At 46.2% G+C, this 71,420-nt stretch overlaps 1 protein-coding gene across 16 annotated transcripts; it reads left to right on the top strand.

Annotated features, from left to right (window-relative positions):
- Nucleotides 1-28,905: 28,905 nt before the first annotated feature.
- TPM1 (tropomyosin 1) lies at nucleotides 28,906-56,770 on the top strand. 16 transcript variants are annotated; one of them, XM_047735313.1, is made up of 10 exons: nucleotides 28,923-29,156; nucleotides 29,907-30,032; nucleotides 30,237-30,362; nucleotides 42,391-42,524; nucleotides 44,813-44,930; nucleotides 46,268-46,338; nucleotides 47,095-47,170; nucleotides 47,636-47,698; nucleotides 47,986-48,055; nucleotides 55,889-56,770. In XM_047735313.1, exons 1-10 carry the CDS (start codon nucleotides 29,043-29,045, stop codon nucleotides 55,969-55,971), a joined length of 981 nt encoding a protein of 326 aa, XP_047591269.1. In that variant the 5' UTR covers nucleotides 28,923-29,042; the 3' UTR covers nucleotides 55,972-56,770. The 16 variants fall into 16 exon arrangements, with proteins under 16 accessions (XP_047591267.1, XP_047591259.1, XP_047591258.1 ...); XM_047735305.1 differs by lacking the exons at nucleotides 29,907-30,032; nucleotides 55,889-56,770 and adding exons at nucleotides 49,479-49,557; nucleotides 50,900-51,095 and having other exon boundaries at nucleotides 28,935-29,156; XM_047735311.1 differs by lacking the exons at nucleotides 30,237-30,362; nucleotides 47,095-47,170 and adding an exon at nucleotides 46,590-46,665 and having other exon boundaries at nucleotides 28,906-29,156.
- Nucleotides 56,771-71,420: the final 14,650 nt, after the last annotated feature.

Below are 71,420 nucleotides of genomic sequence, written 5' to 3' on the forward strand. Positions count from 1 at the left end.
AAGGACCATGGAATTTAGGGCAGAGAGAAAGGGAAATGAGGCCAGGAGGACCCCGATGGGTAGTGAGAAAGAACTGGGCCCGGTAGGTCTGGGTTCATGATGAGGACAAAGGGTTGTTGTAGGAAAGCTTGAGGAGGCTGGAAGGACAGGAAATGATGGCCAGAGAGTGAGAAGCTGGGTTTGGGATCTGGGAGGTTATGCCCTTTCGGTGTTGGGAAGGGGGTGAGCAGCTGAGCTATGAAAGTATTCTTGGCAACGAGGTCCAGATTGGGATCCTAGCAAAATCATCCTCAGGGATGATGAAGGCCCAGGAATGATGAGGGAGTTGGGGTGGGAAGGGCATCTAGGAACCCAGGAGCCAAGGTGGTTGGTGATTGGGTGGGTTGACCAGGAGACCTGGAGAACATCAGGGGAGGAGAAGGAGCTGAATTATGTGCGTCTAAAGGAGCAGGGGCATTCACAAGATGAAGGGGAGTATAGGAGTGGCTTGGGGAGCCACGAAGATTTCAGACTGAACCTCCTCCCCGACTCTGAGGGAGATATAGGGTAATAGCAGCCCCCACCTAAGAGGACAGTCTGAAAAAAGAGAATTTTCCAGGAAAAGCGAAGGGTACAGAGAATTTGCTGTCATGGAACAGTGAGAAGATGAAGGGAAATAAGACAGGGTCCCAAGCCAGTGAGAAGATGAATGGATTAATATGGGGATGGAGTCTGGGAACCAGTGGGTACAGGAAGACCCCTGGGCTCCTGGCTGAGGCTAAAGAGAATGGGGTTGGATAAGATGGATGTCATCCCCATGGTCACAGTGCAGTGAGGACTTGAAGCTGAGGGCATCCCACAGTGGCTTGGCCATGGCATGGGTCTAGGCAGACCAGTCTTGAGCTAGTGGTTATCCAAAGGGCCGCTTCCCCAGACTTTGCATGCTGGGTGGTAGCTCTTCAGACAATGGCTCCAGCAGGGCTCATGAAAAGGGACAACGGCCCTACAGGCTGGAGGGGTGGCCCGACCGGGGACTAGATGAGTTCAGAGGTGCAGCCTGCCTCTGCCACTCTGTGACTCATGCTTCACAGTTGTCCCAGGGAGAGGCCCCAACTCTGAACTTGAAGCTGTTGTCGTTGCTCAGTTTCCAATTTCAGCTAGGTATAACAGGCATGCAAGTGCCTTGACCACAAAATGCTGAGAGAGGAAATGGGTATCCCCGGCCTTCCCCAGAGGTCTGAGCACAGCTGCCCGAAGCCCACCCCAGAGGGAATCAGGAGGGGTCTGGACTGATAGAGAGAAGGGAATATACAGAAGCCCCAGGTTCTACTCACAGCAGACTGTGGAATAAGAGATTTTTTTTTTAAGATTTTATTTTTTTATTTGACAGACAGAGATCACAAGCAGGCAGAGAGGCAGACAGAGAGAGAGGAGGAAGCAGGCTTCCTGCTGAGCGGAAAGCCTGATATGGGGCTCGATCCCAAGACCCTGGGATCATGACCTGAGCCAAAGGCAGAGGATTTAACCCACTGAGCCACCCAGGCGCCCCTGGAATCAGAGATCTTAAAGCTAGAGGCGATACTGCTATTTCTGCAGCAAATAATGGCCACTACTATGTATTGGGTGCTTTCTGTGTGCTAGGCCTCTTTCGTGGCCCAGCTCATTTATTCTTCATACCAGCCTAAGGAGGAGGTATTCTTACTCTTGCTCTTATGGATGAGAAAATTGACATCCATGGAGATGAGGAACTGGCTAAGTGGCAGGGACTTAACCCCCCACACCACATTGACCTGACTGCCAAAGACTTTCCTATCCAGGGATGAGAAAATTGCATCTTTGTCATGGGACATGGCCCTAGGACACTGAGAAGGTCAGGGGCAGAGCAGGACTGATGCTCAGGCCTCCTGACTGCCATTCCACTGTTCTCTCCAGCCCACCATGCAGAGACCACTTAGGGAACCCATGTCTTTCCCTATCCAAAAGACATCCGCCATGCACGAGTACTCTTATTTGAGGTGAGATGAGTGGTATCCAACCTCTAGGAGACTTCACAATGAATCTCGCCTTTAGGTTTTCACCCTGTGTATGTAGTCCCTCCCTGCCTACTGGGCAGCTAATAGGATGTTATAGAAATGACAGTGTGCTTTCTCTCAGGGAAGCCAGCCGCCATGTTGGGGGAGACCCTCAAGTAACCTATGGAAAGCTCCATGCGGGGCAGAAGTGAAGCCATGTGTCAACAACAGCTCTGACTGGTTGAGCCATGTGAACAGCCACCTGGAAACCACATCCTCCAGCCCCAGTCAAGCCCCAACATCTTGACCTCGTGGAAGACCCTAAGCCACAACCCATGTGTGGTATTTTCACTGTAAGCATCTTCGCTGCCAAGTGTGTTTGCCACGTAACTAATTAGCCATAAGGCAATTTTAACATCAAAGATAAAAGCACAAAAAAACAAAGGAGGGACGTTCATTAAAAAGGACATGATGAAACGTGAAAAGTGAGTAACAAGATTTTTAAAACTTCGGTGTGAAATGCAAAATATTTGAAGCCATTTAAAATGTGTATAGGGGCGCCTAGGTGGCTCAGTGGGTTAAAGCCTCTGCTTTCAGCTCAGGTCATGGTCTCAGGGTCCTGGGATCGAGCCCCACATGGGGCTCTCTGCTCAGCAGGGAGCCTGCTTCCCCTTCTCTCTCTGCCTGTCTCTCTGCCTACTTGTGATCTCTCTCTGTCAAAATAAATAAATGGAATTTTAAAAATAAATAAATTAATTAAATAAAATGTGTATAGCTTCACAGCAATTCTGTACCCAAAAAAGGTTTTATATTGTAGATTTTATTTAAGCACTTTTCTTCATTGTTTTTCATTCATAGTATCAAAAATACATTTTGTTTGCTTGTTGATTCATCTCTTTGTTCGGGACACACTTTTTTTTTTGACTAAAATTTCTGTCTTCATTAAGAGAGGTATGGGTTTGCAAATACTAGGATGTATATTTGTCCTTGAACTTTGAGCTGCTCGTGAAAGCCTTCTACTCTGGTGAACTTGTCTGTTCAGGCCTGTCCCATGTCCACAGAAAGACATCCTGAAGTTCCATGGGAAATGTAGATTCAAAATTCTGGGCCACTGTATAAACCATGATGAGGGCTGAGATTTACATAATATAAAACAGGAGTACTGTCGTCACTGGAGAAATGAAACCAAACTGTCCACTGGTGATGAAACCAACCGTCAAAACAAACTGTCAACCAGTGTTTGTTTGTTTTTTTGTTTTACAGCAAAGTTGCCTTACCACCAAGGAGTTTTAAAGTAAAAATGCTGTGGCTTACAGTGAAACAGCCTAAAACAGCCAGCAGAACCAAGTGAAGCCGTTCCTACATTCCTGCCCTACAGAAACTGTGAGAGATAATAATTGTTTACTGCTTTGAGGCATCACATTTTGGGGTAATTGTTAAACAGCAACAGGTAGCTAAAAGGGGAGGGCAGTCCTGAATTGGCTTATGTGTCAGGATTTGGTGAGATTCTCCTTGACATTTCTACTCTCTGTGTTGGAAAGTCCTTTGCTTTGAGGGAGGTGGACAGCAGCCCTGGTGCCTCCCTCCCCTCTGCAGATGTGGGAACAGGGACTAGACAACCACAGCTGCCTCTCTGGCCCTCAGCTCTGCTAACCAGCAATACTTTGGCCATCTCTACTAGGAGTCAGCAAAGCATTCCTTGGAAGGCCAGAGAGAAAATATTTTAGACCTTGCAGGCCACAGAAGATGTTTGCTACAACTCCTCAACTCTGCCATTATAGCACAGAAGCAGCACTATAGACAATACACAAAGGATCAGGCATTTACTAATAAAGCTTTATTTATAAAATAGTGATCCAAGGGCCATAGTGTGCCAATCCCTGATTTCCACAGAGGGAAAACACAATACATGGAGGTCTTTGGTCAGACAGGCTTAAGGGGCCAGAAGGATACTATCCATAGAGGGAAGACTATTCCTCAACTGCCTTACCCTGGGACCCACGAATGCCTTACCCTTGTCCCAGGAGGCCAAAATATTTGGCATCTCTTACAAACACAGCTACATATGAAAAACAGAAAAGGGAGCTCTAGGTTTGCTGAGACTGTCACGGCTATTACTGAGAAAGTGTCCATACTTGCTGGAAGGTCCCTCTCAGCCCCAGTAAACACCATGTGCCATCATTGGTTATTGCTTTCATACATATTACCTCCTTTCTTTCTCACCTCTAATTATTATTGTGTAGCAAATTACTCCAAAACTCAATGGCTCACTCATGTGGCGAGCATGAGACTGCTTCAGTGTCCTCACAACATGGCAACTGTCTTACCCCACAGTCCCCTATTTCAGAGACCAAGGAAGAAGCCACAGTGCCTCTATGACCAAGCTCTGGAAGTCACATGTTGTCCTCTCTACTGTATTCTCTTGTTCCCACGGGTCAGCCCTGATTCAATGTGGGAGGGACTATAAACGAGTAAGGATACCAGGAGGCAAGGATCATTAGGGGCCATCTTGGAGGCCGGGTAGACGGAGTGGGTCCTGAGTTTAACACCACCCTGGGGGTGGTCACGACGGAAGCTACCCACTTAAGTTTGGTTGTTGTGTGAGTGGGGGGCAAATAGAAGGGACAGGAATATGTGTAAGTATGTATAAATATGTGTAATATGTGTAGTGTATGTATATGTGTATGTATAAGTGACTTGTATTTTTAGGCCCTGTCTTGAGGCACCAAGGCTCAGGTACCAATGGTTGTGGGTTTCAGCTACATTTGACTGCACATTTTCCTTGGGGTTCCAATGCCACCATCCTTGATGTGCCATTTCTAGGGGTGTGCAGTAAATGTTTATCTTTCTGTTTTGGATTCCTGGCATCCAGTTACTTTCCCAGAGGAATTTCGCATGTGGGAGTCTTCATAGGGGCAGGCTCCTGCCTGGTTCTTCAGCCTTTCTGTCAGTACCTGATCTACCCTATGACTCGCCAGTAAATCCCTTCACTGTTTAAATTAGCTACACTCAGAGGACGCTCCCTTGGGACCAAAGCGGGTAGGTCTCTGTTGCTGTTGTGGAAACAGTGGCCAAAGTAGAACACCTGCTTCAGAGTCAGACAGGCCTAGGTTCCAGCCCCAGTTCTGCCGCCTTCTACAGTAAGGTAGTTTCGAATAAGCTATTTAACATCTCTGAATTGGAGTTGCTTCTGTAAGATGACGAGAGTAACTTTTAGCTTGCAAGACTGCCATGAGGATCGGCCCATAGCACAGTGCCTGACACCCTGCTGGTACTTAATGACTGCTCTTATATGACAAATGACAATGCTAAGGATGACGACAGCGGTGGACGTGGGCAGTGGCCCCTCCTTATGTGGCCCATTTCAGGGTTTCGTGAAGAGCCAAAGTTACTCCCATCTGATGACAGGTCTTTTAAAGCTACCTTCAATGGCCTGGTCTCTCAGTAATAATTGCTCTCTAGAACTCTCGAAGCTGGCCCTACTTGTGAAGTTGAATAGACTCGTCTACCCAGGAACTTGCTAAAGCCCCTCCCTCCACCCACCCAGAGATTAATCCAGAGCATGATCAAGAGACAACCTCCTCCCACCACCCCCGACCCCCATCTGCAGTGCTTTGCAAATGGGACTCTCTGTGGCCTGTCCTGGGATCCTAGAGCATCCAAGATAAGCTACTTCACACCCCGCTGTGGTCCTTGCAGTGTGGTCCCAGGTCGACCAAAACTTTGGCCTGGGCCCCCGCCTGCTGTATAACCTCATGGCAGCTAGAGACACATACTAGATGGAAAGCCACACTCGGACTTGCTGTGCTTGAGCAGCAGTGCTTTCCTTTCACATCCCTTTTTCAAGCTAAGGGGAGCAGTAACACGGTGTGTCACCTCTCCCAAGGGTTATCCCAAGCCTAGGGTGTTCATGAGAAGGGGTGTGTGAGTCTCGTCCCAGGCCGCTCTAAGAATTCCAGCCTCACAGCGGTCTGAGCAAGAGTCTGACTCCTCTCCTCTGCCCCCTGCCCCAAGTCCTGGCGATTGGCTGGAGCCACCTAGGCTGGCTATGTGGGCGCCAAAGATAAATGGGCAACTGTAGGGCCAGGGAATCATCCTAATGTGGCAAGAAACCTCACTTGTTCTCAGACTCCCTCCTAGAACATCCCAGGCAACTCTATGGGACCCCTCCTCTGCCCTCCAAAGCATTAATTTGACACTTAGGACATACATTTACTACATTAACAGCTGACTAGCACCCCATTATCTTTCCCCAACTAGAGTACAAGTTGCTGGGAACAGAGCGCCTTCTTCCTTTCTTCCTGTCCCCTGCACACCTGGCATGGTGCCTGGGGATGAATCAGAGCTTAGAAATCTTTCAGTGGCTGCTGCACTGAGGGCATAGAGCTCAGGCTGCAGACCTTGCCTCCCTTGGCCCAAAAGAATTAATATTGGGTGAGTGGGCGATGGGAGGCCGAGGCCTCTCTTGGGGCAAGTCAGCCAATAGATAGCAACTAGCCAGCCCAACGTAGCCTGTGCGTTTTTCCAGGTGACAGAGAGAGGACATGTCTTGTGCCTGACCCCCAGGCCACGACCATCCCCAAAACAGAGCTGAGACACCAGCAAGTCTGCTGCTCAGAAAGCTGGTGCTAGCTGCGATTTCAGGCCTGCCAGAGTGAGGTCTCAGGTTACACCCCCCACTCCAGCTCCTCAGCTTTGGATGGGAGCTGCCTAAGGACGGGCCGTCACCACCACCCCATTAGTGCAGGAAATATTTGCCAGAGAACGTCACCATCCAGGAGGAGAATGACAACTGAAGATCTACATTTCGTTTGTTCCAGGACTGTCTTAGCTTAGATAGATTCCTTAATCCTCCCTCCTTCCCACTCGGCTCAAAGACCTGCAGACTTTCCATACTCTCCATGTCCCTTTTAAGATGAGAAACTGACCTGACAGTAATGCCTCCTTGCAGGATCCTTACAAAGCACGGGCCCTTGGAGGCACTGCTGGGTGTGTCTGCATGCCAGCACCGGGAGGCAGGACACAAAGATGGTTTAAGATTAAGATTAAGAGTGGGAACAGCTACAACAGCTAACATTGTACTAAATATTTGACAAATACCATAAGTAAGTCTCAGAACAGCCATATGAGGTGGGAATGCCACTTATCCCCATTTTGGGATGAGTAAACTGAGGTTTAGGGGATTAAGAAACTTCTGAAGTCACCCAGCTGGGAAGTGGTGAGACCAGGATTCAAATTCAAGAGTGTCTGGCACCAAAGCATGAGCCCTTGACACTCACGGTGCACTTCCGCCCACACACCTGTCATAAGTCGGGGGCTGTGCTAGACACAGGAGACATAGGGACAATTAAGATGTCAATGTGATCCCCAAGTTTTCAGCCTAGCCAGAGAAACAAATACTAGCATATTAGCATATTCTTTTTTTTTTTTTTTAAGATTTTATTTATTTATTTGACAGAGATTACAAGTAGGCAGAGAAACAGGCAGAGAGAGAGGAGGAAGCAGGCTCCCTCTGAGCAGAGAGCACGATGCGGGGCTCGATCCCAGGACCCTGTGATCATGACCCGAGCCGAAGGCAGAGGCTTTAACCCACTGAGCCACCCAGGTGCCCCCATATTAGCATATTCTTAAATTCTTTATTACAATGTGATATTTGTAATTATACAAAAATACATACAGGAGTGGTTCAAAGGCTGGTAACTAATCCTGTCTATATGGAAAGAGGAGAGATGAGGGAAAGTTCCACCAAAGGACAGTCCAAAAAATGGAACTTTCCTTATGTGGGGTGGGCAAGCTTTGAGCAGTGGATGCCTAGATAAGAGTAAAGGCCAATTAACTTACTATATTCTTCCTCTCTGATATGAACACAACAGATTCATGTGGTAAAGTATCTTCTCCTAGTAGTGTTGAGTGTATGTTTCTTCTGTGTTCTAATGTGTGGTTCTGAAGACACTCAAAAGTTGATGTGGTATTCACAACAGTTACACATGATGGCTAGAGAGTATTTTGCAATAGTGAACAAATCATACTTTAAATTTGTGTATTTGTAGGCCTACCCATAACACAGAAAGCATGATACTAATTCTTTATGTTGAACGCAGGCAGACACTGAAAGATAAAATTATAAAGAGTTTATTTTTACAAAAATATTTTTAAAGATTTAACTACATTTTCAAAAGGTTACATAACAATTTTTATCTAAATGTTGAGTTTTTAAGTTGACATGAATTTAGTATCAGTTATACCCTGTCTTTTAATTTCAATAGATTATTTTGCATATTTATTTGCATAAATATTTAGTCACTTGAAAACATTAGATGGGTTCACTCCCCATTCCAGCCACACTCTCTTATCTCCCATGGGACCCTTTCTGGACCAGCAAACAGTGAGTTGGCCAGTGTGGTCTCACCGTCAGCCCTGGTTCAGCAGGAAGCATGTTAAAGGTTCCCTGACTAAGGCAGGAGAGGCTTCATTTGCAAGCTAGTTTGGTTGCTGCTATATATACTACTCAGTCTCTCACTCTGTCTTGCTTTGACCTTGACCTTACAACTGTCTCCTGGTACCTAATTATTGACCTGGCTTCCTGGTCTACCTCTACCGATGGCTTCAGCCACTGTCCTCCTGAGCCAAGTCCTCATCTATCTGCTTTGGTCATCACAGTCCCGGCTCCCTGACATCCACTGGCCTGACCTGATACAGTTCACTAATACAAATACCTGCTTTAAAGATAAGGCCTCTTGGGGCGCCTGGGTGGCTCAGTGGGTTAAAGCCTCTGCCTTCAGCTCAGGTCATGATCCCAGGGTCCTGGGATCGAGCCCCGCATTGGGCTCTCTGCTCAGCGGGGAGCCTGCTTCCTCCTCTCTCTCTCCTGCCTGCCTCTCTGCCTACTTGTGATCTCTGTCAAATTAAAAAAAAAAAAAATTAAAAAAAAAAATTAAAAAAAAAAAAGATAAGGCCTTTTCCCGCCCCCAAGAATTTCAGAGAATGGGCTTCTTCATCACTCACTTCATGTAAATCATTTTACAAACTATCCTGATTCTTGTCTCACCTTGCCCCTCTTTCAGGGTGAGTCATATAAATCACTGAACCTAAAAAGGAGAGCAGCCAGTTCATCATACTCTTTTTATAATTGGGGAAACTGAGGCACAAAGGAAAGAAATGACTTGCCCCATGATCACACAGCAGGAAACTGAAACTAGAGGCCGTTCTCCAGTCTCTGAGCCTGACATCCATTCTTCTGTTCCACACCACCTTTTTGGACAAGTCTGTGGCATTCCAACAGCACCCACCCCACCCCAATAAATCTCCCCCATGACATCCCAAAGGACAGTTATTGTGAATTGTGGGAGCCAGGAATTTGATGGTGAGTGCACAGAGGGAAACCAAGAGAGGTCATTTTGTAAATGTTGCAGGCATTCTGACACCCTGAGAGTAGGCATGCCTGCCTGGAGACTAAACATTTTCGCAGTTCTTTTGGCTCAAGGGTTATTTTCTTGTTGGAAAAAAATGGAAAATCCTCCTTACAGATGGTAAGAAAAATAACTTCAGCTGAACTAATCCAGAGACAAAGATTCTTCTGAAACTGGAGAAGGATAGGGGAGCAAGGGGAAGCAAATATTTACTTTAACTATACACAGAATGTTTCCTCTGGGTTTCTTTTTATTTGCTCATGCCCAAGAACCCCTAACTAGCTCATTAGAGACAGGCTCTGTCGTGTAGGTCACTGGAGGAGCTGGGCGGTCATAAGCCTGCAGGAGCCCAGGCTCACAGGGGTCCTTTGGCTGGCCGAGACTGTTAGGAGCTGTGCCACATAGACTGTGGCTGAGAGGAAGTCTATCTTCCAAGGGAAACCTCCCTTCACCCAGATGAGCCCCTCCCTGAAGATGGGATTGTCACCAGTCTAAGACTCCATTTGTTACTTATCTTCAAAATGTACTTCTTCTTTATTAAAAAACTGCCTTTGACGCTGAAATTTCAGTTGCTACAAGGTATTTCTTAATATCAGAATAATTTATGTCCATCTCATTGACTTCGTGAACTATTAATTTTTTATCTGATTTTTTCTGTTATTTAGCTATAGAAAAACTAGTTTCTTTAAGGAAAAAACATCCCTGTCTTAGTATCTATATTTTAAATATCCCATCAATGAGACAAACCTGAAAAGAAAAAAATGTAGCCCTTGGGAAACACTGAAAATATCAATAACTTCAGGTATCATGGAAGAGAGATTTCTCCTGTGAGACAGAGGAAATCAGCTAGACCTGGCACCTATTCTGGGAGCCCTTAATGCTCTTATAGCCCGTTTGTAGCTGCACTATCATGGTGACTGCGAACATAGGAGGGGGTGACCATCTTCTAGAATTTGTGTCACAGAGATGGTTTTCACTTGCCAAAATGTTTAGAATTGACCTGGAGGAGCCCGTGCAAGTCAGCCTAAGTGTTACTTGCTTCACAGTAAATCCTCCCTGTCAGCCAGAAAAGGGGGTTGGCCCAGCCTCCCAGGGTCATTTCACCTCTGCTTCAAAATACCTACCTCACAGCCCATGTGCATGTGCAGAGTCTGGTAAAGGGTGTCACATCCTGATGGTGTATATGACTGGAACATGAGGGGAGGAGCAACAGATTCTGGACCACGTTCCATCTGATTGAATGATACTTTATAAATCTAAAATAAAAGTGTATTAATAACACTATCAATACTTCCATAAAATAGTATTAATAATACTAGCCTTACCTACCTCTCAGTGGTAAGGATCAAATTGTATAAGATCTGGAAAAGTACTTTATAAACTACAGAGCACTTCCTGAAAGCAATGTATATTGTTCATGCAATCATGTGCTCACTAAATGTTTATTGAGTACCTCCTATATGCTTTTTTAAAAGATTATTTATTTATTTGACAGAGAGAGATCACAAGTAGGCAGAGAGAGAGGCGGGGGGAGGTGAAGCAGTCTCTCCGCTGAGCAGAGAGCCCGATGTGGGGCTCGATCCCAGGACCCTGGGATCATGACCTGAACTGAAGACAGAGGCTTTAACCCACTGAGCCACCCAGGCGCCCCAAGTACTTCCTATATGCTTAGGCACTACTCCAGCACCAGAGATAAAGCATTAAACTACATACTATTATCTTTTTAATATAAAATTGATTCCTTTTCTGGTCTTTAAGCTGAATGGTTCTTTGATGTGTTGCTCAGTCTCCAAGATGGCCCACAATGACACTCACCTCTGTTATGGGATGTTGTCCCTACCACATTGAATCTGACCTATGTGACCAATGGAATATGGTAGAAGGGACAGTCTGTGACTTCCAAGGTGAGGTTATAAAATACATTACTGCTTCCTCCTTGGTCTCTTAGATGACTTGCTCTGGAGGAAGCCAGCCACCATGTTATGGGGACATTTGTGAAGCCATGGAGAGGCTCGTGGGAATAAATATGGTGTTCTCTCAGAATCTAGCACCAGGTATGCCCTAATTTGGAAGTAAATCCTTTAGTATCAGAGAAGCGTTCAGATAACTGCAGTCCTGTTGACATCTTAACTAGAAGCTGATGAGAATCTCCAAGCCATAGTTGCCCAGCTAGACCACTTCTTAATATCTGAGCCTTAGAAACTGTGACAGGTAAGTATTATTCTTGTTTTAAGCCATTATATTTTGAGGTAATTTGTTATGCCACAATATCTAACTAATATTCATCAAATAATTCTTCTAAAAATGTTAAATGAAGGGGCGCCTGGGTGGCTCAGTGGGTTAAGCCTCTGCCTTCGGCTCAGGTCATGATCTCAGGGTCCTGGGATTGAGTCCCGCATCGGGCTCTCTGCTCAGCAGGGAGCCTGCTTCCCTCTCTCTCTCTCTCTCTCTCTCTGCCTGCCTTTCTGTCTACTTGTGATCTCTCTCTGTCAAATAAATAAATAAAATCTTAAAAAAAATGTTAAATGAAGCTAATTCCACATTTAAGCTCGTATCACTACAAACTGATATCTTTTGCCTCTCAATTGTCACTCATTTGGGAAACTTGTTCCCATAGCACTAACCATGTGGCCTGAGCCTGTGTCCCATAAAGAATTATTTGTTGGCTGCTGAATTATAAGCTATGGCTTATATGGCAGGGGATAGGTCACACAAGAGAGATGGTTGGCCAAGGCAGACCCACCAAAGGAGGGAAGATGTTCAAGGATGGTCCCAGTGACAAGTAATCCTGGAAGTCCAGAGAGGTGGGCTGGCCTCAGGGTAATCTGAGGATAACCAATGGACGTCCCAGTAGCCCGTCAGATCAAAACATTCAGGCAGATTGAGGCTAGAGGGTCTGGATGAGAGGGAGGAAAGTATTGGACAAGTATAATTTGAAGGAAGGGCAAAAGACCTCGGACCGAGATTTTGAGGTGTTGTATGGGGGGCTAGATAGAGGAACCCAGTCTCAGAGACTTAGGGAATCAAGATAGAAAGAGTAAGAAAGTCAGAAGCCCAAACCTGGAGCTCAGGCCCAAGTAGAGCTAACGGGTGCAGCAAGGTTATGAGAGGAACAGCTACGAAGCTGATGCAGTAGCTCTCCACAGAGCTGCAGCTCCAGATCTCTGCCATTCTCCCGAAGATCTGTCTTGATCCCCGAGCCCGGAACATAGTACTGTGTTCAGAGGAGCCAGTTATAGACGCTCCTGTCAGGTGAAGAGAGAAGAGTGGGCAGACATCAGATTCATCTGCTGTTTGAGAGAGGGCTCTGGCTGGTGTGTATTTCTAGATCTCTTTCCTCAGAGTAGAGACAACCAAGGAGACATAAAGCAAGCCATGAGTTGAAATGCTTGTTTTAACCTCTGGTCCTCTGTCAAAACTGGTTGTTTTTTTTGTTGTTGTTGTTGTTATTGGTTGGTGGCCAAGTGGCCTTTGTGCTTTCTCTGTGCTTCCTTCTCCCTGGTCACTTTGGGATGGAGGGTCAGGTAGACAGATGGATCCAAACACTTAAGCTGGCTCAGAAAAGCACATAGGCATGAAGCTGAGTTCCATAGATTCTCAAGTGACTAGAGGGAATGTTCAGCTTCTGGACCCTGAGGATCAGCACTCTCCTCTGGGGAATGAACCAGCTACTGAGTGTCATGAGCACGCTAGCACACCATCTCCCTTCACAGATCTGATCCCAACTTCAACCCAGCTTCTTCCCCTAAATCCCCCTCACCAGTCTCATTTTGTATTTAACACCTGTTATGGTACTCTTGGTTTTGGCTTTGACTTCCTCCCACTGTAATTCTTCATCCTCAACCTGACAAAACATCCTTGAGCTGCTTCCTCTAAACAACACCCTTCCCCCCTCACCTGCCACTTGGAACTTCTTAGCCAGACCATCTTGCCCTCCCGCTAGTAGAGCTCCCACCATATTCACTTTGCTTATTTCATCCTCTGATCCCCATCAAAACTGGCTCCTAAGTCTGAATTCACCTTGATTTGGGATAGGGGGGTGTAATACAGTCCTTCCATATCAAAATCAAAGGGGAAGCTATCTCTCTTTAATTATACCTTCATGGTTTTCCCTTTCATAGGCCCTGGACTTCTGGAGCAATAGACAATGTCCCCAAAACAATGAAAATTTAGTGGTGACACCAGATTATGAGACTCTGGTGGGGAACCAAGGCAGGAAACTTCACAGATAAAAGAAGGACATAGTCCAGGAGCTCTGGAGACAAACAAATGGGTAGACATAGTAAGGCCCTCACTTCCCAAAATATCCTTGCTTTCTCCTAAAGCTGGAGACTAACCACAGAAGTATAACGTAATGCGAGATGACAAACTCAAATCCAAAATCCCTCCTAACACTGTGGAGACTACCTGTGGTTTTGTAGCATACCCTTGTTTTTCAAATATGTCAAAGACACAAATTTTCCAGGCATTCATCCCAAGTGGTAAGCTCTCCAAAAAAAGGTTTGTCACCCAAAGATTATGCAGATTGATGCTGAGCTCTTCCATGTCAACCTCTGCTCTCCCCCATCCCCAACTCACAATGTTCAGGCCCAGGACAGTTTTCCATAGCAATTTCTCCACACAATGTTCACCACTTAGCTTAACTGACATGAATTTTGTTCCTTGCTTGAGCTATAAGAATTGTTACTATTGAAGTGTTTCTGAATTCAATCAAATCAGGCTCCAATTCCTGAATAAACTCACCTCGGTGCAAAGTCCCATGTTGGTCATATTTTGTGGCTCCCTTGCCCCTTCCCCAGGGTTTTCTTGACCCATGAGAAAATAGAAGCAAGTTCTCTAGTTGTGGCCTATCATGGTCAGTTAGGATCCCTGGTCCAAGCTTGTAGGATCCATTCAAAGGAGGGCTGCTCCATAAAAATATCCATGACCACCATACCCAGCTCCACCATGGGACAGAAGCCAGAGCTCCATAGAGATGGTGTTTGGGCCATGGTCCTTAAGCATCCACCAGCCCATTCCTGCCACGCTCTGGAATGGAGGTCTCCCATCCTCTTCCCCACCCAAGCCCCAAACCTAATCCCTTCTCCTCTAGGACGATCAGGCCTTCATCCTAGCTGGGCCTAAACCTTCCAAAAAAGCCCTGATGCTTGATGCTTTTCTTCTTGATCTTTCAATCACACCCACAAAAGGCTGGCCATTACCAGCCCTCTACCCAATACCTCAGGGCAAGTTGTACAGGACTTAAGAACAGAAAGGCTGGTGCCCTACACAGTGAGACTCAGAGGTTGGGGGTGGGCCGGGGAGGGGTGGGGGGGTGGGAGCGGGGATTAACTCTGTTCTTCTGCCAATGCACCTGTAGCAGCAGAAAGGACAAGACCCTCATTTTTCAGTAACTTGATGGTTAATTTATCATCACCTAAACACATTTCATATTCTTGATTCTAAAATAATCTCTTTCTTTAGAGCAGAAGATTCAGTGTAATAGGACTCACTCATGGCCAGGCACACAACAGGGGGCTCAGTGCAGCTTTACCTATGAGGACTGAAAGATTATGTGAAACCCACCTTGCCTTTTTCAGCTCAAGGAGGCCTGACTTGTCCTGACTTCAGGAACTAAGATAAGACTCCAAAACAAACAAACAAACAAACAAACCTAGGGACTGGCTTGTGCTATAAGTAAATATACCTCACTAAGAATGTGTCTATTTTGTTTGTTGAAACAACTTGTTGTGTGTTTGTCAGGCATTGTAGAAGATTAAAAGAAGATGACATGGTCCCTACCCCAAACACTGCGATTTTCTAACTGGGAAGGTATGCACCCATGAGAAGGATGAAACTTAGTAACTGTATAAAGTAACAATGAAAGTAAGGTCACAAGACAAATGGACCAATCCCATTGGTTTCCTGCAGCAATCCTGAGTGGTGTCATGACCCCCCATTTTGTAGATGGGAAACTGAGACTCAGAAAAGGGATCCTGTCCTCTCATAAACCATGCTTCTGGCGGTGGAAACTAACATGGGACCAGACAAGCTGTTACAGCCCCCACCAAGCCCACTACTCTCCACCTTGCTCCCCATCCGCCTGCCCTGACCTGCAAATTTCCCAGCACATACACACACACAATCTGCCTCTATTGTATGGTGCAATTGACTCTGCAGCAGTCTATAAAAGTTTTATTGTTCCTTCTTTTAGAAAGTGGCTGGATCTCCACAGCCCCTGTAAATAATACAGCACTGCACCCCTGCTCCCACCCCGTCCCTAACTGCAGACACACCAGAGAAGCTGAAGAAACATGGTCAGGGGCTTCTGAGATCCCAGACCTCCCCCTGTAGGTTGACGACACACTCTCCCACCTGCTCCCACCTGTCAGAGAGAATATTCCACTATTTCTACCCCTCCCCAGTCTCGAGCTCATGCCCTTCCCTCCCGGAGTGCCCTTCCTTCAAATTATGCTTGTCCGGTACTGCCCACTGGCAAGAACTCAGTCTAGATATTACCGTCTCCTTCAATTCTTCCTCGGTTTCCTCCATCTGTATATGAGCTCACCAGTTGCTAAAACACCAGAGTTTCACTGGGGTCATTTGCAGGCATGCTTCAGCATCTGCTGCTTCTTATACTCTACTCATTTGTGGATCTGCCATAGGGGATCGAAGTCAGAGCTCTGAATCTGCATCCTACCTATGCCACATAGGACCTGTGCAAAATTGGGAAACTGAGCCAGAAGAAGTTCATCTGTAAAATGGGGTTTCTTGAGGAGGAACTGCAAAGATCAGGAAGAAAGCATTTTGTAAACGATAATAGGCTCTACTGTTTTTATGCTTAACCACTCTCTGCCCCAGCTTGCACATTCATAAAAATGAGGAGTAGGAATAGTGTCTCCCTTTTGGATTTGCAGCAAGGATTAGATGGGCTCACATCTGCAAAGCACACTGAGCACAGTTCCCTGCCTCCCCGTCTGTTCCACACATGATATGAGCGGAGCGGGAACCCCAGACCCAGCTTTATGCTCTTCACTCTGACCACAAGGTTAGGCAGGATTCAGGATACCTTTGCAAGTACTCCTCCACATGGGTGACTTTTGGCATCTGGGCAGGAATTCCAATGCTCTGCAATCATCATCATCATCATAAACAGTTGGTGGTCGCTCCGTCTAGGAAATTAGTCTTTAGGGGCCAGGTCTGGCTGTGATAGAACACGCCTCCCCTTACCCACCCCCACCCTGCCCCAAACCAGGGAGAGACTGGGGAGCACGTGTGTCTGTAAAACCACAGCTGGTCCTCAGAGCGAGATGAAAGGGTCACCATCCTGAGGGGCTGGCTGCTGCGTCAGAGCCAGAAAGTCTCCCTCAAATGGGAGTTTGGAGATCTGTATACGAGAAGGACAAGAGATCATAGACTGTCAGAGCTGGAAGGAGCCAGTTTAGACCAGGGTCCTTGCTGAGAACCTCAAAGTCAAGAACCTCCCACTTCCTCAGCAGCACTCCCTCCTCTGGGTCGGGGAGGGGCAGTCCACAGCCCTTTAGCACCCCCCCCCCCCGTCCCTAACCCTCTAGCCACAGTTGACATGACCAAGAGTGGGCCAGGTCAAGCCAGTCAGATACTCATCCCAGAATCCTGGAGTTGAAAATCAGATACACTGGTAGGTTTCCGTTGGGACTTTTAGCAAGCAAGACTTGTTTCCACCGATAGAACACAGAGTACAAACCAGACAAGAGAGCAGAGTAGGGGGAACTTGAAACTCATTCTAGAGAGAAACAGCTCAGGGAGGTGGCCCTGTGGGAGGAGGATTGCAAAAATCACTCACCAAAGACACCAAGCTGCTTTTGCCTCATGGCTTTAGTTAATTAACATGGCATCTTGCCTGTAGTTGCCGCTGTGTAAAAGCTTGTTGACCCTTGAACTAATCATCAAAAACAGGTGGAAACCTAATTACAGTATAGATTGGGAGGAGAAACAGGCACTGAGCTGCTCAAAATCAGCAGCCAGATTTATATGAAGTTCAAAGCCAGGGTACAACTCATCAGGATAGTGGTTATCCTCAGAGAGATAGTAGTATATGGAAGGAGCACAGGGGCTTCTGGAATGTTCTGATTCCCAGTCTGGGTGCTGGTTACACGGGTCTGTTGAGTTTGTGAGAATTCATGGAGCTGTATGTTTATAATATATGTACATCTTGATATGTATGTTACATTTCATTAAAAATTTTAAAAATAAAACAAATAGGGGCTCAGTGGGTTAAGGCCAACAAATGGGTGGCTCAGTGGGTTAAGGCCTCTGCCTTCGGCTCAGGTCGTGATCCCAGGGTCCTGGGATCAAGCCCCACGTTGGGCTCTCTGCTCAGTGGGGAGCCTGCTTCCTTCTCTCTCTCTCTGCCTGCTTCTCTGCATACTTGTGATCTGTCAAAGAAATAAATAAAAAATCTTTAATAATAAATAAATAAAATCTTTTTTTAAAATAAATAAATAAATAAAAAAACAAATAAGGGTCAGGTCTTGACTTGCCCCCAGAGCCTACCTGATACAGCTCTGGCGGGACTTCAAGGATCCACCTCCCTAGCATTTCATACAAGTGGTATCTGGTTAAAGTGACTAACTTAAGTGGTCTGGAAGAGCATAGGAATCAGAAGGCCAAGTCACGGAAGGGCAGCCTTTCTCTGAGAAGAGTTTGGGGTGGAGAAGAGCTTGTTGCTAAGAAGTCAACCCCAGATGGTATAATAACAGTGTGTTTGGGGTAATGCTTTATACACAGACCAAGAAACACATAGGTGTGTGAGCATATATGTTCACAGCCTTGGACATGTTGATAAATTCAAAATAATTATAAAAGTAGTGCTTATTGAATCTTTCTACATGGCAGGCATTTGTGGTTTACATTTGTTAATTAGCTCGATTATCACAACAGTCCAATGAAGTGAGTATCATTATTTATTCTCATTTCTCAGATGAGGAGACTGAGGCACAGAGAGGTTTTAGTGACTTAATTAACATCAAAAGCTAATAAATGGCAAAATCAGGTTAATCTTAATTCCAAAACCTGTATTTTCAAGAGAATAATTCCAGCTCCTAAAAAGTATAAACAGAGGTTTGTATGCTTGACTCCGCCATGTAAATATAAGAAATACTCAGTTTTGCGGGTGCCTGGGTGGCTCAGTAGGTTAAACGTCTGCCCTGGGCTTGGGTTCTGGTCCCGGGGTCCTGGGATGGAGCCCAGTATCATGCTGGGAGCCTGCTTCTCCCTCTCCATCTGCCTGCCCCTCCCCTTTGCCACTCCCCTTTGCCGTTCCCCGTGCTTTCCCCCTTTCTCTCTCTGTCACATAAATAAAAAAAATAAAAAAAATAAAATAATATGCTCAGTTTCCTTCATCAATGGTTTATACTGAAGGCACATCTGATAGCAAGACCAGTGGGCTTTTTTCACATGGTAAATTTCACGGGGTAAATAGGACATCATTAATTGGCTGGTCATTCTTCCATATGTGAAAGTTGGAAGGGAAACAACAAACACGGTAGTTCTGTTCTCACACTTACTCCTCCTGACAATTTATGAGATGGGTATTTTTGTCTCTGGTTTGCAGGAGAAACTGAGGCTGGGAGAGATTAAGGACCTTCATCCCTATTCAGACTCTTACCTGGGTGACTCCAAAGCCCAAGAAGGTGTTTTTTCCCCAAACATGGCAGTCTACATCCTTGTGTTGACCTCTTAACTGGACTGTCCAGGCTGTTGGGTTGGACAGGACGCCTTGTGTCTGGCCTGGCCTTGCACTAAATCAGTTACGCTCAGTGACTGGAGTTTTTTCGGCTTCTATTTGTCTCCAGCAATACCAGGGTTCCTAGATTCACTGCTCAGTAAGCACCAAGAAGAAACGACCACTCCAAGGAACAAACCCACCTTGGGTTCCCTGGAATGGAGGGACCCAGAGAGCAACCACCAGCACTCGTGCCTTGGAAGAATTTGGTAGATGACTGAGAAGAGAAGGACATGAGTAACAGCTTCCCTCCTAACCACTCACCTGGGAGAAGCACATCGTTCCCAGCCATGAGCTCAACACCCTCACTCAGATGTCAAAGCGGACAGTGAGCGGAGGTGAAAACAAACTACGGTGAGCTTCACTTTCTCTCTTCTCTTGGCTGACAGGATACTAGCTGTGGGCTTTCCTGTTGCTCTTCATGATGTGTAACCGCAAGATCTTGGGACTGCACTTTTTTAACGCACACGTGGAACATTCGTTCACTTGATAAACATAAAATATGCGTTGTGGGCCTATTTCCGGTAAACATTAGGAGGTGTGACGCGGTCTAGCAGTCAAGGAAGGGAATTCTGGGGCCTGTCTGAAATGGGTTCGAGTCCTAGCCTTGTTCAGACCTGGTCCAGGGGGAGTCTGCTGCTATAATTACTCAGCTTACTACTCAGTGGAAGTCCTAAGCTGGGTGGCCATTGGGGAGAGGTATAGTACTGAAGGAGAGTTCCTGCTAGGAGAGGCATTAAGACAAGTACACAAATAGCCCACGATTGTGAAATAGGAAACATGCAGACCATGAGGAGTAACCTAATAGGCTACTTAGCATTATAAGCACTCTCTTTGAAAACTGTTCCTTGGAGAGGCCTTATATTTACATATAAAACACTGTTGCGGATGGTTAAAGGAACTTTTTAACATTTATTGATTTATCATTATTATAAGAGTAAAACATATTTTTTCCTTTTTTTTTTTTAAAGTAATCTCTACCCCAATGTGGGGTTTGACTTCACAACCTCAATTTCGAGTCCCATGCTTTACCGACTGAGCCAGGCTGGCGTCCCCATATGCATTTTTTAAATTTTAGAAAGTACTTGAAGTATTTCAGAAATGTCTCATAATCCCATCATCCAAGAAACTGTAGTCAATAGTGTGCATATGTTCTTTTATTTGCATCTTTTCCAGAAGTATTTCTGAGCTGCACGTTCGGCGCCTCCGTCCCTTTAGACTCTGTAGCACGTTCTTCCAACTTTGCTTAGTGAGACCCTGATCCTTTGTAGGGAGGCTGCATTTCGCAAACATTTGTAAGTCATCAGAAACCAGGTGCGGCAAATTTGACGTGATCAAGCCAAGGGCACATTGCTTTGGGTCCAAACACAAAATGATAGAGTAATGAAACTAATTATATTGCGGGCCTTGTAAAATAATACTAACAAGAGTTTCAGTGAAAAGCTTGAAATTTGGGGCGCCTGGGTGGCTCAGTGGGTTAGGCCGCTGCCTTCGGCTCAGGTCATGATCTCGGAGTCCTGGGATCGAGCCCCGCGTCGGGCTCTCTGCTCAGCGGGGAGCCTGCTTCCTCCTCTCTCTCTGCTTGCCTCTCTGCCTGCTTGTGATCTCTCTGTCAAATAAATAAATAAAATCTTTAAAAAAAAAAAAAAGCTTGAAATTTGAACTGGCCACAAGGAGCGACTTAAAAATAAGAGATCTCAAGGAAGTTCACAATGCTGGCCTGTTCATTTTTAATTTCGGGTGCCCAATATTACGCCTGACAAATAACAGGCACTTAAAAACAGTTGGGTGCCCTGATGGAGATGGGCCCCTTTATTTTTTAATTGATTTTTAATTGCTGTGTGGCTTTGGCTAGCAGTCCTTCCTCTAAGAGTCTCAGGCAATTATAAACCCTCCAGAATGTTCCATAATATAGTCACAAATATATATATTTTGAAAGAATGGTAAAGGGAAAATAAGAGATTGTTAACGCATTAATTATATAAGTCATAAAAATATTCCACTTATAAAAATGAAACATTAAATACATGGCTATATTTTTGACCACCATTTTCAATCCTATCCAACACCCCCAGCTCCTCAGAGGAAATGAATTCAGCTAAGAGATTGATAGGCAACTTTCCAATTATTCTGTGTTTGTGTGTTTATATATTATCTTAAGTATACCTGTCATTTTTTACTAAATTGTAGCACTCTCTGTATGAAAAATGCTTACATTTTTCAGCCAAGTAAATTAAAACTGACCACTTTACAAGGGACAAAACCCATTTAAATATTTAAGTTCTGGTTCACTTCCTTTGGAAATAAGCTCCTGACTTCATAACCAGGCCTTCCACAGCATTTGGGAGAATTTAGAGGAGCCCAAGACGTCAGCAGATGCACGTAAGAATTTCCTCATGGGCTAGCCCTAGAATTTATCAGCACAGCCCTGCACACATGACAGGCCCTGAGGAATGTGGTAGATAACATGGGCTGACATCAGACTCCAGGATTAGAGACCTCCTAAGACTCTCTCATTGTCCTTCATGACCCATGAAGCATCTGTCCTCCACAAATGTATCAGGCTCCTTGAGAACATATTTCTATTTCCAGCTTGCACCCTCTTTAGGGGATAATGAATTCAACGAGTTCTATCTGCAGTGAGAAAGATGTTTGCATCCCCATGATCATCGTTGATCTAGAGCATTGACTGGACTTTGTCTCTCATCTTCACATATTTTCATGGATATCAAAAGAGGGTTTTGCTTCAGGGAAATATGTGTTGAGAGCCTCTTCTTGTGTCTGTCTGGCATAAACAGTAGAGAGAAAAACTGAAGATGGGAGCCAAGAGTAGAATCATTATAACTAAACTAGCTGCCATCAAGGTTGACAGATCCAGTGGTTTCTCCAACCCCTTCCCAAGGCAGAAGCCACACATCTCAGCCAGGATCTGCAACAGCCCCACAGTTTGGGGGAGGGACAAGAAGAGGAAAAGAGCTAGAAATGATCTGGCTCTTGCAAGAAAAGCCTCCCTTGGGTGGTATTTTAGGACATTAGCTCAGGCTGCCTTGTCCTCAGTCATCTCACTAGCATTTAAGTAGCCCCTTGGGTTACAGATCACAGCAGGTGCTGGGAAGGAAAGAAGGCCATGCTAAAAATAACCAGCCTCTTCTGGAACCCTGCCTCCAGCTGGGAACTCCATCCTCAAGCAGCAGCACCTCAGAAAAAGAACAGAGTCTCCTCCACCTAGAGAAGTCAGAAAGGTCTGGCTCTTTCCTCCACTGAAGTTATTGAGGTGGAAATGGTCCTCCGGAGAACACACACTCAAGGAAGCATTTCTACTGAAGAATAGCGATTTCTGTTTAGTCAAGGAAACGGGCTCTCTTAAAGAGAAGCCAGAGTCCTAGCAGAAAGTGCTTGGGGAGAAGCATTTTGCTTGTCAGCCAAGAAAGGGTCTTTATAAAAACACCGAAGTCTACTGCTTCTTTTCAGGCATCTGGGCCTACCCGTAGGCCTCCAAACCAAATAATCTCAACTGAAAATTAAGCTGTTGGCCGTGGCTATGGCAGAGTCGCAGGAACAAAAATTTTGGAAATCCCAAGTTGGAGCCCACCTAACGCAGCAGCCCTCTGAGAGCCTGGGTGAGCAGTAGCTAGATGTCAGCTAGAGCTAGGGGTTCTGGCGTGCCCACCTCCACGGGCCCTTTTGCATCCGATTTCACAGTCTACAGAGCGAGAGTGTTGTTCTGCCCGCCAGAAAAGGTCACTCTCACATATGTTCCTGTTAAGGACATCAGTGGAAATTTGAGAACCAAGTATAAAAATATAAAAATGAACAGGTGGCATCCAATACGAAAAGAATGCGGGGTTTGCTGGGAAGTGATGATTAAAACCATTGCAAAGCTGGAACGTGGCCCCCCGAGGCTGGCTTGAGTCTCTGGACTGCAGAGTCTGTGGACGCTTTTATTTGGCACAGGTGGAGTCTTGAGGAGCCATTAGCTGCTATGCTGACCACATATTATGTCTTTGTTTCCCCCCCAAACGCAATACTTGGGTTGACTGGTGGCTCTTCCTTTCCCAACCCATAGGTTTTGAGAGAAGCAGGTGTAGATTTCTAGCCATTACTTTGAACTCTCCCTTGAAAGTACTAGGAACAAAATTAATGCACCTGCCTTTCTTCATGAAGATGTCCTTCCTGTCCCATCTTGAGCCATCTATGTGAGAGGAGGGAAAGGTCTCCTTGGCCCAGGTTCTCCCAACAGCTGAGGGCGGGGTCTAGGAGCCCAGGGTTGCAGTATAGAACTGGGCCCATACAAGATAACACACCCTTTCAGTCCCAGCCTCACTACTGTCACCTGTCAACCACATTCATATGTAGAAATGACCTCTGGTGGCCCTCTGTCCTCTCTTCTTCATCTTGTCATGTGTTGCTTTTAAATATGAGATCAAATATTAATATAAACACAGGCTGGGGCAGGGTTAGTGGAAAGAGCACCATTGCTGGAAGCCGGGACACCCACGTTCATGTCCCTGCACTGTGACCTCCCAGCTCGGTGACCTCCATTGCCCTTGATATTCCAATCTGTAGAGCGGGAATAATAGTCCTCCTCCTGATGCTGTCATAACCGGCAAGGAGGAGATAATAAACAAGAATAAACTGCACATATATATGGAATATTGCCGTTCTTGAGGCTGCTAAATCCTGCAAGTCAGTCTTGATCAATCCTTTACACAGTTGGTGCTGTTTTAAGAAGAGAAGATATAGGGCAGGAAAAGCCCTTTTTTTCCCTTCTTTGTACTGGGAGAACCACATTGCCTATGTGAACCATCCAGGTAGTGCCCGCACTCGGGGGCCTCTCCGCGGAGTCGGGGCCAGCCACGGGGCCTGAAGACTTTTCTCAGAGCTCTGAACTCTTCCTGGAAGCAGAGCCTATTTTCCTTGGGTCCTTGGTGGTGGTGGCATCCCAAGCCCATGAGAAAGAAAACTCCCTATGGATGAAGAGAACATGCCATATCTTGTTCCGTGAGACAATGAGCCATGAGCATAATAACACTCTGCATTCCAAACCCCAGTAGAAGAAGCAATTGTCTTTCGATTTAATTATAGATTCTTCACTTTTCCTTAATTGCTTGAGTCAGCACTGTTGACTCTGGAGCAGTCCCCGTACACAAAGCCATTGCTGTGAAAGAAGGTGTAACTATCAGGTAATGAGGTTTTGTTTTTGTTTTATGTTTTTAGACAAACAATCCCTCACGGACATATTCAAGTAAGTGTTCCTATTAATGGTGTCCTGGTAGCAAGCTTTGCTCATGTTAACTCTCTTTTCTAACCAAATATTGGGAAATGTTGTGTGGCACGTATGGGTGCTCTTATGGGGGTAAAGGGACAGTATATTTAATATTAAAGCTTTCCGAGAAAACCTGAGTTATGTGATCCTCATAGCTAGAGGGGGCCCAGACAGCATTTGGGACAATGGTCATAACACTGTGGGGAATGCACATTAAATGACCCCCAGAGAGAGGGTTTTATCAGCAACATACATATTTTCCTGGAGGAAAAGATCCATGTCTCTTATCCACCTTCCCTAGCCTCACAAACTCTAGTTAAACCCTTTGCACACCAAAGGTGTTCCATAAATATTTGAGGGACGTTTGAACTACCCTAGCACAATACTTACATTTATTCTTCAGAAAATAAACCATGGAGTCCTTATTTTCAATGGAGATGAAACTTTTGCACCTCGCTTTGTTATCTTTCCTTCCAGGTATTGTTTCTCCTACTTACTCATATGACTAATAGCCAATAAACCGTCATTCAACAAACATTTATTGAGAAATGACTGATACCAAGACCTGGAATAATCTGGAAATTCCACAGATGCTTTTAGTGTCCACACAGAAGCTCGGGGCCAAGTGTGTTGTGCAGACTTCTCCACCAGTATGATTCGGTCGGCTTTTTACTTTCAAAGAACACAGACTCTCTCATGTTACCCCAGGAAAGAAAGAGAGTTATTATAAGGACCTTTGGAACTGAAATATGATCAGATTCTCCCAATCTCTTTCTCTCCATGGTCTTTGTGTTTATCTTGGTAAGTCTGTTCCATTCTTTCTCCATAACTGAATTTCTCTGCTTCCTCATAACTTGGAGGATACACGGCCCATTCTAGTGTATTAGTCAAGAGAAGTAACCCCCAATCTCATTGGCCTAAAATAGCAAAAGTTTATATTTCGCTCTGGCTACATGTCCACCAAGAGTTAGTTGGGGGAGAAGGGGAATTCCTCTTATCATAGCTACTTGGGAACCCAAAATGACAGAGCAGCGACTGTCTAGAAAAAGAAGCAGGAGGAGGAATGTGCTCTTAACGTGTCCACAATATGTCACTTCCGCTCACATTTCCTGAGCCAAAACAAGCATTGACCACAACTAACTTAGCTGGGTGGGGATGAGCAATCCTACCAAGACCGTGATTGGAGAGAAAGCCCAAATATGCATGAATGGCCTTAATTACCCTCATTCAAGACATCTCCAGCCCAAGACTGCAAACCCCTTTTGTTTTAGCAGCCACGGCTAATGATTCATATTTTCCATGTTCCTTCATTCAAAGTGCAGTGAGAAAGAAGCTGAGTAGCCCAGTCCTTCTGTCTGAGAGGCTGCAACCTAGGTCCCTGCTTAGTCTATAGTCTGTTCCTGAGTCATGGCCAGTCTGCTGGGAACAGGGATAAACACTGTAGCATGCTGCTGTCCAGCCCAGCCCTCTTGATCCTCTCCAACCACCAGAAGACCTGTCCCATATGGAAGAAATTGTTTGAGTTAAGTCATGATGTTTGCTTGTCCTGGCTCTGCATGACAGGTCACGGATGTGCAGTCCATCAAGCTGGGTGGGGTTTGGCTGTCAGGCTATTTATGGAGGAAACTCTCAACAGTGGTGAAATGGAAATTATGGAGCCCAGGGACCTGCTAAGTTAATCCATCAGTCTAGCGGTCAATGACACGGTAGTATGGGATTTTTAAAAAATTGGCTCTATGCTGCTCTATTTCCACATTTGGACACCACGGTTTTCCTCCTCTGAACACAGACTTAGGTGGGAGGTGAAGGAAGGGGAATGAAGTAGATGGCTTCAAACCACACAAGAAGAGCTGAACATGTGAACTTTGAGATTCAAGTCCCCCACATGGCCCCCTCAATGATCTTTCCAGTCTCATGTCCCAGTTCACCCCCCAAATAAACCTACTGTCCAGCCACCATCAAACATTCCTTGTTTTTTTCTTGGCTCATACAATACCCTTCTCCCTAACTGCTACCCTTCCTCTAAAATCAGTTTTTTTTTTAAAGATTTTATTTATTTATTTATTTGAGAGAGAGAGCAAGAAAGCACAAGCAGGGGGAGCAGCAAATGGAGAGGGAGAAGCAGGCTCCCTGTTGAGCAGGTCCTGGATCTCAGGACCCTGAGATCATGACCTGAAGCCAAAGGCAGATGCTTAACAAGCTGAGCCACCCAGGTGCCCCTCTAAAATGGGTTTAAAAATCACCACTTTTCAGAAAAGTTTGTTTCTGTCTGATATGACCCCTGGTGATTTCTAGGTCTTCTTCCTCTGAATTCTTCTACCCCTGTTCATGCTGAACACCTGGAGAGCATGAACATGTCTTACTCACTTTGGAATCCCAGAACTTAGTGCCTGCCTAGTACATAGAAGGCACTCCCCAACGGGATGTTCGATGAATTATCTATAGCACCAGACATTTAAGGAAACTTTAACGAATTTCTCTGCTCTATTAGGCACAATGGAGGAAAGTCAGTAATATATATGATCTCTCCAGGAGTTTCTCTAGTTCAGCTGTCTAGTTTCATAGATGAGAAAATTGAGTCCTAGAGAGGAGAAATGATTTGCTGTCTGCCACCCGAAGAGCCACTATCGACGGAGCACTTTGCTATGTGCTAGACAAATGCCTTTTACTCTTGGTCTCATTTTCATCCTTGTGACAACCCTAAGAAGGAAGACTTTTAAACACCTACTCTTACAGAAGAGAAAACAGGGGCTTAAAGAGCCCTTTTGCATTGTAAGGAGGTAGCCAGGCCAGCTTTGGAATCTGCAGTCTATCTCCTGAGTCCCTACTCTTGCCCTCTCTGCTGAGCTCCAAGCTAGGGAGTCAGCTCCCTGTGGTCCATTCATCTGTCTACTGCCCAGAGGCTTTGAACCTTTTCTGTGCTCCAGTCACTGGGTGGACATATGGTGATTAAAGGGTCTTGGTGAATTTCTGTGCCAGGCAGCTCCTATGCACACAGGTCTAATGTTCTGACCATTAGGTCAGGGTATTTTTTTCCCCGCCTGGGCAGTTGGGTTAGTGGAAGAAACCTGATAAAATCCTGGAGAGGAACTTGATCATTCTCTGAAGGACTTACAAGTTGTTTGGCCTGCCTAATCCACTCAGACACCGTCTGGGGAATATTCAGTATCCATGTAGTACAGGTTGTGAATTACTCTGTAGGGACTGTTAACAAGACCCTCACCAACTCTGTGTCAGCCAGGGTCAGCCAGGGTCCTAGGGAAGCCCCCTTTCTTCCCCTCCCACCAAAGCTCTAAAAAGAATGGGCTTTTTCCCCTTGGGAAAGAGTGAGAGATGGAGGGGAAATCCTCCTGCCTCCAAGCAGAGCTCACTATACACAGCTGGACCTGATCCCTCCTCAGGGCTATGGCTGTGGATACAATGACTTAGCTGGGATAACACTTGGCCAGCATTTCGGCAACCTAGTATCTGAACATCTAAACATGGAAAGAGGCTGACTCCCTAAAATCAGTGCAGGAATAATGACAAAGTTAGATCTGGAAGCACCTCAGGGACCATCCACCCCCTGGATTTAAAAAGATACTGAACCTAAGTTACTTGTCAAGGTCACACATCTGCTGGTGGTAAGAGACTGAAGACCAGGGTGCCTAAGTCTAAACTCAAAGTTCTTTCCCCTTAAACTCCCACCCACCCACCTACACACAGACACACACAGCCTACCCTTTGCTGTACCACCACACACAGGCACACGAACATGCAGAACTAAGCCAACTGGGTCCCCTGTCCCTAAAGTCTTTGACTGTCCCTCCTCTGGGGAGAACGCGCACAGAAGACAGATTCCCAGACATCCTGACCCTCACCAGCAGGAAAGTCTCAGGAGGTCTTCCCCCAGGTCTTCCTCTCAACTCTCCCTTCCCTCCTCTAGAGAGGGATCTCCCAGATGACACCTGGCAAGCTGAGAGCTGCGTAGGGGGCAAGCTGGGGGCGGGTGCCGGGAAAGCGCAGGCCTGGGGCCGGGCACGGCGGCTGCTGCTGGGAGGTCCCCTGGGCGGGATGCTGAGAGCGCCGGGGTCCGGCGACCCCCCAGGGCGACGCGCACCCACTACCTGCTCCACTCCCCCGGCCTCCCAGGGGGGCTCGGGAAGGCCTGGCTGGGGACCCCGATGGCGGGGCGTGGGCCCCGGGAGGAATGGGCGCGGAGGGCACAGGGCAGAGGTCAGCGCCTCGGCCCTGCTCAGCCCCAGCGAGGCCTCGGCAACCTCTCCCTGGCGCGCAGGTTTGGAAACAGGGCGGCCTCGCCCGGCCGCCGCCTCGGCGGCTCCGGTCCCCATATATAGTCATATCCACCGTCAACTGGGAGGCCGGCAGGCGGCAGCGAATGGGCGCGCGGCCCCCGCGGGAAGGAGCGGGGAGGGGGCAGGGGGCGGAGGGAGGAGAGGGGGAAAGGGGGCTGGAGAAAAAAGCTTTTCCAAAAAAGTATTGGCTGTCTCGAGGAATGCGGTCGCCCCCTTGGGAAAGTACATATCTGGGAGCAGCAGGCGGCTCCGCGCTCGCACTCCGGCTCGGCAGCCCCACCGCGCACTCGTCTCGCCGCTCCTGCCGCAGCCCCAGGGCCCCTCGCCGCCGCCACCATGGACGCCATCAAGAAAAAGATGCAGATGCTCAAGCTCGACAAGGAGAACGCCTTGGATCGAGCCGAGCAAGCCGAAGCCGATAAGAAGGCGGCGGAGGACAGGAGCAAGCAGGTCTGCGCGTCCCCAGCCCTGCGCCCGCCCGGGTGCCCCCGAGCCCTGGGCGCCTGGCACCCCTTCCAGGCCGATCACCTCGAGGACGGGGGGAGCCACCCCCCTACTCCTGGGCGGCCAGGGGCGCGCTGCTGAGAAGGGGGAGGGGAAGAGCAAGACCCGGGCTAATTCTAACTTTTTGGTTTCGTCTGGGGACATTTATTTCCCTCCTCTGCTTTCCAGAGCCCGCGAAGTCAACTCAAGTCCTAGAGGCACTTGATTCTCAGGGTTGGGGATCAATGTTGGATTGGGGGAGGGGTTTGAGGGAAATCGAGTCCAGAAGGTGTTAGACATTATTCTGGACTTTTGACTGAAAAGAATGAAAGCTTCAACAGGGATAGAGACTGGGTGTGGGGTTGGGGTTGGGGTGGGGGGAGTCATTAAGTTTTTTCCTAGGAACAAAGATGGGACAGAATAGAGAGTACGGCCCGAAGGCCAGGGACGCAGGGGCGTTTTTCTGCACCCCACTTGTGGACTTGAGCCCGCTGAGACCTCGGCGGGAGACTCGTCCCGCGGGAGGTGGGGGTGCAGGGTGGGCCACCGTGCGGTTCCAGCTTCGGGAGAGAAGAGGTTACCTAGAGTCCCTTGAACTCCAAGTCGGCGGCGCCCCAAGCCAGGGGCCCCAGCCAACCAGGCGCCCGTGTGTTGTGTGTGTGTGTCTAACACCCGGTCCGTGCCGGCCACCCGCGCCCGCCCGCCGCTGCCCCCCAGCTGGAGGAGGACATCGCGGCGAAGGAGAAACTGCTGCGGGCGTCGGAGGACGAGCGGGACCGGGTGCTGGAGGAGCTGCACAAGGCGGAGGACAGCCTCCTGGCCGCGGATGAGGCCGCCGCCAAGGTACCCAGGGCGCGCGGCGTGGCGTGGAGCACGAATGGCTAACTCTGTCTCTCTCTTTCTCTCTCCCTCCCTGTCCTTCCCTCTCTCTCTCTCCCGCTGTCCCTGTCCTTCTGGTTCTGTGCACCCACACCCCTCCCCTGCGGGATCACGCTGCCTGCTGCACCCCACCCCCACCCCTCCCCGTCCCCCACGGCCAACTCCCAGCTGGAAGATGAGCTGGTGTCGCTGCAAAAGAAACTCAAAGCCACCGAAGATGAACTGGACAAATACTCCGAGGCTCTCAAAGATGCCCAGGAGAAGTTGGAGCTGGCAGAGAAAAAGGCCACGGACGTAAGTGCATGCACACACTACCTCCCTCCCCTCCTGCCTAGTGGCCACCCTACGGTCACCACAATAGCCAAGGAGCAATGGAAGAGGGTCACCTCCTCCTGCTGGACACCCGCACACAGCCCTGACACGGCTCAGAGCACCGGATGCTGCCTCAGACTTCTGTTGCACACATTCATTTATATTTCATCCACTCCTCTTTTTCTCCTTCTTTCCCACTCCTGGTGGTGGAGGTGGGTGGGTGACAGGCGGGCTGTGGAGTGGCTGAAATTGGATGCTGGAGGTGAACCTTGCCTCCCCCGTGGCAGAAAACCTCTTGAGGTGTCATCACCAAGGTTGGTGCAAACAGAATGCCTGGTTTTCTTTGCTTTCTTTCCTTTGCCGTATCTGGTGGGTGGGAATGCCTGGTTTTCCATGGTGAGTCTAGTCAGGATAAAGAGGGCCTGGCTCTAAATGGAAGGTATGGCATGGTGCTACTTTGACTGAGAAGGCTGAGCTCGATGTTGGGGTGCAGCGGCCCTTGAGTCCTCCTTTCTTACTAGGGAAGCCTTAATCCAGCCCTTAAGATCTGCCTGGGAAGATGATACTTGCTTGGGTCTGCAGTCTGACAGCGCTAGATCCTGAAAGTACCCCGTGAGTTATATATAGCTCAGTGCTTTATATGGTATAGTGAGCTAACTGCCCCCTGCCCCTCCTGCTTGCCCCCCCCACCTGTCAGCCCTCTGACAACCACCGCATAGTTTCAGGGGTGATACACACACTGCAAAAACTCTACCAGCACTTTGCCCACTGCGCTTTGGAATCTTTTTTCGCTGAAGAGCCTCCCTCTTCTGCCCCATAAGTCAAGCCAAGCATTAGACTTCCAAAGGAACGACTTCTTTTCACACTGTTGGATTCCATTGTAGAAGCTCATTAAGGCTAGAGGCCCAATTAGGAAAGAATTCCTTGGGAAGTTAGTAACAATTCCAAGAATGTATGAGCACCAGGGAAAGCTGTGCCCAGAAGCTGAACTACCAAGCACAATGGCAGAATTTCTTGTATGAGTGTGAAATGCAAATTGCTGGAGGGGCTTGGGTCTTAAAACCAGTAACGGCTTTTTGTGGCTTGAAAGGCTTAAAGTGTGATCTCCAAGCATGCTTTGTAAATGAGAAATCCAGACATAAAACCTTGAGAATCAACAAAAATATTTCAATGACCGTCAAGATTACTGGAAAGGGGGTTCACAGAAGCACCGACTTAGCTAAAACATTAAAGTTACAAACTACCTGGCTTCAGAAACTGAGCCAAAAAATACATATAACTCTGCGCCTGCTCTGTATAATATAGATCAGATGTCTGCTCCGTATGAGGTTAAATGGAGGATGTCTGTCTCCCCCAAATTCTCCAGCAGGACGTTTATTTAGCTTTTTTCAAAAGAGCCGCTGATAGATCAAGGAGAGATATTCCTTATAAGGAAAAGAATGCAGAGAATTTGAAAATAGCCCAGTAAGACTGAAGGCAAGAGAAAGAGAAAAAAGCTACTACAATTCTTAAAGGGAAAAAAAGATCATAATTATTTTAACTATGTGGTGCTATCATGTCTTTATGGAAAAGTCTTGTTTCAGGGAATGCTGGAATGAGGTGGGGCAGCAGTGGAAATGAGGGCATTTAAAGCCACCTGGGGGAGGAGTGGTTAGCAGGGGAGGGACATTTTTGAAACTGTTTTGGTTCTTTTTTTTTTTTTTTTCTACCGGAAAACTATCCCTAATATGGTACTTTTCTTTCTTTCTTTCTTTTGGTAATATATTGATTGTCTTCCCTTTTAAGACATTTTAGGTTGTCTGGAACCTGTAGGGATGTTGAAGGACATTTGCAAAGAAAAGCTATATTTAAAGTGATTCCTAACTAGTAAAAATAGGCAAGACTTCAGGAGGAAGAGACTGATAACACTGGAGAAAGAGGGAGGTAGCAGGTCAGCTTCCTGAGGTAGAATCAGATTACATTTGGAATTAGGATACTTCACTGTCATTACTCACCAGTGTAAAAAACATTTTCATTTTTTTCCTACTACTAAAAATATTTTTCTGCTTATTTACCAACATACTCTTCAAATCTTATTCCACAAGTAGGGGGCTTCCTGGCGTAAATGATTGTAATTCACAAGGTAGCACCCCGGTGGTTTTGGTGTGAAATTTTTGGTGTTCCGCCTAAATGAGTCTAAAGGGGATCCAAGACTCCATTTTCTCACGAGCTCCTCAAACCTTCCCCAATAATTGTGATGTATCTAATATTTGCAGTATGTGAGTCTTTATTCCCTGTAGGTTTTTGGTTCCTAAATCAGTAATTCTCAACCTTATGTAAACAGAATTTTCCTAGGGTGGTTTTAAAACCCCGAATCCAGGCTGCATCCCAGGTCAATTAAATCAGAATCTCTGGGAGTGGAACCCACGCATTAGTATTTTTTAAATGTGCAGCCAAGGTTGAGAACTGTCCTAAACTCTTGTATAATGACATCAGCATGAAAATGAACTCACCTGAAACTGTCTTTCCCAGGTGTTTGAAAAGCAGGACATTAAGTCATTAGTTGGCTGCCGAGAGCACTTGCAAGTGTCCAGCAGTTTCCCTGGCTTCTCCTGGAGGCCCCGATACACCCCCTTCCTCCACCTTCAAAGTTGGAGGCCCACTCACTGTCTGGTACTCCTCTAGGGGAGGAGTTGTAACTCCTGCTTGACCAGATGAACTGTATGGAAACAAAGCGAGAGGCTCCACCTACAGGACATGAGGGCACATGCTGAGGTTTGTGAGAGTCTCCAGGGAGACTGTGACAGAGTCCGAGGAAAATGGGGGGGGGGGGGGGGGGCAAAGGAGGAGGGTCGTTGTTAGGGCTTTGTGGGGGGGGTGTATATTTTTTTTTCTTCATTATTCCCACACTTAAACAATCAGAAATTGACATGAAGGACCTCCTGTGAGAAAGGTGAGGAAGAAAGCCGTGAGATCTAGAAGGCATCTAAAAATGCACCCCAGAGGGAGGATTGGCAGAGGACCGTTCCCAGAGATTGGGTTTTCATCCAGCTGTAGTCAGAGGCTCTGTAGCCTTCACGGCTGTGCCTTTTAAAGGCATCCCAGTCCAGCCCAGAATTGGTCAGATTCCAGAAGATCTGAGGCTGAACTCAAACCAAAGACGTTTGGAAGTGTAAGAGACCCTCCAGATGATTGTCTTTATGGAAAGGAAAGTGAGTCCCCAAGAGGCGCGGGGCTCTGAGAACACAGCTGGTTATGCGCCCCCGCCTGAACCTTAAGACAGTGCCTGCATCTTTATCACGAAAGCGATCGTTTATGCACAATGTGTGGTGCTTAGTGCTTTGTATGATTTCATAATCCTCGCCACAGCCCTGTGAGGAAAGTACTACTATTAACCCCACTTTTATAGATGAAGCCTAGAAAAGTCAAGTTATTTGGCCAAAGTCAACAGCCTGGAGAGGTCTAGGAGCCGGATTCTAACCCAGAAAGGATGTATTTAGAATAAGGTTTAATCACAATGCAGTATGTTAGTGGCTTTTACTTCGCATTTTGGTGAGGGAGGAAGGTTGTTGTGGTTAGGATCTTGCGTGCTGGGGTTTTCTGCAACGAGGAACTGTCCCTCTGGGGACACATTCAGGCCCCAAACCCCTCTCTCAGCTTCTCTCCCTCTTGGCTTGGGAATCTGTAACTCCCGAGTGCGATGCTCCCGCCGCCAGTAGGCGGCACCGTCGCCCTTAGCAGCCAGGTCCGTTACCCCGGGTCACCGGGGAACCAGGAAAGGCCGCTGGGAGTCCAAGTAAAATTTCTGGCACGCTGGCCGCCTGGCCGAGCTCGGCTCTCCAGGTGTCCCTCAGCGTGCCCACCGCCTCCGCCCGCCCGGCTGCCGCGAGCATGCGCAGTACCTCTCGAGGTTTGCAAATTCCCGGGGACCGTGGCGCGTGCCCCGCCCCGCCCGCTGTGCCCGCCCCCGGCGCTCGCGCACCCGCCTGCGGTTCGCCTGCGCCGCCCGGGAGACCGCCACTTCCGGGCTGGTCCTGGGCCGCTGGGGGCGCCGCCGTTGCGCGGCGCGGCCTGGGCGGGGCGGCCGGGTGCTCAGGAGTGCGGCAGCGGCGGCTGGAGCGCAGCAGCCAGCCTCTCGCACCGCAGCCTGCCCGCCAGCCCGCCGCCGCCGCCCGGAGCGATGGCCGGGAGCAGCTCGCTGGAGGCGGTGCGGAGGAAAATCCGGAGCTTGCAGGAGCAGGCGGACGCCGCGGAGGAGCGCGCGGGCAGTCTGCAGCGCGAGCTGGACTACGAGAGGAAGCTGAGGGAGACCGTAAGGGACCCACCCATCGCCCACCCATCCCCACCCAGAGGGCCTCCCCCGCAGTCGGGCCCACTATGAGGTGCAGGGCCCTCCATAGCCTACCTGCCCCTGCCCTCAACGCCTCCGGGAATGCACCTGGCGCACCTGGGGCAGCTGGCGTCTGGTTCTAGGGAGCGGCCTTGCCTGTTCTTTTCAGCCCCTTTTTTTCCATCTTCCCTGGTTTAAAGTAAAAGCCCGGAGGGGGAGCAGGAGTGGTGTTGAGAAGGTTCTGGAAGCACCAGTTTCCCAGAAAGGGCTCTATTTTGGGGTTATTTGCTTTCGGCCCGGCTGTCTTGGGTCCCCCGGGATGTGCACTTTGCGCTGTTAGCAGTATTTACTCGAAGGGTGGGGAGGGAAGAGGGAAATCCTTTTGGAAATCCGTTCTTTTGGAAAGGGACACTGACAGGGCAAGTCTGGGGTACTGCCAGATTTTAGGGCCTGAGGATGCTAAACTCCACCATCCCCGTTGATCATCGGTTTTCTGGAAGCCCATTTCTTTGTGGTGGTTGAGACATTGACAGCGCCAGATTCTGACTTACACAGTATAAGACCTGTTCCCCTTTCCCTTTGTATTAACCATCTCTCCTTCCTAGTGGTCTTATACAGCCGTTCCTTTGTTACCGAGTATTGTAAAAGTTGGCTAAATGTCAACAATTATTGGGTGTATTCTCTTGCCGGCTTCCCCCTCCCCCATGCTGAGTATAATACCTGGTGGCTTCCTTCCTTTCTTCTAAGGCAAATAAATGTATCCAACAGACAGGAACAGGATTTCAGAGGTAGTCCAGGCATTTGCTATTTGTTGGTTTTTGAGTGTGTGTTTCAAATCAGCGTACTCAAACACCTTGGGAATTTTATGCCAAGCGTAATATGGTGTCCAGCTGTGCTTAATATGGACCCATTCTGAGTTGAGCAAATCCTATTGGTTAGGTGTTGGTAATGGCAGTATGGCTGCGGGAACTTCAAGACCTGTTTTGCATAAAATACATAGAAACAAATGGGTTCACTTAGGAAGCCCTAACTAGAGGAAATTTCAGATAAAATGCAAACGGGAATCAGGAAGTTAATAAGCAAAAGATAATTTTCTTGAGACCAAGTCAGCAGAGACCACATAGATGTGTCTGAATTTGACAGGGCAATAAATTGATTCCAGTTTCCTCTCTTATTGGCTAACTGCTGTTCTCAAACCTTTAAAACTAATAGAACATGATGGATAAGAATGAGAACTCGACCCAGACTGGCAGAATTTGAATTCTGGTTTCTGCTACTTACTACCTGTGAGACACTGGGCAAATAAACTTCTCAGTCTCTCAGATCCCTAACTTTAGATTTTTTTTTTTTTTTTTTTTGGACAGACAGAAATCAGAAGTAGGCAGAGAGGCAGGCAGAGAGAGAGGAGGAAGCAGCCTCCCCGCTGAGCAGAGAGTCTGAGGTGGGGCTCAATCCCAGGACCCTGGGATCATGACCTGAGCCGAAGGCAGAGGCTTTAACCCACTGAGCCACCCAGGTGCCCCAAGATCCCTAACTTTAAAATGTGCATAATCCTAGTAGTACTTGCCTGTTGAGGCGGCGAAGGGATTTAGTTTGCTTAAAGAAGTTACAGCGCTGTTGGGCACAGCAGAGTAAGTGCTAAGAGTCAGCTGGTGTTAAAACTGCACAGCACTTGGCTTTGCTCATTGCCGCTTTGCCTTCGTTTCACCACCTATCAGAGGGTCTTTAAAAATGGCCTGCTCGTTTTACTACATCTGAAAAAAACTCCATATACATGCTTTTAATCAATAATTTTTTTTCTTTTGGAACTTGGAGAGAGGACATGGGCAGACTGGGTAAGATGTTTAGTTGAAATGGTATCAGTGGCGGAAGTCGGTAGAACTCCCCTCACCCTCCTAAGAAAGGGAATGTGTGGCCCTATCCAGCAGCGCCTTTTATCGACTCCTACCCCAGCGATTGATTTTAGAAGCAGAAGATTAACTTCATGAGGGGCACGTTGTTACTCTTACATGCATCTTCTCTTTTGTGCATCGTTTTCCTAACAGTAGTCTTTCTGCTTTTGCATGTTGGCTAAAGATGCTTTTGTTCTTTTCACAGTTTTGTATTTAAAGTGGTTTTTTTTTTTAAGATTTTATTTATTTATTTGATAGAGATCAAGAGAGTGAGCACAAGCAGGGAGAACAGGCAGAGGCAGAAGCAGGCACCCTGCTGAGCAAGGAGCCCAATGTGAGACTTTATCCCAGGACCCTGGGATCATGACCTGAGCCCAAGGCAGGCACTTAACCAACTGAGCGACCCAGTGTCCCTAAAGTGGGTTAATTGGTTCTGTTTTTTGTAAGTAATTTGGAAAACACTCTATCCAGGTGACTGGACACAGAACCTTTTAAAAAGGTAGCAGTTTGAGGGCTGAATCCGACCATTGAAGAGACCATTTCAGATTGAGAGTTACTCCTGACTTCTGCATCTGGAAACTTAGAGGTAGCTTGTTGACGGCAGTCTCTTGGTAGTGGTCAAGCTGTGAGTTAAGCTTAGTCAGTTTCTCTAGGCAGCAAAGATACAGGTTTAGTGACAGAATCATGAGCCACTGCAAAAAGTGTTTTCAGAGTTGGCCCTAAATTCCGATTCTCGAGAGTTCGGACATGCTGTAGTTAATTGGCCCTATTATGCCAGCACTTACCTTGGAAAAATTGGCTATCGTTTATTTCCTACTGGTTTGTTTTTCCAAGGTGTGTGGGCCCTTCAAACTGTTGGAATGAGGATACTTTGCTTGATATAATGATTGACTCTGAATCTTGTGACCCACTGGGGCTTTGTATGTTTTTTGTCATTATCAAAGGAAAAAGGAGCAGGAAGGAGCCAGTCTTTCCTTCTTTCTGGGTAGTATCCAACAAACAAGGAGACTTAAAGTTGTAGCCTATAGGTTCTTAACTGGTCATTTTATTAAATCGTGGGAAGTAGCCAATTTACAGAAATCTCCTGCCATCTCTCACTTTTGAGTTGGTAAATATCTCTGAGACAAGGAGGCTCGAGGGTGTGCTTCGTGCTCACATTGGCACCCCCAAGTACTGCAGTAACTGGAATATACACTCATGATTTCTGTTTTCATATGTAGGCAAGGCAAGGGCACTACAATGCCCTGTTCATGTCCGTTCTCCCTCATTATACAAATATGTCTCATAAATTATAGGCTTTGGCACAGATAGAGGAGGTTGTGTTTATCTGTTATCCATGGGAGTGCCCCTTAATGTCATCAGTGGTTTTTTTTCCCCCTCTGCTTACCATATAAGGGCAGAAGTTTAACTTGGCCGTAGTCACTTGGTCTTACACAGCAAGTTGAGTGAAACCTTCTCTGTATAACTACAGTTTGCATGAAATAAAAATGCCTGACCTTTGATCATCTCATGTTCTACTCTGGTTCAGGCAGGACTTTGAAGATGTATTCTGGAGGATCACTTTTTAGGATATCGTGTTATTTTCCTACAGATATTTTTTTCTTAATAATCTTAACTAGAATACTTTTTTTGAAAAGTAAAAATAATTGCTTTGGGCCGTTTTTTTGTGGGTTTTTTGTTTTGTTTTGTTTTTTTGGTTGTTTTGGCTAAAACATCTGGATTTCACGTAAATCTAGGCCTTGTAAAAGTTTTCTTTCAAATCTGATTTGGAGTAATATTTTGCTGTATTGAGGGGGCCATACCATTGATTTCCATGTGGTACTGTGTTGGGTGGGGGGAGTGGTGTGCCTGCCCTTGGTTTCTGTGTAGGTAGCTCGTACCTTTGGGTTGGGTGAGAGGACAGGGCAGACATAACTGCAAAGTGCCTGGTGGTTAACAACAGATCTTGCAGGAAGATAATTGGTAGCCTTTGCTAATATAGCAGTCTCTTTTCTGAGGAGCTCATTACATGTTGGGACACAATAGCACTTTTGAAATAAAAGAAACCAGCATCCCAAACTGAAAGACTCCTCCCGCAGTGGCAAAACATGGGCCCGTTGTTAGAAGAAGCTAACCCAGCACACTCAGGGTGACTTCCATGCCTGGAAATAATCTGCTTCTGGGGTCTTGCCCCTTCCCAAATGCCTTGTTATTTGTATGTGCTTTTAAAGTAATAGATACTCATGTGGCTGTGGGCTTGTACTGGCAAATGTAATCTCAGGTTAGATCTTAAGTAGACTGCCCAGGTTCTGTGATAAAAGGAGCCTTGGAGAATACCTCAATAAACCTCAGAACTTAGAAAACACCAAAAATAAAAGCTAGTGAAGGTGAGAGATAGGGGCCTTTGAACACAGGGCATAATCCCAAATACACACATACACGTGTGCATGCACACACACAGACAACGCACGTGCAAGTAAAAATAAGAGAGAGAAAGAAGTGCTCTTAATTCATTTGTGGAATTAAACTTAATTTGAATTCTGGGGACCCAGATAGCACTGTAATCATACCAGTATGGTAGGACCTGAGAAGCCAGTGAGAATCCAGGTTTTTCCCAGGGAAAGCTTTCATGGGGATAGACTTACCCCAGACACTGCTCTCAGGTCCCAGGGGTAGCCTACAAGCACCTGTGCCTATCCTGGGACACCTCAGGGGCAGCAGGCATCGGCTTCCTGGCTTGAGAGCAAATGCTCTGTTTCCATATGGGAGGTGTCACCCATGAGTGCTTTGTGTTGAAGTTTTTCAATGTAATACCATACCTTATTTCAGAAAGGACTAAGAAGACTTGTTTAGTGGATGGTATTCAATTCAAAACTCTCTAGTCCTGGCTGGCCTCTGTCACAGAAGCCTTTCTTCGCGAGGGGAGTTGTGTTAGGGGAAGCTGTAGAGGACCTCCCACTCTGATATAGGAAGAGAGAAAGCGCCAGGAGTGAGAATATCTAGTTCCAGGGCTGCTGTGACATCCCTGGAGACCATGAGAAGTGACAGAGTCCACACATGAGGACCCAGGCCACTGGGGTTTTAGTCTTGTCTCCCCCTGATGGCCCAAGCATAGTCATCCCTCTGAATCAAAGATCCCTCCCTTTCTATTGAACAGAGACCTCAAAGAGTGGTTTGCACAGGATTAGCCAGCTTCTGTGGGTGGTGGGATGGAGAAGGTGCAGGAATGGAACTGGCTGCTTATTTATATTGCAGAGTCTGCCCTTCCCTTTGATCTGAATCAGAATCTCTAGGAATGGGGCCTGGAACTTTGCATTATTAATGCACACCTCCTCGTGGATTCTGACACTCAGCCAGCTGTGGGAACTGCTGAATGATGCCTAGGGACTCTCTCAGCTAATCAGTTGAGACCCCATTTTGTGAGCCACCCACAGGTGTGCTCTCTCTCTCTCTGCGTACAGTCCTAGCTCCTAGAACGGACTTCCATTCCCAATTGTTGCTTGGGTGCCCTATGTGAAGCTATATGGGCTGGTGTTCCTATAGGACACAGCTCATAATGTCAGGAATTCTAAGTTTTTACAACATGCTCTCAGGGAAAGAGTTAGTGACATTTATAAAACTGGATCCAGAACTAAAGGAGGGAATGTTAGAGTGGGAGGCAATAAGGGGGAAGATACAGATTGTTGGGGGGACCTCTCAGGGAGATCTTGTGTACAGAGGCAAGAACGAGCATGGGGTACGGTTTCCTTATTCTCTTGTGCCTCAGCCACATGAGGAGCTGAGGACCTAGATTGCCCTGTCACCCAGAAGGTCCTTTCCCTAGAGCAGAAACAGTCGTCCGTCTTTTTCTGTGACTACAAAGTTCTCAAGTTTGGGGCCCAGATGAAACACAAAGCAGAAACTTAGCATGTAATGGCTACAAGAAAACATTTGGAAAATCTTGTTGACATTTCTCTGGCCCCAGCACCTGTAACAAAGATATTTGCCTTCATATTAAAAGAAGTAATAATGAAAGAAGGTGGGGGAGAGATACTTTTGAGTACCTGATGTAGACATTGTACTACAGTATTTTTGTTTTTGTTCTTCATTTTTGTTTTCAACTTTGCAACTTGCTTATCTCCCCCTCCCCCACCTTCATAAAGGGATTAGGATTTACTAGAAATGGAAAATACAGAGAAGTGAACAAAGTGGACCTGACCCAAAGTATACCCTTCATGTACGCTTCCTTCCCGTTTTTTAAAAAACAGAGCTAAAAGACAGTTCCTTGTACATAAGAAATGTATTGTCCCTATTGCCCTCACCCTCCTTTAGAAAAAACCATACTCACCAGCTGGTCAGACCCCAGTAAGGATTTACCGTGTAGCCAGTGTGGTTGTAAACTGTGTGGTTGTAAACTGTCGTCAGATCCTGTTTCCCTTTTACCCTACTCCCTGTCTCCGTTAGCCGATTTTTACTACATAGTTGATTTTTGACGAGATGAAAGTGTATTTCAGTGTTTTATAGAGGGAGTCCTTCACCACAGTTGGAGATGCCCTAATGACCTCTTTTCCAGACAAAACTTGGTATTTAAAATTTTATAAATCCTGATGAGCAAAGAGCTGGATGTTCTCATACTCATTTCATTCAAGGCCATAATCACAGCCTCTCTCTAACTACATGTGCCTTTCAGACCGTGTACATCATGGGTCCATGAGCTAAGAAAGTTGGTTTTGTTTAAATTAGGTTGATTTTACTTGTTTTATTCGTAGACATTTACTGAGCCTGTATCCTGTGCAGAGAGCTGTGACTCCCTACATTTAAGAAGCTTCCTGTTGAGTAAAGAAGACAGGAATGTAGATAGAACTCGCATGGGTGCCTAAGTATGTATTGTAATCTTTAGAAAACTGTCAAGTGTCCTGAAAACCTTGTCACCCCGTGATAAGCACATAAAAGTGGATGCAAACAAGAAAATGGTACCTGATTGGTAAGTGCTGGCTTTGACTTCCATGTGTGGTATTTAAACAGACCCCAATGCCAGTGTGTATGAGGGACCGTCACAGCCTTCCAAGTGTTCTGAGGCTCACAGTAGCAAGCGCCTGCAATAGTAGGTAATCGTTGCATCCCCGAAAAAGAAACATCTTAATTCAGATACAGATTCCAGTAAAAATAGTCTCTATACTGCTTTTTCTTTTAAGGAGTTTGAAACTTACCTTGTAGCAACCTCATAAGAAATGCCAGTAAGCTTATCTCAGAAACACATGGGAAATTTGTCTTGGCCCTGTTCCAGCTGACCCGGTCCTGCAGGGGTTACTGAGAAGAGGGTGGGGAGGGGCAGTTACTGGATTTTGTGGCGTCTTTATGGTGTATATTTTAGAACGGCTGAATTCTCAAACATTTTAGTTCCTTTATGAGAAGGCTTTGAGCAAGTAGTCAGAGAAAGGAGAATGCAGACCCCTGAGTCTGGTTTCTGGCTGTCCTCCTCTTATCGTGTGTAGCCGAGCCTGCATAAGGCTCGCCTCTGTCGGGCCCTCGGGCCCCCATGAATGAGGTGGCCGTCAGGTAGGGCCAGTGTGGAGTTCTGTGGAGGGAACCCAGCGAGAGCGCACTTGCTTACGGTCCCTGTGATGGTGCGTGTGTAAACACACCAGTGTGTGTGTTCACGGTATTGGATCAACGCAGCCCCGCCTCATCGAGCTCCAGAGTGGCCCTGGGCACCGGTGGCACTTGGAGGTAGCTCCCCACAGGGCCAGGCTTCCCATCTGAGACCGGTGTTTCGGGCTCCTACACTTCCTGAAGGCACTGTGCTTGCCTTCTCTCCCGGTCTGAGAGGCCTTTCCCTCTCTCTGCCTAGGCTGAAGCCGACGTAGCTTCTCTGAACAGACGCATCCAGCTGGTTGAGGAAGAGTTGGATCGTGCCCAAGAGCGACTGGCAACAGCTTTGCAGAAGCTGGAGGAGGCCGAGAAGGCCGCAGACGAGAGCGAGAGGTGAGCACGCCTCTCCCAGCCCACCTTTCCCAGGTGTGACAGGAGGGCTTCCCCCACAGGGCTTAAGAGTTTTATAGTCCCCTGGTGGGATCGTTTCCTCAGTCGATGCCAGGTATAATTTTACTGGGTTTGTTCGTTTAACCTTAGTGGGGCGCCTGTGTGCCAAGTACTGTTTTAAACCCTGAGGTTACAAGGAAGAAAAAGACCCTATTCCTGCCCTCCTAGAGCTCACTGTCCAGTGAGGGACATGGACATTTAAATGAGCTATTCTAGGGATGCCTGCTGGTTCTTTCATTCCTGCTGACCACAGAGAAGTTAGGCATTTTTTAAAAGATACACTTTATTTATTTTTTATTTTCTTTTTTTTTTTTATTTGACAGACAGAGATCACAAGTAGGCAGAGAGGCAGGCAGAGAGAGAGAGGAGAAAGCAGGCTCCCGGAAGAGCAGAGAGCCCAATGTGGGGCTCGATCCCAGGACCCTGGGATCATGACCTGAGCCGAAGGCAGAAGCTCTAACCCACTGAGCCACCCAGGTGCCCCAATACACTTTATTTTAAAATACTCAGAGAAGACTGTGCCTGGATAAATGAACCGGGGACTCTCAGTGGGCAACTAACCCAACAGATAAGTAGAAGAGGAAACACCAATAAAACAGAAATATGATCAGCGACAGTAAATTGTTTTGGACTTAGTAACACTGGTAAGACACTCGTGCACATGTAGACAGTCCGCTACCTGTGGATTCTGAGCCTGCTCCCTGTAACCTGGTTTTGCCTGACTGACTGCTCCAAGATTCAGCTTTGGGGTAGGAAAGGAGAGCCATAGAGACCAGCATAGCTCCGTGCATGCTAAAAGGCATTTTTCTCCTCTGCTCAGCTGCTCAGGCTCGTGTATTCATGTTGCCCAGAAGCAGTCCCAGCACAGCTCCATGAGATGAGAGAGAGTTCTCCCAGCTGGAGGGACACGAGAATAGTGTGGTGGCTCAGAACCCTGGGCGAGTGGCTCTGTGCTGGGATCTGGGCAGGTGAATGCACTCAGCCATTCTTTGCATTTCTCTTCTCTCTTCGATAAAAGTGAGTTTCTGCTCCCTGCTGCCAGAGATAAGGAGTGATTTCAGACTTGAAGATTCAAGAAGCTTTTAAGTTGAAGTTCCCAGCTCATTATTCACTGCTGCTTATTGTTTCTTCCTAAACCAAGAGTTTTGGAATTCCTTAGGATGACTCATCATCTCTTACAGTGCACACATCGCAGTGGTTCTGTGGCCGATTCTTCCTGAAATATACTTTTTAGTGAACCTAAAAGGCAATCTGGCAATGTTAGACTTTTTAGTAAAAGGGAATTTAGAGGTTGTTTACCCCAGCCCCCTCATTTTATAAATGAGAAACAAGGGCTTAGCAGTTAATACAGCCTTCCCAAATCTGACAGTGAACTTATGGCCAAGCCAAGGCTTGAATCTCAGTCTTCTAATATATACCATAGTGCTTCATCAAAAAAAATAGTGATTTATTTATCTGAACTGCCTGCTTAGATTTTGCCAAATGAATCCCATTTTAACATGACTTATTCCATAAAACTGTAGTATATCTCAGAACAATTAACATTTTCCAAAACTTAACCCCGTGGGATTCAAACTTACATATCAGTGTAAACATTGGTATCAGTCTGTTTCTCAACATGTCTATTATGAAAGAATTCTATTAAAGGCAAAATTCATAGTTTCTTATCTAAAGTATAGGTTGACCCATATGAAATTGCCATTTTTACAGGTCTAACATCCTCAAGTATCACCAGGCTCATATGGTTCAATCTGATATTTACATTTGTAGCTAATGGGATGAGAACAGCTACCTTCTTTATAGGAAAAAGTACATGAAGACAAGTATGTTTTTGTTATAACTTCGGTCCACTTTCAAGCTGAAGCTTCCCACCAGTAAAAGGAAGAAATCCCATTATTTGTATAGCAAGTCAGGTATGTTGGCTTTTCCTGTTTCCATGCCTCCCAGTTTCTAACAGGATCCTGATGTGGTACCTTTCATTTAGCATTAGATCCCTGGACAGTTTCACCAGTATCAAAAGTGAGGTTTCATTCACAATAAACAGAGAAGTGTATGGCTTTTTTTGCCTTCAGCTCTGGAAACTCTTGCCTCATGGTTTGGAAAGTAAAAGTGGCTCTGTGCTCTGTTTTGGTCTGCCAGTTACACCAGGCCGCACAAACCCATGCAGTGCAGTGTGGGTTTATGTTGGTCGTCTCTAAACCTTGGGTCTTCCTGCTTGTCTTCCTTTTCAGAGGCATGAAAGTCATTGAAAGTCGAGCCCAAAAAGATGAGGAGAAAATGGAAATTCAGGAGATCCAACTGAAAGAGGCCAAGCACATCGCTGAAGATGCCGACCGCAAGTATGAAGAGGTCAGATCTTGGGGCCCAAAGCCTCGTGGACTCCCTAGCAGTGGCCTCGGTGGGGGCCGGGGAGCAGTGCTTACAGCCTTGTGCTCTTTAGGGAAACAGTCTGCTTTGTTGGTGGAAATGGATGGTTTTGAGAAGCAGAGTTCCTTTGTCTCCAGAAAACAGTTGTGATTTGATCCTCCTAGGGGATCCCAGGCTTTATCATGAAGCCTCCATAGCACTGAGAAGGACTGAAGCTTTCCCCATGATCCCCCACCTTTGCAACCCCCAGACCAGGACAAGAGAACTTTGGCCAGGAGAAGGGAGAGTTGGGCCTCTTGTCCTTGTGGGAAAAACCTCTGGTGTTGTCACCATGTAGGCCGCTCTTCCTGGTGTGATTTGCCTAGCACCATCCCATTCAGGCAGCATAAAGACAAGTCCATGCACTGAAGGCCATGTCGATTCAAGAGGCCCTTTTTAATCTTTCCTCCCTTTTCAAGATGGTAGAATTCCACTGTCAAGAGAGGTTCACAGGTGGATCAGCTTCTGGTCATGTCCCCATGAGAACAACCTCCTGTGATAATAAAACTAATATGACTTGTGTTCGTTCATAGCTATCTTGAAATGGTACTACATTCCTTTTTTTCCATTATAATTATTATTACGACCACCATTATTATTATTCCTACTACTTCCAGTAATATTATTACCACTATATTATTACGACCACTGTATTATTACGACCACCATTATTATTTACTGCTACTTCCAGAAATGCTTCAGAGGATCCATTCTCTCAGTTTCTTTCCTCCACTGAACACCGAGTTGACTTCATTAGTCATCTTACCAGCTCATCTCTTGTTAGCTTCTGTTGCTCTTTGGTTGTCATTTTTAACCTCCTCCACAAAGAGGAAGTTGAGGTACAGAGCTCTAAATTGATAGGGTTCTCAGGATTATTTTCAGTGTTTTTTTGTCAGTCCCTACCTTGACAGCATCAAACGCATCCTCTCTCATCATGCGGCTATTTTTGAGATGGTGAATTTTCTCTCTCCCTCCTTCCACACTTTGGCTGGCTTCTGTGTAATTATATGGACTTCACCTGGGTCAGACTTAAAATGACACTGCCTACTCAAAACCAACCATTCTGGGTCTTTGTGGGCAGAAGCCTCTGGTCTACCCTCCATTGGTTCTTCTGGTAGAGGTGGCTTCTCTCCAGTCCGGGGGAGAGAGGGTCATCTTATTGGTCTGTAGGAAAATCTAGGGGCTGGGGGATCCAGGACCTGCGCCAGTGGCCTGCCCTCTTCCTCAGAGCTTGTCAGCCCCATGGTGTGTATGTGTGCGTGTTGTGTCTCGTGCTGCAGGTGGCCCGTAAGCTGGTCATCATTGAGAGTGACCTGGAACGCGCGGAGGAGCGGGCCGAACTCTCGGAAAGGTAAGCGGGCCCGGTGCCAGCCTGCTGTACGTGGCGTACTCCGGAGCGGTGACTAAACGGCATGACCTGCTGGCAGTTGCACATTGCCCTGTTCCGGCTCCAGGCTCCTCTGGCACTCATCTGCCGGGGATGCCAGTGCGGAACGTGGAGGACTCGTGTGGGGCGTCTGTGTGAATGCGTGTGTCACTGCATGCCTTACCTGCACACTGATGTTGAGAATGGCCTTGTGCATTTCCTGTGTCCACTAACAGCCAAGTCCGACAGCTGGAAGAACAATTAAGAATAATGGATCAGACCTTGAAAGCATTAATGGCTGCAGAGGATAAGGTACTGATGGCTCATGTGTGGTTTTAGGTTTAACTGCAACCCAGACGTCTTTCAGCTTCCAGTGTCTCCTGGTTCGTTTGGTATAACGACACCCGCTGCTGTCTTCTGTCCTGCTTTAAGTGCTTTCTTTGGGCCCTTTATACTTCTTTGTTTTTCCTTCATAAATGCTCTTTGGTGCAGCCAAAAAAGAAGCCAAATTATCACCCTTCAGAGTTGTTGGATTTGGTCACCCTGCCTTTGTACTGTTGCGAGGTTGGGGACAGTGTCCTTGGCAAAATGGAGTGTTTTAATACCTGACGATTTGGCTACTTTAAGGCAGCCCTTTGTTCTCTAGGACTCAGTTCTCACTTTTTCCCATCCCTCTCCTTTTTCTCTCCTCCCTCCTTGGGCTTGTCTCCCACCCTTTCTGCCTCTGATCGAAAACGTTAGCAAATGTGCCGAGCTTGAAGAAGAATTGAAAACTGTGACGAACAACCTGAAGTCACTGGAGGCTCAGGCTGAGAAGGTAGGCCAGGAGCACGGTGTGGGGAAAAGGCGTCTCCTCAGAGCTGCTCAGCACAGGCTCGCTCTTTCTCGTCTGAGGCCCCGCCGATGAAAGCAACTGTCCCTTAGGCATTTTCCTTAGCAAATGGCATCATTTTGAGGTGATTTCCTGATGGGTATTGGATAACAGTCTTTTTGTTTTTTTCTTCAGTAGAGAACGTATTTTATGTTGAGCATGTGAGTCGTCTGTAACAATTTAATTTAAACCAAACGCCACATGGCCAAGTTATCTCATTCTTATCCCATGTAAAACAATAGGCAGGAAAACAGAGTATGTATTGTAGCGTGCCATTTGATACCCGAGGCTCCATTACCTCCTAAGAGATCCTCAACATCTGTTGGCTGGGCTGGCACTTTTTTTGTATTAGAAGACCTGTGTCTAGAGTGAATGGGGGCCTGACATCTGGAATGCTCTTTCTAATTACAGTACTCACAGAAGGAAGACAAATATGAGGAAGAGATCAAGGTCCTTTCTGACAAGCTGAAGGAGGTAATACTATGAGTGTTTCAGATGACGCCAACTGGATTTTAACTGAGTCCCGTTTTTAATGGATCTGGTCAGGGCTCCTCCATCTCAAAAATATGGTGAGCCCAGTCAGGGATATTTAGAGGTGGTCCCGGGTTTAATGTGCTGTGCTCGTGACTGACTGACAGGCCGTTCCAGACCCGTTTCATGGTTGCTATCCTTGATTTTCATTCTCTGGTTCTCCCTGTATGTGTAGCTACTAGCAATATAAAACTTCCCAAGTTTGATTGAAATAAATGAAATCATTACAGGCCGAGACTCGGGCTGAGTTTGCAGAGAGGTCAGTAACTAAATTGGAGAAAAGCATTGATGACTTAGAAGGTAAGATCTTAAGTTTTAATTCCATTCTTACGGTTGACTACCGAACTCGCAAAGCAGTTTTCCAATCCAAGTGCACCCTCATTGATACACTTCTTTGCTTTTGCACATTCTTCCTGTCTGCCCTCTGGGGTTTTCATTCTGTGGCTCTTAAACTCTTGGACCTGAGTCCTCTGCTCACCAGACGACTGCTAGCCAGCAGATGAGGTCCGTCCCTCTGTAATGGCAGCTGCCATCCAGCTTTGACTTCACACTCTGGGAAGTGTGGCAGGTTTACTTGTCACTGTGGGTGAGGTGATTGTAGGGGAGAGCGACTAGCATATTTTCTGCTTAGTGATCCCTCCTATTTGTCAGAGCGGCATGGATTTGTTTTTAGACACAACTTGTCTTCCAAGTAAGAATCCAACATAACGGTGGGGTTTAAGTCCTTCATATCTTGGCAGATGCTCCACATTTTGGAAGGGGTGTGGGGATAATAGGACATTGTTTTTTGATATTATATTTAAGCCCTTTTCCCCTAAGGTATGTAGGTTTTGTTTAAGTGACACCCACCTTTGTCTCACAGAAATCCTAAATGTTGAACTCTGAGGCTTGTGGAGGGTCAACTGTGAAAAAGAATAGAAAGGGAAATATTTAAAATGGACAAGAAAGGCAGAAGGGGCTGGCGAAGGCACCAGATGTTGGTGCCGATGAGAACCAAGCTGGTGGGGAAGAGAGGGTGACAGATGGTTGCAAAACAGCCTGCCAGAGTGCAGCAAAGAATGAAAACCTCATCGTTACAGAGACTACACTGCAGACTTGGCGCTGCACCACCCTCCACTGTGTGGCTCCCCTCGCTCCCCTGGACCGGGAGCTGGGTAGCTTAGCAAGACCCCCAGGAGCATATCCCAGGGTCCTCAGAAACCGATATCGGCAGGGGTCTGGTTTGGTCAGGAAATCAGTGGTTGGAGGGCAGAGCCAGATCCGGATGACAGACCAGAGTCACAAATTGTTCTTCCAAAACACTGCCCTTGGATATTTTCCCCACTGTTTATAGTCGCAGGTGGCTCCCTGCTCCAGCGCCATGAAAACGGGGCTGTAGACAGGAGAGGTGTCTGGTCGCCCACCCAGCAGATAGCCTTCTGTGGTTTCATTTAGGTTTTAATCTGGTTTACTGCTAGACCAACCATATTTGTGATGATTTTCATATTGGGTCTCTCTTGTTTTATTTTCTAATGGCTTTTGTTCTTTTTGTTTTTGTTTCAATTCATTTAAAACCAAAACGCACGCCTCCTGCATTGGCCACCTGCTGCGATACCACTTCCTTCATGCACTGCCCCTTTCTTGCTGCTGTGTCGGGATGGCGTCCATGCCACCCCCGCTCACCCTCCATCTCTTGATCACTCTCCATGCCCTTGCACCTCTGCCTTCCACTTCGTGGTCATAGACGAGCTGTACGCTCAGAAACTGAAGTACAAAGCCATCAGCGAGGAGCTGGACCACGCTCTCAACGATATGACTTCCATGTAAATGTTCATCCACCCTGCCTGCTCACATCTGTGCCCTCACGCTAATACGATAAACTCACCACTGCTCCCTTCTTTACTTCCAGAAGCTCTGTCTTCACGCCTTTCTGTTTATTCTCTGCATCACCTAGGATAGTTGGTTTTTGCTCACATTCTACTAATAGAAAAACCAAGCAGATTCAGTCTGTCTGTACAAATCATTTTCCTTTCAGAATCTGTTTCTTTCACAATCTCTGAGCTAGATGGTTCCCTCCAAGCAGTGAACTAAAATAGGACGGACTCAAGGGCTGCCATTTTAGGTAAACTAGGCTCAAGTAAAATTAGAAGGCCATACGTATAATTTGAGGAACTTGCCCAGAGATATCAAAAAGGAACCCAAAAGTGTCCAGTTACTGATGAACTGAGAGGAAATTGATCTGGTACAGCCTAAGTAATGGTGCTGTGAGAGATCATCTCTTCCTTGCTTTTAAGACTTCTGGAGAGAAATGGTTCATCTGCTGAATACTAGAGCCTTTAATTTTCTGTGTTTAGTTAAAAGGAATTGAAATATTCACAATGAGCACCACAGCTGGTGTCAAATAATTGGGAAATAAAACTCTGATTGCCTGGTATGAGTTGGGAGTTCATGACCCAACTTAACTGTGTGAGGCAGTGAGAGTTGAAGTAGATCCCGTGTTCTCATGAGAACTCTGAGCACACACAACTAATCCGCATATTGCTAACCAGACCCAAGCATCCTTCTTCTCTTTAAACTCTAACCTGGAGGTTTCCACAGAGGGTTCCCTTCATTCTAATAATATGGCACTGAAATCCATCTAACCTGGAAATTTCCAGACCCACCCATGCAGGAAAATGGTTGCCTGAAGGGTATGGCCCATGCCTGCCACTTCACAGGTTTTAGAACCTCCACATCACCATGAGGGAGACTGACTGTCCCCGTGGAAAGTAGAGAGAATTCCATCCTCCCTTCCCTCATTTGTAAATGTGGGAGTGAGTCAGAACCTCTGTCTGTAAGGTCTCTTCCAATGCTAAAATGTGATTCTAGAGGGGAATCACCGCGTATGATTAACTATTCTGAAAGGTGGGTTAGCTTAAAGCCTTAAACTCTGTTCTTGGGCCTTCTCAGTCAGCAACGGCCCCTGACGCGGAGGGGCGCGTGCTGGCCTTGGGTCCCGACGCTGGTGGGTGAGGATGGACATCCTCCTGCAGGTGCGGCTGGCAGCGGGTTTGCATGTCTGCTTCTGGCGTGTGTGTCAAGTGCTGCTTGCCTCTGTTAGTTTGGTTTTCCTTTTACCATTGTGCCACTTGTTTTCTTTTTCTCCCACCTTTTCTCCTCATGCAGATAAGTTTCTTTGCTTCACTTCTCCCGAGACCCCTTCATCAAGCTGGCTGTCCCACCTCTCTGAGCTCTGCAGTCTGTCTCTTCTCCAGCTGACCTGGCTCGTTCCTTTAGCCTCTGGCCTAAGGGCCAGGCACACTGCTTTCCATTGTACAGAAGCTCCTCGTTTCAGTGTCAAATAAACACTGTGCAAGCTGTTTCTGTTTGCTCTTCTTTTTACTCCTTATTTATTGACATTTTTCATTTCAACACTGAATGAAACTACAAGTCTACTTCACGTATATGAGGGTTAGTTTTTGGCTGCTCCTTTTTTTTTTCTTTCCATGCTGAACATTAATATTAAGTTTCTAAAGTGGTAGTTCCTTACGGAACTTTTAAAAAATACTCCTGCGTGGGTCCCCCTGAGAGTTGTAGTTTGCAGGGGTTAGAGTGAGGCCTGGGCATCCGTGGCAGGCGGGGGCGGGGGGGGGGGGTGTTTGTCCTGTGTTTTTGAGAAGGTGATGGTTCTGGTATGTAGTCCTCATTGAGAATGTCCACACAGGGGACGTTGCTTGCAGAAGTGAGAAGACGTGCCTTGAGCAGTGTCTCGTTCTGCCAGAAGTTTGGTGTGGGATGTGGTGAGCCCCTTGCGTGAATGCTGAGGTGGCCCTGCTTGCAGGGACGTGGCTGACTAGCGGCCCACACTGCCGGGAATTCACGTACCAGCATCTCGGACAAGAACTTGGATCCAGGCAGTCATAGTTGAGGTTATTGTTGATCATCCTTTCACAGCCCAAAGAACAGTTAAAGCTTTGATTCATTACTCGGCCACCTTCATTTTGATCATGACATGGCTCCATAAGTTTTTGTTGTTGTTTTTTTTTTAAGATTTTATTTATTTATTTGAGAGCAAGAGCACGAGCTGTGGGGAGGGGCAGAGGGAGAAGCAGACTCCCTACTGAGCAGGGAGCCTGACGTAGGACTTGATCTCAGGACCCCAGGATCATGGCCTGAGCCAAAGGCAGACACTTAACTAACTGAGCCACCCAGGCGCCCCTTAAGTTTTCTAAGTATGGTAACATTTAAGTCAAGGTTCCTTTTTGTGCCCTCAAGGACATCACATATTTTTTTTAGGAGGGTTTGTATGTATATGATATTTGTGATAATGGCTGGGTTTTTTTCTTTCATTTGTAGACATTTTTGAAGTATAGCCATTAGAGTTGATTTTTTTTTTTCCTGAAAGCATTAGAAATTGTTCAGAATACAGTTATATTTAGGCTTTACTAGTTCACTTCAAAAACAGCAGCGAAGTGGTTTTCAAAGAGAAACACATTGCAAAATTAGAACTTTCAAATGGTGTGGACTTTTGTTTCTTAATTCCCAACATTTCTGCATCCTCAACAGTCTGGCTCTACTTCTCCTGTGTTTTAAATGTGGGTGATTTTCATGTGTTTTTGTTAGCCTAAGAGGGTTGCTATATACCACTATACTCAAATAAATTAAGACAAACTGAAGATAATGTCAGTCACTCTCCAAGGACTTTAGAGCAGAAGAAAAATACTCTTTAAGAGGACCACATATTAAGGCATTTTAATAGCGGTATAGTAGACGTCTAAAATTTAGAATCTAGAGTCTTTGTCCCTTGAGAGTGCAGACTTCTACAATTTCATGGATTTTTTCCCAAGCCTCCTTGGGTCTGCTTTTGACTATGACTCCTGCCTTTTTTTCTTTTCTTTTTAACTCCTTGTGATAGAAGTGGGTCCTTCTGTGAGTGAACCCCGCTTCCTGCTTATAGACAAAATGAAGAGTCTTAAAGTTCTGCTGAGCAGACATACAGTTAATTCTGGAGGCACGTCTTTTTTTTTCTTTTTTTTTTTTTTCCTTTGGAAACCCTTCCAGAGAGTTTCACACTATCTGTGAGTACATTCTGCAAGGGGAAATGGGAAACTGATGGTTCAAGAAGGCAGATCTACAATAGCCCACGAACGTACAGGTTCACAGGAGGCTAAGTAGCAACTTGATTCTGTCTAGAAATGGTCAGGGCCCAGGTTTCCAGTTCACAGGGCCAGACCATAGCTGTTGCTGCTGCAAGAGCCTGGTAGGACCAAACAGAAAGCATTGCTGACTCTGAGCACTAGAGGCTCCAGACATCTGGGAGGTAGGACAGAAGAGGGAAACCCTTCCAAATGTGTAACTGTTTCTGGTCCCTGCCCTCAGCCTACCCGGCCAGACAGCTCCATGACAGCTGCAGTGGAACAGGTCCACAAGGGGATGTGGTAGGGACAGCTGTCATTTAAGCTGAGTTCTCATTGACTCTTGGGGCTCTCTAGGGTTTCTCTAAAGTTCTTTCATTCCTGTTTGGCCAGACATGGGCTCAGCAAACTGAAATATCATATCTGCCTACCGGGATGTGTTCGTGTGAATGTGCCAATGGGGTTTAGATTTGCAACCTCAGAGCCACGTCCCTTACCCAAGACATTGTGGAAGGCAGTGGAGGTGTGACGAGATGAGCCTGAAATGTTCTTTGGCCCGATGAGCTGGCCATTTTGCTGAAAGGCAGAGGAGTGAAGCGTGTCTGAACTCCTAGATGGTGTACATTTGGAGCTACATGGAGAAGGTGATGTTTGACTAGGGTTTTGAATAGCCAGAGAATGGGGATGAGCGAAGAGGACAGGGTAGCAGATACTTTAAGCTAGAATAGTGGCCTAGTGCACAGGACCTCTTTCCCCATCTCCTACCACTTAGGAGAGGAAGCTGAAATAAGACTGGTTAATTTCCCAGCACAGCTGTGAGCCAGAGGCTGGATGGTTGCATTCTCCCCAGGGGTAGGATTGTCAGCTTTTCAAGATCAGTAAGTGGAATTTCTGGGTCCAGGTTGTCACAGTCATTTGAACGAGTTGTGTATCCTCCAGCATTTCATGGTGAGTGCCAGGTTCTTGTCATTTTGGCGGCATCCCCTGGATCATCATGCAGCCTGACAGCTGTGGTTGGCCTCCCTGCCATGTGAGCAGATTACAGGCCCTTGTGTAAAATTGACATTGCACTCCTCTCCCTGTGGGTGTTTGTCTCTGTGCCTCCATCCTGCACCACACATGAATGCCATTCTCTTCAAGAAGTAAGCAAATGAATTTTAAGTCTGGCGTGGAGATGAGTGCTGGTTGGTTTTGTTATTTGAGTAGGGTAGCACCCTGTATGGTGGTGACTGGGGGAGGGACAGGGGACTTTACATTTCAGAAACTATGAATGCAGCAGCCCCTGGGGCCCCTCTTGGTACTTCCTGAAAGGAGAGCCAGCCCCAGGAGTGCCGGTGAAAGGGGTTCTGGGAAGAGGTGAGCAAAATGGTGCGGGTTGAGGTTTCACTGTAAAATCTCCACTCTGTTGCTCTGCCGTGGTTCCTCGGGCTGTTGCCAGGAGCTGCAGGTGGCTCGTTCACACAGTGGTTTTAATAAGGTGCAAGAGGAATATCTCCCCCCCCCCCTCTCTCTCTCCCCCTCTCTCCCTCCCTCACCCCTGTCACTCCCTTTTCCTCCCCGGCCACCAAGTGAGAAATCCTGGCTCCTCCTCAATCTGCCAGGCCTTTACCGCCTCCCCTTCCTGGGCATGGGACAGATGACCACCGGGGAAGGGTGAGCTGCCTGGCCGGTGACCGAGGTATCTCTGTGTGCTGTCTGTTAACTTTTTTACCAAGTCTGGCTAACTTCTCTCTTCCTTCTGCCTCCTCTCTTCTGCTAACCTGCTTGCTGACCTGTACAGATCAACTCTACCAGCAACTTGAGCAAAACCGCCGCCTAACTAACCAACTAAAGCTGGCTCTGAATGAGGATTAAGCTCTAAGTGGGAAAGAGCTTGGGCTGATTTCTAGGAATGGAGCCCATGGGCAGGAAATCTAAGACTGCCATACCTTCAACTGATAGGGCTGACAACACTTGCTTTCTGCAGAATTGTACACGGAAGGAATTAGCGAGAAAGCTGGCTTCACCTGCATTTTCCTCTTATATCTGGAATAACTAAGTTCTCTCTAAACCCCGAAACCGCTTTTGTCGTAAAATTATGTATATGTATATGGATTAAATATTTATAACAATTCAGCAACTGCCGGTCCTCTTGTTTGAACTGATACATAAAGAGGACCAAAAATTGTTTTCTGTTTCCTACAGAGAACTGAGTCCTGCTTTTAATTAGAAAGCCAAAGCAGAGGAGTAACTATACACACATATACATATATATATATATTATATATAAATTAGGGTACAATATATATAATATATATATAGCTATTACATACTCATATTCCTAATTTCGTAATATCTGGTATAGTGTTTGATTAAATGTACCTATGCTTGGGCAAAATAGCTTTTGAAAACAGGAGCTCATGTCAGAAGTCCCTGATTGTCTGAAAGGTATGCTTTTATTCCGTCTAATGGTGTTGTTGGAATCTGGTGAGAATGTCATGCTATTAATAAATAGAACACTATAAGAATAGTTAGAGAATGTTCTACTGAAGTGTGCATGAAATATGTTGATATTCTTTTTTTTTTTTAAATGAGCAAGAGAAATAAATCATTCTAAAAGTTGTCAGAAAACCCACTTACGTCATCCTTGTCTTCTGTGAGATTGTGTTACAACACAGCTCCCAGACCTTTAACTGCCTGTAACTCAGAAATGTCTGCTGTATTAACTTCAGTGCGGCAAGCACCCCTGCCTGGCCCCACGGCGTACGGCCCGTGGACCTCCACCAAGCCCCACCTGCACTGTATTCTGAGTGGATCCTTGGCGAAGGTTCCCCTGTCCGCTCCGCTCTATGAGAGCCTGCTGTGCCTGTGGTTCCTTTGGGTCAAAGCCGTCTTCCCCCTTTGTAGGTCCTTGTCTGGAATTGAGTAATATCTTACCAGCATGCCTTGTCCTAATCCTCTCATCTTTGTTTGTGACTGATGTTTGCCTGCGTAAACGAGTGAACCGCCACTGTGTCCAAAGTGCAGCTATTCATGACTTAATTTTCTAATCCCACCACAGAGAAAGTGGCTCATGCCAAAGAAGAAAACCTTAGTATGCATCAGATGCTGGATCAGACTTTACTGGAGTTAAACAACATGTGAAAACCTCCTTAGCTGCGACCACATTCTTTCATGTTGTTCTGTTGTTTTATTTTGTTTTTTGTTTTGTTTTGTTTTGAAACACCATGCTTACCATGAAACCCCTTAAACGCATTTTTATTTACTTTTACACTGTCACAGAAAACATCCACAAAATACCAGCTAGATCAGGGGATGGGGAGAAAACACACACACACACACACACACACAATGGTGAGCCCGTGGCAGGGCCGTAATGACTTAAATGTGCCATTTCCCAGGTTGCCATTGCCACACTTCATAGAGAGTTTTGCAACACAGGGTACTCAGCCAGCCCAGGAATCCTCATGAAAGCAGAAAGATTTCCACTCAAAAGTGCCAACGATGTATTCAACAGGCAGATTAATGTTGAAAACACAATCAGGTGTGGATTGGTGCTACTTTAAACAAAAAGCCCCACTGTGGCCTTTCGTTCAATATTGTACAATTTAGAATTCTGTCCAACACTAATTTATTTTGTCTTGAGTTTTACTACAAGATGAGGCTGTGGGTCCTGTATGCCTGAATTCACTAAAGCCAGGGATTTGTAAGGCATGCTGCTCTTGTAAGACTTCTGTCTCCTTCTCATTGGCACACTTGCGGCTCATTACAACTTGTAGGATAGCATTCAGTGTGGTTTTCCACTCTCCATTTCTCCATGTTAAAATGAAAGATTTAGGCACTACGTACAATTGGTAAAGAAAAAACATTTAAGAGTTATAACTATATGTAAACATTGTATAATGGTATGGAATAAAATGCACACTGTAGGACATTTTCTAAACTTGGTGGTCCTGTCATTTGTACATTTTTCCTTGGTGAACTTCAGATGGTGTGGTTGACCTACCTTGGCTCATGAATGGTTTCTGAGAACAGTAACTCTGAGATCGGGGGAAGCTACATTTTGTGCATCATCCTCCCCTAAGCACTCAAGGTAACATCTCTTTGGTCTGATACAGTTATAACCCAGCAGGAAAGACCCCCTCCAAGAGCCTTTCTCCGTGTTATGGGCGCATGTCTGCACATACATAAAGGCTTTTGCCATGGTCGTACTGTTTGGGGGATTTTCCCTCAAGTCTCAGCTAAGTCTTTAGCGGTGGCGCACACACATCAGGTCGTGAATGAATGCACCAACCGAGCTCTCGTCCCCCACCCATGGGACTCTACTTAAAAGTATCACTGTAAGGGGTCTTTGTGATTTTCTGCTTTCTCACTCATGCTGAGTCCTAAATTCAAATACATCTTCATTTTCTCCAACGTGAAAACTGAAAATATCATAGGTCACTCTTGAAGACTTCAGGCAAACAAAAGGAGATTACAAACAATATAATTTGGCCAAATTTGGGCTGTGGGGCAGAAAAGGATGTTCTCTTGAAAAGCGAACTCGGTAGAATGAAAATTAACGAAAACTCATTTGGATGACAGATCATGTTTTCACTGAAAAGTATTAAATAACTATTGATGTACTGTATGGTGACTGACATAATAAAAAATATATATATATCTGTAGCTATTCTTCTAAGCCCTTTGATCAGGTATTTTCTCTCCACAGAAAGGAAGGGCACATAAGGCAAAGAAGCCTGGAGGCCAGGCTGCAGGTTCCTGCTTCTTCAAAACTATCCCCTTGCTCGAAGCAAGGAAATGCTCTGGGTCTTGGCCTCGTCTTCACCACCCCTAGGCTCCCCGCTGCCCGTCCTCAGCTAGACCAAGAACGCTGCTCACTGTAGTCACAGAGGCCTTTCCTGAACCCAGTACCTATTCACTTTGGGAGCCAGGTCTGGCCTCCCCTTTATTAGCTGCCTAGCCGGTCAAGTCCCTGAATCTGAGATTCTTCATCTGTGAAATGGGACAAGAGTAGCACGTAGCTCCCGGGGTATTTCTGTGGGGACTGGAATGTAGCACCCTTGTCATAAAGTACACAGCACAGCACCTGGGATATGCTTGATAACCAGCACCTGCCTTTTCCTCCTCATGCCACATGTGCTCCAGCGACCACCCTGGAGGGGATTGACTACCTGACTCGGTCAAACTGTGACAACACTGACCTCACCCCACGTGACTATGGTTATCAATACTGTGCTCAGATGTCCTATGCCAGAACCTGTCAGAAGTACTTCATGAGGGTTCTTTCCGCTTCCCATCAGTCCCTGTTTCATTAACACAGACCCCAAGGCTCAGACAGTCCCTGAAACTACGCACAGTCCCACGGCTCCCGGGAAATGGGGTCGGGCTTCAGGTTTCAGGCCCATGCGACTCCAAAGACCTGTGCGGATCCTCTCACTTGTTTCAGGTGTTGTGCAGCAGAAGAAAAGCCACTGCTGGACATAGCGAGAAACAGGTGAAGCCAGAAACACGGAGGAGACAGGGAAGATGTAGGTGGAGTCAGCTTCGGGGCCGCCATGACCACTAGTGAGTGCTTTACCACCTAACTTCCGGGGGTCCGGTGAAATCACCAATTTATGAAGCATCAGGGCAATTCCATGAATTCTTCCCTGATCTTTCTGATAGATAGGAGGGAACAGCCGGTCTCCACATGGCACACACCTTGGTTCTGTTCCAATGTGATAATCTCTGAACAGGCTGCCCCTGTGAGGTCAGGAGGAAGATAAGGGCTCTTCAAGTGGGAGCACCAAGGCTGGAAGCTAACGGTCACCATTTAGAAAACCATGAAGTACAGAGAAATAGTTCAAGATTCATACCCTAAATTCCATTAGCAGGCCTGGATTTCAGGATGAGCAACTGGAGAAGTAAAACACTGACTCTCCACAGAGAAAGGGTACAAATAAGAAATCAGCATCTCCCCAAAATGTTTAAATTTATGATCTGTTGCTGAGGGAAAAATAGAAAAGCACTTTCTGGATACGTTCTTAATTTTTTAAGACTGGCATTGAGGAGAGCAGTTCCCCTCCTTATTGTTCCTGGAGAGGTCATTAGCAGAAAGAAAATCTAATTTTTGTGTATGCTGGTATGTATCCTCCAGGACGTAATACTTTTGGCCTGATTTTTTTCCCCTCCGGGGGTGGGGGTGGGGAATGTCTTTTTGCTTGAACAAATATTTGAGTGTATGTTAACCACTTCTTCAACTTGTCAACACTATTTGTGGGTGTGATTTTGTTTTCAAATCTGCAGTCATAACAAAGAACATACAAACAAACATACATAACAAAGAAAAAAATCTGAATTCTCTAATCAAAACAAAAAAGATCTGGGGTGCTCAGGGAGCCATCATTTCCAGAATTGGAGACGGGTTTGGGAAAAAATCAGAAATGTTAGGCAGTGCAAGGAGTGTTCCATTATATATGCTTTTTGACATTAAGAGTGTTCAGAGCCACATTCCTCCAACAGATGTCATAAATTTTGTGTGTCAAACAATGAATGAAGCTGTGTTGAGGGTTCAGTAATATGAACGCAATTTTTGCCCAGATTTTGACAAATGGGCATCGACCTAGAGGATAAGACTGGTTCCTGCTGCCTGTGAGAGCTTTATTTCCATCTGTTTCCAAGGCCATGGAGAATAAAGAGTCAAGTCAAGGCCTTATCAGAGCCTGCCAAGGCTGATGCCCTCACCAAAATGCTGATTCAGAGCGCTGCTGGAAGGAGGCTTATAATCCAGGCCTAGAGAGGTTCAGTGGCTTGCTCAAGGTCACACCGCTGGTGAAGTTCAGCTCCCCTGCAGGGCCTGGAAAGCGGAGCTGCAAGCTGGAAACCTGTCCACCACTCACTGTGTGACCTCGGTTCATGGTACCATTTTGAGCAGCAGTTTCTTCAGCCTTGAGGGACAGGGTTTGCCTCTTCGCATGTCCTGCGCTTCTCACAAGCAACAAAGTGCTGTGTGTATGCCCCCACCACCTCCAGGCCTTTTCCTGCTCCTCAGCCTGAGCTTTCTCCCCCTCTTCCTTGGGAATCCTTAGGGAGACTGACAGTCACTCTGTTCCTTTTGGAGTGACAGATCTTCAGGACCGTTCCCGTGAAGGCCATCCATCTTATGGCCTCCCTACCACACATAGTACAGTCGTTGATGGGACAAATGGCCCAGACACAAATGCTCAAGTAACAATTCCGGAGTGGTACCAACAGCACACAGAAGGTAAAGAATGTTTCGAAGCAATAGACTCAGATTCCTTTTTTAAGGCAAAACACTGGCCTTTGGAAATAAGTTTCTGTTGCTGGGTTCTCAAACTGCATTTGGACATGCTAGGGAGTGAAGCGGACAGTAGGAATGCATGAATACGGCCCAGGGGCCCTGAAGCAGACGTGAACGAGGGCAGGCAGTCCTAGTGCATTCTTGAGCAGCCACTGGGCAGGACCACTGCAGAACCCACGTCTCCAGAGGAAAGATAGTGATGGCCAAATGAGCCCTTTGTTTGTGTGGCCCAGGATTGCTCTGTCTCCCAGGGGGCCTCCTGGGAGGATGCCAAAGGACTATGGGGGAGGGGCTGTAAGAGGGAAGCACACATCCTGATGGTGAGTCCTAATCTGTTTTCAACTTTGAATGCTCAGGAACTGGAATTCTTGTTCCTTTGACTCACAGATGGGGTATTAAACTTCCAGGTACACGCAGTAGGATAGTGTAGCCCTTTGGCCTTCCAGTAAGCTAGGTTTTGATGGGCTGACCACAGTCTGCCTCAGCATCCCCAACCCTCCATTCTGTCCCAAGCCAACTTCCTCTATGAAAACCATTTTTCACACTAAAACAGTTTGCCAAATAACTACTTGTATCATGCTGTGGTCAAGGACACCGTTCTCTGAAGCAAGTCCTGTCACTATCCCAAAAGGGTTTAGTACTGGTGCTAAAAGCTCAGACAGTATATTAGAAATATGAGCCAGCCCCCCAGGCAATAGGGTTTTTCATTTTTGCTCTTAAGGGACTGCTATATATTACATCTCAGAACCCAGGCGGAAAGTGATGAATTACTGATTTATTCAGCTTGAAGACGGCTGTTCCCATGATTTGTCTTCCTCCTGTGTTCTCACAAAGTACTCCTTTCCAGAATACTCCAGGATTACCTGCCTTAGTACCTTGCCAAGAAATTAAAAAGGAACAAATCATATAAGAATATTATATTCTTATGTTATAAGAATATAATAAATGTAAAGAAAATGTGAAGTGTTTCCAAACTCAAATCCTGGCAAACCCCATCACATCTCTTCAGTTACTAATCCCATCCTTGAAAACTCGTGTCTGTTTCTGGCATGTGATCTCCCCTCTCCAGCTACCATTTTTTTTACTACTCTATAATCTCTTGTTCTGCTAACTTTCCCCCCCATGTTTATTTTAATAAATCTAATAAATTTAATTATTTAATTAAACATATAACGTATTACTTGTTTCAGATACTTGGTTCAACACTCTTACACGACTCACAGCACTCACCACAACACATACCCTCCCGCATGCATCACCCAGCCACCCCATCCTTCCCACCCTCCCCACCCCCCCAGCAACCCTCAGTCTGTTTCCTGACATTAAGAGTCTCTTATGGTTTGTTTCCCTCTCTGGTTTTGTCTTGTTTCATTTTTTTCCTTCCTTCCCCTATGATCCTCTGTCTTGTTTCTTAAATTATTCATATCAGGGAGATCATATGATAATTGTCTTTCTCCGATTGACTTATTTCGCTTAGTATAATACCGTCTAATTCCATCCATGTTGTTGCAAATGGCAAGATTTCAGTTTTTTGATGGCTGTGTAATATTCCATTGTGTGTGTGTGTGTGTGTGTGTGTGTGTGTGTGTGTGTGTATACACCACATCTTCTTTATTCATCTGTTGATGGACATTTAGGCTATTTCCATAGTTTGGCTATTGTGGATGTTGTTACTATAAACATTGGGTGCATGTGCCCCTTTGGATCACTACATTTGTATCTTTAGGGTAAATACCCAGTAGTGCTCACTTTCTCGTAAACACAGAAGGACTCCTATATTGTCTTCTAGTAAATTAAGATTATACATGACTTGGCCTATGGGACTAAGAAATTCCACTTTCACTTAAGAAGCATACACATCATTTTAGGAACTATAGGTTAGGGGTTATAAGACAATATAGAAAAAGCATAAAATAGACTTCTTGCCCTCACAGTGTATAGAAGCAGTGCACACATGTTTACAAACAATAGGATGTGATTACATAGCAAATTGAGCGTAAATGATATAGGAGTGTGTTGAAATCAGGCATCATACCTCTTTCCTCCTGGAAGATTGTTAACCACCTAAAAACCAGTGGAAGAGGCCCTCCTGGGCCTGCTGGATTGTTTTCCTAGAAGTTCTCCCATTATAGGCAGTTTATGACTCACCATGACCTCTCAAACCTTAGAAACAAGACCTCCGCTCATTTACAAATACCTTGGTTTTACTCTACTCAGGCCACCAGATGTTTTGTTCTTCACTGTAGTTTTCTTCTACCAGACTCTAATTGAAAAATTCTACCTTCTTCCCCACCTTCCTGGTCTTCGTTTTATGCTATTTAACTTGTTTTAAATTAATCTTCGGTTTTGGTCTTACCATACCTTTGCTTTAATCTGAGAGCATCTCTCAATCTTTAGAGCAAACAGTAGAGTATAAATAAATTATTACATAGACTTTTTAGAGACAATAAACTCAGCATTCTATGCCAGTAGGGAGATTTACAGGGATTTCTGGAAAACCAAATGGATGGGAGATGCCATGAACACTCCCTTCTTCCGTGGAAAGATTCCCCAGCACTCCTTTTGTAGCCCTTAGAGAAGACAATGACCTGATCTTCTGGTCTTCAACCTTCAGACTTTAACCTTCCTAATAGGTTAGGGGCCCTGGGGGACTCCAGATAATTCATTTTCCAGCTTTCATGGAAAGATGAAAAATAAGGTGGTGTGCAAGAGAAAACTGAGTTTCGCTACTGCATTGGTAGGAACTGCTGGGGTTCGGGAGCGCTTTTTATGCGTTTCTAGTTTTGGATCCTACTCAAAAAGGCAAGTGCTAGGGATCAATATGGCATAATTAAATTTGGGTGACAAAGACTCTAACCCAAAGAATTAATCCCAATTTGTATAATAGCGGTGAATGTGTATTATGTATTTAAAGGAACATGTAAATTTCATGCAGTGATTTGCAAGTTCAATTGAAAAGCTCTGTCATATTTGGATACAAGGTTCCACAGTAAATAAACCAGGACATATACATAAGGTGCACGCCATCATATAATTGTACACTTTGAGTGTTTCATTTGTCACATGTTATTAACACCATAGAGAAAATCAGTAAAGGAAAAGTCATTCATAACCTCACCACCACTTTTAAAATAATTATTTTTGATGTTTTGCCTGTGTGTATATTTAAGTCTTTTTATTCAAAACTTCATTATTTTTTAATCCAAAAAATTTTGCATAGGTATCTTCTCTCTACGGTGCTACACTAGCCTTCCTTATATTACTATGTGCTCTTCCATCTGGTTAATGTGCCATAATTCGTTACTCTAGTTTTGATCATTTGGAATGTTTCTGATTTTTTTTTTTTGCTTTCATAACTAGAACCTATAAGAGATTCATTATAATTTGGATATTTCCTGACTGATGGGACATAAAAATATACAGTAAAAAAAAATTTTTTTTTTTCTTTTTAGGTACAGGCCTACCCTAAATATAACGCCCAAGCCAGAACTAAACAGCCCATTTGGGTTCCAGGCTTTGGGTTCTTAAAAAAGAAACAAAACAAACACTTCCCAAACTGGTTGAAATAGAGACTTTTGAGAAATGTGATCTCGGTTTCTCCCCAATCTCCTCCTGCCAACAAAAACACAGAAACTTGAACTTTGAGCAATACTCTCACAGCAGTTCCCTGCTCTTACCCCATGTCTAGACCCAGAACTGATAAAAGTGAATAACAGTGTGTGGGCTCAGAGGTGCATCTTTGGCCATTCTTGCTTCAGTTTTAGGGAGCCCCTTCCTTAGGGATAATGAACAGTGACAGAGGGGAACAGCAGCAATGAAAGTAAATTCAGAGGAGACAGCCTAGGTCGGTGGTTACAATCCCAGGTGCGGAAGTTAGAGCAGAATTGGAAGGCCTCCTGTGGTTGGGTGACTTTGAGGAAGCTACTTAACTTTTCTCTCTGCAAAATGGGGAGGTAACTAATACTACCTGCACTAAGGTCATGACTAAAGAAGATAGTGCCTGGGAAGTTGTTAGTACAGTGCCTGATACAAAACTCCATGATGGACAACCTCTGTTGTCATCCCTGAAACACCCCTGAGTCTCGTGTCCTTGCAACCCACTCTTATAGCCACTCTCCCCAGGCTTCAAAGGAAAGGCTGCCCTCGTCCCTTCCATACTCACCTGTGAGGCTGCCTCGAATGCCCATCAGGCCGGTACAGGACCAGAAAGTTCAGTGGGTTCTCCCCTCCGAAGTCACAAGGTGGCAAGGTTTCATGGCCCTTTAAGACTCAAATCCAGTGTTGGGAGCAGAAGAGCCCCTCTGCAGTGGGGAGGAGAGGGACCTGAGTAGACCCTCGGTGACCAGCTCTCAGGGAGTCCCCTCTTCCAGAAAAGCATGCCTAGGTCCTGTGTCTCCACCAGAACATGATGGGGGTCTGCCTCCAGGGTTTGGTTTCCTGGGGACTTCTCAGTAACACTCAGAAAACCCAGCCCACCTGGTTGTTGGTCTTATTCTCAGACTCTAGAAGGTTACTTAGGGCACTTGAAAGTTTTCTTCAGATTTTAAAATACCCTCATCCTACTCTGGTGAAATCCTTCATGTCTAAGGCCCTGCTTCATGCCTTCCCCTCTTGGGACGCAGTTCCTGCCTTCTATATCTTTAGCCTTGAAAGAAGAGGTTGGCCAGAGAAAGCAGGCTGTTCTCATTGGAGCGGTTCCTAGATATGTGGGAGGAGGCAGGGGTGCAAGCTTCTTAGCTGCGGCTTTTGTCTAGAGAGGTGTGGGGTGTGGGGCAGGGTGCAGGGACCCAGCCAGCACCATGAACTAACGCCAAGCACCTGCTCTGTGCTTTTGGGTCTGGTTGGCCCCGGGTATCTGACACTCGGGACCATCTTTTCTTTCACACCCTATTGTCTGGGGCTTCAGTTACATTCTTGACTCAGAGCCCAGGAATGGGGAGAGCAGGCACTCCAGAAATCCTCAGAGCAGTGACTCACTCAGGTTTGCAGTGTCCCCGCCTCTCTAACAATGAGGCACACTGCCGGTCTTCCAAGAGGAGGGTGTCAGCACCACCTCCAGATAGCCGGGTGAGCATCTCTCGGCCTCAGTGCTGCTGTTAAGATGAGGCCTACAGGTATGGGTCCTGAGTGCATCAGCAAAAGAAGAGCACCCAAAAGAAAAGGAGACAGAATTTAATATTTTATATCCCCCCCCAAAAAAGAGCACTGATAAAGTCATCATCGGAAACATCTGTATATCCTCGATCTACTTCCACTTATTTATAATGATGCTTTATTTCGAATTATAAATGTGTAAATGGTGTCGTAAGTGGAGGACCGCATATCTCATCGCCGTCCACCACCAGAGAAGCTCTGCCAGCTTCTCACTTCTCACTTGTGCCCTTGACTCTCCCAAGGACTCCATCCCACCATCATCCAACGCATGCTCACACACGCCCACACCTGAGCCATCATCACTGCCGCCACCACTACCCGCATGGGACAAACGCCAACCATGGTTACATCTTAGGTGTTATGTTTCATGGGTTTTTGTGAATCTGCACCACTGACAAAACCTGGTTCTGTCCCTGGTTCTTCCCAACAAACAACTGGGGAACTTGAGACAAGTTACTTGACCTCTCTGAATTTCAGTTTCTCCTCTGTGAAAGCCTGTCCTTTATGGTTATGTTAAAAAATAAAAGGTAAAATGTGTCCCGGCCGCATGACAGGCTGTCAATAAATAGTAGGACCGTTGATGCCCTTTCTTTACTCCTGGCCCATCCTGAAAGGTAGATGGAACAGGTCTCTTCTCTGAGAGGGCCACCACATCCCCCACCACCCCATGTTAGTCTGAGGGATTTTGTAGGGAAATGTCACCCTTTGAAATAGTTTCCCGAATCTCCTGCCTCCATCACCCCAAACTTTTAAAGGGGAGGAGCTTCCCTGGAGAGGGGCTTATTCAAAGGGTGATGCTGTCACCATTTTCTGAGGTCAGTGCCTATTTTTTTCTTTTGGCGTCAGCCATCAACTGGAGACCATAGGAGTGTGTCTAAGGAGCCCTGGGCCGAGGATTCTTCAGGGAGCAAGCCCATCTGGGAAAGGGAGGGCCAGCCCTGCACCTTCTAGACTTTCAGCAAATTATACATTTCCCACGAAGGCCCTTCCCCAGGCCCCTGTGGCTGTGAAGCCTGAGGGGACTCTGGCGGGAAGGTGTAGGGAAAGTGTACATTAGCACTTCCCACATCTAAATGAGCACAGGAATCACCTGGAACCTCATCCAAATACAGATTCTGGCTGTGGTCTGAGGCAGGCTGGAGAGTCTGTATTTCTCACCAGCTCCAGAGAATGCCAATGCCGCTAGTCTGTGGACCACGGTTGGAAGAGCAGGGCTCTCAGGGGGGCCCTGGAACATAACATGGGCATTATTCAGAGAGACTATAGATGTCCTGTGGGTCATGAGAAGAAACAGAAAACAACTCATTCAGCTCAGAAGTCACAGTCTAGACATGATGCCCACACTGTGCTCAGGGCCTCACATTAGCCTAGGCTCTGGGCGTAAGGCCAACAAGGAGTTCCACAAGACTACACCACAAGAAAGAAGAAATTCCTCACCAGGAAGTTAGGGCATCTCAGGATGGGGATATGAACATGAGGTTCATCCAAGCCCATTCCAACCCTTCCAGGACCACAGCTGGCCTTTGGCGATCTAAGGCACCAGCCAGGACTAGCATGAGGCAAGTGAGGCACCAGGTGAAAAATTTAAGGAGGTGCTCACTCTCAAGGTCATGTAGTACTTGTGTGTGAGGCCTCCTTGACCTCTGTGCCCTTGAGGCTTCACTCACCTCACCCTAGTGCCAGCCCTGCTAAGGCCGGGACTAGTGGTGCTCTGGTTTCCCACTTTGACAGTCCATGGTGAGACAGCCAGCTAGACCCTCTGTGCCTTTGGTTTTCCCTCAAAAAAATAAGATAAAAACTAAATAAAAGCAGGGAAGAAAGTCACTTACCATAAACTTCTTCAGAATTTACTTATCTTGGAAGGTGTGACACCTAATCCAGGACCTAGCATGAAGTTGGTGTTCTGTGAATGATTGGATACTGTTACTAAATGGAAAGGACCTCTGATGAGCAGTTGCCCCTGTCAAAGGGCAGGGGCTGTTTTCTCATGGTCTTTGCACTTAGTGTGTTTCTAGAAAATAACAGAGGTCAGTAAGAGTGTGACTTTGATAGAGGTGAAACCCATTCCATCTGAAGGTAAAGTCCATACTTGTTTTGCAAAGTGTCAAATGAGATACCTCCAAAATATTTCTCTATTCTTCTTGAATTCCTGTATTAATAATGTATTCCTTTGACTTTCATTTTCCTTACCCACTTGTCTTATTTTAAAATACCAGAACCAGGGTGCCTGGGTGGTGCAGTCAGTTAGATGACTGATCTCTTGGTTTCAGCTCAGGTCGTGATCTTGGGGTCAGGAGATCAAGTGACGCGTCAGGCTCTACACTCAGCAGGGAGTCTGCTTGAGACGCTTTCTCCCTCTGCCCCTCCCCCCCAATCTCTCTCTCTAAAATAAATAAATAAATAAAATCTTTAAAATAAAATAAAATACTACCACCCAGGGGTGCCTGGGTGGCTCAGTTGGTTAAGGGTCCAACTCTTAGTTTAGGCTCAGGTTGTGATCTCCAGGTCGTGAGATGGGGCCCCACTGGGCTCCACGCTCAGCAGGGAGTCAGCTTGAGATTCTCTTTCTCCCTCTGCCCTTCCCCCCACTGTGTGCTTGCCTGCGCACGTGCTCTCTCTCTCTAATAAATAAATAAATCTCATTTATAAATAAATAATAAAGTAAAATAAAATACCAGAACCGCAAGGGAAGGATTACATTAACCAAAACCAAAACTTTACCTTCGTGTGTCTTTGTCCTGGAAATTTTATAAACTAGACAGATTATTATCTGTGAGCCAAATTCAACCCACCACCTGTTTTTGTACAACCTGAGAGCTAAGCTTGGTTTTCAAATTTTTTTAATGGTTGGAAAAAATTCAAAAGAAGAATTATAGTTCATGATATGTGAAAAGTATATGAGGCTCACACTTCATTGTTTATAAAGTTTTATTGGAACACTCACATCCATTCACTTATGTGATGACTAGGGCTGCTTTTGTGCTACAGCTACGGAGCTGAGTAGTCATAACAGAGACGTATGGTCCAAACGTCTAAAATATTTACTGTCTGGCTTTTTACGGAAAAGGTTTGCTGATTGTCTACTCTAAAAGGAGGCTTGTCTACTTACCCCATCAGCTTGTTCCAATAGTTTTTACAAAATCACTAGATATAATCTAGTGAGGAAGTGACACTCATTTTATGTAGTGTGCAAACAGAAATCTTATGAATAAAACTATTTTTTTTAAAGATTTCATTTATTTATTTTAGAAAGAGAGAGAGAATGAGCAGGGGGAGGGGCAGAGGGAGAAGGAAAAGCAGATTCCCCTCTGAGCAGGGAGCCCAATGGAGGCTCCATCCCAGGATCTGGGATCATGACTAGAGCCGAAGGCAGACGCTTAATGACTGAGCCACCCAGGTGCTCCTAGAATCATATTTCAGAATATTTCTTATATTTCTACTTAAAATAATTATTTTGGTTTAGAGAATGAAAATGTTCTGAGTTTTGGCAGTCAGGTTTGTCTGAAGCAGGCACTGCGTTTTCCCAGAGGCATCCTCTCTTTATCTTATCTTTTCTCTGCTCCTAATTCTTGGAGCTGAGGCCATTGGTGCTGATGCACCCCATACTTCATATCAGTCTCAGCTCACCGGAGGCAGACTGTCTGAATTGTGATTCAAGCAAGAGGGAGACCTTTCCCAGGGGTAGAAAAGGAAGTGATTTACTCCAGGTACTCCCAGCAATATGCCTGGGAAATCATATGTCTGCGGCTAAATGGTTTCCATTCTGTAAGGAGTGCGTGTGTGTGTGTGTGTGTGTGTGTGTGTGTGTGTGTGTGTGTGTTAGGAGGCTGGGGTGGGGGGCAGGGAGGGAAATGTGGGGAGGACAGGACAGGAACAAAACAAGGACAGGAATTCCAGAATTAGTCTTTCTTCCATTGTCCCCCCCACCCCACCCTCAAGCTTCTCCGTAAGGATGGGATTGTCATTTTGGCTCCCACATCCCCACAAGTGCTCTCTCCCCAAACTTCCAGTTTTGCAGCCGCTCAGCTTCAAGGAAAGTGGACTTGGGTTGAGCTAGCAGCACAAGGATTTTCAAGCTAGAAGTCACCTCCCAGTTAGGAGAGTTGAAGTTTGATCCCAGTCTGAAAGTTGTGATTTCCCGTGGCTTTCTGGAATTCTACATTTTCCTGGATTTGTTGGAGGGATTCTGTTGTTCTCACCAGTATAAGCCTTGAAGCTCCATTTTCCCTTCTTACCTTAGAGTGTCACAGCTGAGTACTGTGAGAATTCACAGAGCGGTAGCAGCATGGGAGAGCCACATTCTGGATTGCCGGGGAGCAATTTAAAAGTCAGCTCCACCTTCAGGACATGAACTGAAGGGAGTTAATGGAAAACAGCAGGCTTCCATTCCGCCTGCACCAGTGAATTTTTCCATCTCCCTGTTTTCGTAGTGTAATGTGTTAGATGTCATGAAATACCTTTAAACAAAGAATCCTCAATCTCTTCCTGATGTGAAGAAACTTTGAATTTGCCCAGAATCATGAAATCAAAGTACTACCATACTCATAACACTTCTGACACCAGATGTGTGGCTTTTCCACACTTCAGGCATTTCCCCGACGCTCACACCTCACCGTCCCGGGCGTCCTGCGGTTCAGTTCAGTCCTGACACTGTGTACCTGAGTTGGCATCAGATCCCACAGGTTCAGGGCTCAACCCCACGAGACTGCCCCCACTTCAGGAGCCAATCACAAGTCCAGGCTGTCACCGGTACTTCTCACCAACCGGCTTGCAGTCAGAGTTCCCATGATCCCCTCCTTGGCGTCAGTAGTTCCCTAGAATGGCTCACAGAAATCAGGGAAACAGTTAGGTCTTACCAGTTTATTACAAAGGACACAGTAAAGGTAATGAATGAACAGGCAGATGAAGAGCTGCGTAGGACAAGATCCAGAAGCCAAAGAATGAGCAGATGTGCAGGAGTAAGGGAGCAAAAAGAGACTAGAAATGAGGTGAGGGACAGGCCAGAATCTTAGGGAGGGCTTTTAGCAACCTCAGACAGGGCCGTCTGGTGCGCAGGCCCCACTGGCACAGGGGCCTCTGGCAGAAGAACACTTTTCAAAGGCCTGTGAAAACTTGTGAGATGAGAAAGACAGTGACTGGATCTGAAACAAGGAGAAAAGTATAAAATTGAAAGTAGAGCATTTTAATTAAACATCTATAAAACATACGATTATGTCAACTGCATTTAAAAATTTAAATTAATTATAAAATAATTAATAAATTAATAATTTTTATATTTATAATCCTTCATATTTGGAAATAATACTACGGTTTGACTTTTCTCACTCCGTAAAATTTCCTGTGCATGTGTGATGACGGCTCAGAACTCACGATCATATAGTAAATGGATGACCAGTAGCTACATAATTTCAAAAGCAAAACTCATTTTGATTTTTTTGCTATCCAAAAATGTTATATTTAATGTGAAAGATGGGTATATTCCAATGTGTTTGATATGGTGTGGAATGTGAATTCAATAATTAATTGAAAGACCCTGGGGCCTGTTACCGTCTAAAACCAGCCCTCGTCACAGGCCCTGGAATTGGGGTTCGGGCTAACTTGAACCGGATCTCTGAGGGGTAAGATGGAGGCCCCAGCTGATATGAGATAATAAATGCATTGAGATGCTCAGAACCTTTCCATGCATAGTCCATCTGTACACAACTGCTTAAAACCCTGTAGGGCTATTCCAGTGTGTGAGTTTTAGATGGCGGGAGTAAAGCTTTCTGGAAAGAAGTACCTGACAGGTATAGTGAACTGGTAGGCTTAGTCTCTAGCAGGGCTAATCTAAGTCATGAAAGAGAAAGTCAGCCAGAGTGAGGAGGTGATACGTTACTGCTTGGCTAGTGGCGGGAGACCTGCACGGGTCCCATGGCCTGGGTGTGAGGCCAGGAGCTTTGGGGTGGGGGGTGTCTGGCCTAGACCAGCTGGGCTGCAGCATCACTGAGTGGTGGTAGGACTCCTGACAGCTGCAGGAATGTCCCGTCACCCATATAAGCTCTGGAGGCTGACACTGGTTGCTGGTTCCCCCTTGAAAAATGCCCTTCCCCTCCCTTCATTCACTCTTACACTTGAGAAAAAGGAGGAGAAAAGAACA

The sequence above is a fragment of the Lutra lutra genome, chromosome 7 (assembly GCF_902655055.1).
Source record: "Lutra lutra chromosome 7, mLutLut1.2, whole genome shotgun sequence".
Classification (NCBI taxonomy): Eukaryota; Metazoa; Chordata; class Mammalia; order Carnivora; family Mustelidae; genus Lutra; species Lutra lutra.

Bases quoted from the DNA above. Each gene is read 5' to 3' on its own strand.
- TPM1 (XM_047735313.1), top strand. From the start codon at position 29,043: ATGGACGCCATCAAGAAAAAGATGCAGATGCTCAAGCTCGACAAGGAG. The intron at 30,033-30,236 runs GTACCCAGGGCG...GCCAACTCCCAG, and splicing joins CGGATGAGGCCGCCGCCAAG to CTGGAAGATGAGCTGGTGTC. The intron at 46,339-47,094 runs GTAAGCGGGCCC...CGAAAACGTTAG, and splicing joins CGGGCCGAACTCTCGGAAAG to CAAATGTGCCGAGCTTGAAG.